Source organism: Euleptes europaea, chromosome 1 (assembly GCF_029931775.1).
Source record: "Euleptes europaea isolate rEulEur1 chromosome 1, rEulEur1.hap1, whole genome shotgun sequence".
NCBI lineage: Eukaryota > Metazoa > Chordata > Lepidosauria > Squamata > Sphaerodactylidae > Euleptes > Euleptes europaea.
In genome coordinates, this window is record NC_079312.1 from 142,722,112 (window position 1) to 142,794,200 (window position 72,089).

At 42.9% G+C, this 72,089-nt stretch overlaps 1 protein-coding gene across 1 annotated transcript; it reads right to left on the reverse strand.

Annotated features, from left to right (window-relative positions):
• Positions 1-9,583: 9,583 nt before the first annotated feature.
• AXIN2 (axin 2) lies at positions 9,584-52,368 on the reverse strand. Its single transcript, XM_056862196.1, has 11 exons — positions 51,435-52,368; positions 44,818-44,958; positions 31,039-31,141; positions 23,347-23,487; positions 22,426-22,928; positions 22,351-22,356; positions 22,037-22,222; positions 21,511-21,741; positions 19,890-19,985; positions 17,670-17,837; positions 9,584-9,739 (listed from the first exon to the last, which is right to left on the reverse strand). Exons 1-11 carry the CDS (start codon positions 52,256-52,258, stop codon positions 9,613-9,615), a joined length of 2,526 nt encoding a protein of 841 aa, XP_056718174.1. The 5' UTR covers positions 52,259-52,368; the 3' UTR covers positions 9,584-9,612.
• Positions 52,369-72,089: the final 19,721 nt, after the last annotated feature.

Below are 72,089 nucleotides of genomic sequence, written 5' to 3' on the forward strand. Positions count from 1 at the left end.
CCCCTCCCCCCTAAATCAGAGCAAAGAAGTTTTTTCTTTGATCTGGCTTAAAAGGGAAAACCCTGGGAACCTCACGAACCATGCTCTGAAAGAACAGCATCATGTGGAAAACCCAATCCCTGTGGGGAACACATTCCAGTAATTCACTGGGGCTTTGGTAGTCATAAAATGTCTCCATCTTAGAGATTCTCTGATTGGTCCGTTTTTTCTTCCCCTCCCTCTCCCTGAGAAGAAAGAAAGCCTGACTGGCTCAGTCAATGGATTCTCACATCAAGGATTCAGAGGCTATAGCTCCCTATGCAGTGAAATAATGTGTGGATGGGCAGTGCTTCAAGAAGAGGGGTAGGGAGAAATGCCTTCTGATCTGCAAAGAGAGACAAAACTGCAGTGGCCAGGTTGAAGGACTACATAGCTGGCAGCCAGCCAACCTCTGAACTGTCTGCTAAGGACAAGGAGGAATCAGGCAGGAAGGGTCTGGGGTGGGGGCAGCCTGAGTTGGAGCCCTAACCTGTTCCTGTAATAGACCTGATCCAATACATCTTCACTGATTCTCAGTTTCAATCAGTTCGAAGTTCTAGATTTTGCCTAGTTCTAGACTTGGTTTGGGACCAAAGTACCTCATGGACTAATTGAACCTACCCATGTCCTAAGGTCATCTGTAGAGCCTTGCTCTCCTCCACTTTTAAAAGTTTGCTAGGTGCTTATGTGGGACAGAGCTTTGTGGTGATAGCACCGAAGCTTTGGAACTCCTTCCCCTGTGAGGCTGTTTTGACGTCTGGGCTACAAAGGGAAGTGCAGTGATTGGGCTTACTTGACATTGAAAATAAATGCTGTGAGGACACCATCTAATTTGTGATCTTGTTTCACATCCAGAAAACAAACTGATCAAAAATGTATCACAAACTAGAAGTCTGCTGCTAACTGGAATAATTTAGCAGCTAGAAATTAACAGTTGATCCAAGTACATGGTAGATTTCAAATTACAGTTGGGGACCCTAGCAAAATTAGCAGTATTCAAAGAAAACAAATATGTGAGACTTTTCAGAGTGCATTTGGATGTTGAGGAAATTTTCTCCTGGTACAGTGCTTTGTTTGGTTATGCTAGTAATGTTTTGATACATTGGTCTCAGATGACTGCCTTAGTTTTCGAAAAACCAGGAAAGAGGCTTCCATGAGAAGTCTATTCCAAAATGCTACAGCTATGGGCAGGAATGCTCTAATTCCTGCCAAGGAGAACTGAACCTACTGGGCAGAGGAAACAATTAGTAGATGCTACTCAGGAACACTGAGTGAGCAAGTGGATTCAGTATAGGAAGAAACAGTCATTACATATGTGTATCCCACTTTATAATAGTCCACCTAAGCAATCGTGGAAGCATCATGGATCAGTGTGACTGGACTGGCTAAGGCTAGAAGGGAGGATTACTTCCTAATCAAATGCAATGGATAAAAAAACACTCCTAATAACTGCACCTACCTTATCTTCAGAAAATAAAGCTGGAACCCTAAGCCTTTGTTTTGGCCTGATGATTATAATTTTATAATGATAATTTTATCCCTTCTGACATGGTCTCTTCCAGAATACTGGCCTCTTCAATCACTTCCATCTTATCCAGATTCTACCTTATCCATTTGACCAGTCACTGCTGGGTGTCATTACCATACTGATAAGAGCTAACTTCAAAGCTATGATTAATCTCATTCAGTGGTCTCATATAGATATCAAACTGTGTGTGTTAAGTGCTGTCAAGTCGCTTCCGACTCATGATGACCTTATGAATCAGTGTCCTCCAAAATGTCCTATCTTTAACAGCCTTGCTCAGATCTTGCAAACTGAGGACTGTGGCTTCCTTTATAGAGTCAATCAATCTCTTGTTGGGTCTTCCTCTTTACCTGCTGCCCTCAACTTTTCCTAGCATGATTGTATTTTCCAGTGGCTCTTCTCAGAATGTGACCAAAGTACGAAGTAGTCTGTTTAGTCATTTTAGCTTCTAGGGTCAGTTCAGGCTTAATTTGATCTATAACCCACTGGTTTTTTTGGGGTTTTTTTTTTTTGCCAGTCTGCAGTATCCGTAACACTTTCCTCCAACACCACATTTCAAAGGCATCTACTTTTTTCCTATCAGCTTTCTTCATTGTCCAGCTTTCACACTCATGAATATGATGGCATTAACTTGATCTTGGTTGCCAGTGACATCAAAGTGCCCAGGTGATATCAAAGTGCCAAGGTAAAAACACAGAGTCCTTTGGAACTTCACAAGACCATTCCCAAGCAGAAACTCTTCACCACCTATCAGATGGGCAAGACTGAAGCCATCAGAAAACTGTGACAGACAATCCATAGCTCCAAATGGTCCAAGATTTTATGATCTACTGTGTCAAAAGTGTTTGAAAGTTCCAGTAGTATTAACAGGAATGTATTACCCCTGTCTAATACCACTGCCACCAAAACCTTTGATATCCCATAACCTCCCCCCCCCAAAAAAAAACTACCCCACATTGAAATGGATCAATGAAGGAAGCTTCATTCAGATGCATCTAATTGCTCTGCCACCACCCCACTCAAACACATTGTCCTAAACAGGAAATTTTAAAACTGGCTTCTAATTTGCCAGATTTTCTTTGGCCAGGAAAAGCTTTTTCTGCCTCTTTCAGCAAATGTCCTTACACCCTACATTCACAAAAGAAAATTACGAAAAGAGGTTGTGTAGTGTATGGCTGTACCTGGATCAGGAGCTATGGGGCTGGTGAATTGACTCCTTTTATGCTTTCATATAGTCTCTTCCTCTGCTGTTTCAAATTTTTATTGTGGCCAGTGTTTCCATTAAAAGCCAAAGCATTCTGTGGTGCTTTAAAATAAGAGCTTTCTTTTCCAGCTTTGTTAACAATGCCGTCATCCAGCCACAAACACTGAGCATCAGGATTATATAAAACAGCCTTGCAGATCAAACCCTCCAGGCATAAGTTAGCATTGGATGTTGGAAACTGAACACAGTGTTTGTTCAGTACAGGGAATTCACACAGTCAACTGAAAGTCATGCAGTGAGGCTGAAGAAAGGTATACTTCTATCCGGGATGGTTGTCCTCTTCCACCAAGCACGCAGCTTCAGGAGGGACGCACATGGAGCGGAGAGGAAGGTATGGGACACCTGCCTAGCCAAATCACATCAGCCAAATCAACTCTGGCAATCAATGGGGTGACAGATGTCCCAGCCAGATCTTCCTCACATCCAGAAAAGTCATGCAGTGAGGCTCTGAGCAGTGTCATGAGATGAGGAGGGAGCTGCTAGTTAGTGTGTGGGCCCAGCCTCTTTTTGTAATTTCTCCCCACCCTTCCTTTCGGTTGTGAATATTATCATATTGACCTAAGATGACGTGAGCTCTGATTCATGAAAGCTTATGCCAGAATAAATTCTGGTCATCTCTAAACGTGTCTCATATTGATGTGTTTACTTATCTAGCACAATCATCTAGTGCATACTTGGTTGACATCAGTAGACATGTGCTTTCCTTATTTACTTTTTATAAATCTTCTGATGGGGCTTGTTATTTGGCTGAGAGTGTAACACACTACACTCAGTGAAGGAACACATTCCAAAATGGTTCACCTGTAGAAAGTGATAAATATCCAGGCCGTAAAGCCTAGAGCTACTTACCGCAAGGATTGTTACTTTTGAGAGCCACTGTGCCTTTGTTCTGTGGTTTGTATGGCTGTCAGTGAGAGTTTGGCAGGAGACCCTCCAATTAGGGTTGCCAACTGCCAGGTAGTAGCAGGAGATCTGCTAATTCAACTGACCTCCAGCCGATAGAGATCAGATCGCCTGGAGAAAAATGGCTGCTTTGGCAATTGAACTCTATGGCATTGAAGTCCCTCCCCTCCCCAAACCCCACCCTCTTCAGGCTCTGCCCCCAAAATCTCCCGCCGGTTGAGAAGAGGGACCTGGCAAGCCTACCTCCAATGCAATGTCAGCAAGCCACACAGTGTTCTCAAGATATTACAGCAAGCCACACAGTATTCTGAAGAGATGACAACTAGAACAAGGATCCTGCACTGTCGGGAGGCCATTTTCAGTGGCATCCCCATGACAAAACTAATTTACATTACAGCATTTAATCTTTTGCTGTTCTAGCATCTCTCTCTTCTCTAGTGCCCACATTTGCAATTTTCTTTGCTTTCCTCTTTTCCAGTCTCTGCATACATAAACACATATGCCTCATCCATCTGTTTTATCTGGATACAATGCTTTAAACACATCCTTCCCTTTCCATGGCCACAGTGAGAATACAAATTGAAATGAAATTGCTGAGGGGCATTTGGGAAAGTAAAAAAAAGTTTGTTACTCATTCTCCGTGAATTTATGTATAAATTCAGTAACAAAGACATTCCTCACATATAAACAGTTACCCATAACAGGTGTGAAACAATAAACTTCTGCAGAGTGCCCTAGTACAGACCCCACTATGCCACACACAATACTTCCTACACATGTGTGGCATAGTGGGGTCTGAACTAGGGCACTCTACAGAAGTTTATTGTTTCAAGCCAACCTTTCTCCGTTTTTTCTTCAGACCTTCTTTGTCCCAGTGTTTTCAAGAAAAACACATCCAGATCGTGTTTAGAGGTGTATGTACTATTTTCTTCATTCCCTAACATCCTGACCCCATTGCACCATCCCTTTTATATATCCTATTTACCCTTGTCCAAGCAGTATCTGTTTATTAAAGCCTGTATTGTCTACATGTGCATTCTCTCTCCCTCATTATATTACTCACACATGAACACACACATGAATCTGCCATAATACTGAATAAGATCATCGGTCCCTCATGGTCAATATTGTCTACTCTGACTGCCAGCGGCTCTCCGGGGTCTTTCACATCACTTACTGCCTGGTCCTTTTTATCTGGAGATGCCAGGGATTGAACCTGAGATCTACTGCCAGCAAAGAAGAGGCTCTTCCACTGTGCCACAGCCCCTCCCCTAAATTTGGAAGTTGCTGCCTGAGCAGATGCTTTTATTATTAAAACTTTTACAGATTGCAGAGGGATTTTTTACATTCTCTCCCTTAAATTTCACAGCCAGGAGACAGAGCAATCAATCAATCAACCAGAAATTTACATTTTGAAAAGGAATCTGAGCAAGCAGGTGTCAAATGTTAATATGCAATCTTAGAAATCAATCTAATTTATCCAGGTGTCTTTTGATGTGCCTCTTGGTTTTGAATTCCTTTAATATTTTTGCTGAATTTTCCTCATATTTCTTCAGCTATGAGAGCTACACTCACCCCGTTTTTCAAGTAAGCTAGATTTTTTTTTAAACATTCTAACAGAATGCAATAATTGCTCCAAATTGTTTTGGCAGCCAAAATGCCAAATAGTTTTGGCAGCCACTTGGGAGTTACCTGCACGATTTTGTTCAGCTCAGTTTGTAACATTACTTTATAAGTGCGGGATCAGGACCAAAACATCTAATTTAGTCAAAGTTGCACAATTATTAGAAAGTGACACATTAAGGTGGTATTTAATGATCACCATGTCCTACTTATAATCCAAACAGAAGACTTGTTCACTTCTCATTCATTTTTAAAGGACTGTTCAAACACCCTTTTATCCCCACTAAACATCCTGCCATGTATTTAAAGACATTTTAGTTTTTGTTTCTATAGACATCCAGGGGGGTAGAAAAAATAGAGGAAAGTAAAAGGGAAAAAAGCCGAAAAGAGAGCGGCAAGTATTTTGGGATCCTGATATAGATGCAAAGGCTTACATGGTGGTGAATGGCTTCAAACCAACTGAGACACATTCATCTTCCCAAGAAGAATTAGACTCAGTGTGATTTATTTTAATAGCAAAAGAAAAAAAATACTACTACTGTGCAGTGCTAAGTTCCTCACCTTTGATGGTAGAATGGGAAGAAAAATAACTTTCTTCCCCCATGTTGTTGAAGTCTGCCTATCCATCTGTTATGTCCAGCTCATCAATTAAGGTGAACTCATGAACTTGAGAAGGTGTTTAATAAAGACAGCCATCCATTAAGATGTAACTTTATCTTAAACTGATAATTCAGTTCAGAGCCCTATGTACTTGGTGTGACGTTCTTCTGATATTAGGAATGAAGTCTTCTCTCACATGCAAAATAATTCCAGATGCAGTGGCACTACCTGGATGATGGCAGAAGAGGAAGAATGAGGAAGAGACCAGGGAGGTGCTGCTGGTGGGTCCCACAAAAGGAAGCTTCCCTTTCTTAAATAAATGGTCTAAAGGTCATGATCATGGTCAGGCTAGCAGTTACAGAGAGAGGTCTTAGGTATCAGAGAGCTAGAACACGGGCCATAAATGCTTTAACATGAATAAAACAGCCATTTTCACCAGAAATAAAGCATTGTTAGGAGAGATGTGAATAACCACACGAAAAGTAAATAGTGTAACTAAATGCAGATTTCCTATACCACCCTTCACAATGAAAGCAGTAGCAATCACTGGAAGCATTAACACACATACATGATCAGATATGCTGCTAGCAGAAGCCCCATTGACACGAACTGGCCAGAACACGTTTAAGAAATGTTTGAATGCAAATCTGTATTCTCTAGTTGCTACTTTGAAAGCAGAAATTTCCCAGTGCCATTCTCTAGATTTTACAACTGTTAGAAAACCCCTCCAGACTTCAAAAGGTAATCGTTTTCAACAGGGATTTTAAGCTAGAATTCTTTAGTTTATTTTCAGAAGCGGGGCAGCATTTCAATATGCCTTCATGATGGGCAGTATCTCATTGAGGGTAAAAGGGACAACTGAGCTTCTACAGCAACATCTCAGGCTAGGAAAAAGCTACTATATTTTCTTCCTGCAGTAACTCCTGCCCCAGATCTTGGCCTGATGGCATCATGTTAGACATCAGTCAATTTTGTTCAATACTTCATTTAGGGTCCAGCAATTTTTGCTTTGACAGTTTCCTGGTATTATTTGACATGCACCTTGCAAGGCTTACTTTGCTGGGGCTCAGACCTGCCTAAAACTATTTCCTTTTTTTTTTGTCCTAACAGCTTTGCTTCTCTGGCAGATACTCATGTGTTCTGCCTTTTGTTCGCTGCTGGATATTAAAATAGCTATACAGTAACTAAATAAGATGTCTTAATAATGCCTTCAGATGTTAAAAATTATTTCAGTAGTTAATCATCAATTAAATACTCCCCATAGCTCATAAAAAGTTCAGCTCCTTGCACTGATTTCCATCTGCCTAATCAAAAGTAATACCCTTCCTCACAATATAAATTAAAGATAGATAAAGATCCTTGGTAAGCAATCTGACATAAGGAAAGACTTCATCATATAAAAGGACTTCTTGATTGAAACCACAGCAAACCAAAATTATATTAATTTGAAAAATATAAAATTTTAATAAAGGCTACATCTCTTAATTACAATAATTATTGTACCAAGTAATTTTTGCTTTAAATGAAACTCTTAATAATGCATAATTTACAGTATAAGTAGAACAAATGTCATGACAAAAGTCATAAGTACGAGACTTGTAGTAAAAAAGCATAAAATATATTTATACATAAGTCCCTTAAACAAACAAGGGAGAGCTTGGACCCTGAACACAGGGTGAAACATGGCATAGTAACACCATGCAGGCACAGGTACTGTACTGATTGAAGTGTATTTTTTTAAACACACACTAAAGATAATGTATTAATGAGTATTTTTCTCCTCACCACATATTTTCTATACTATATACAGACATGTTATACAAAAGAAATGTAACAATGGCAAACAAATGCATTGACAAACACAAAATGTAGAAACAAAATGCATGGGCAGGGGCAAGTATTGTGTGTATTGGGATAACGCAACACACAAAGGGTTCAATCAGAGCAGGGAACTTTTGTGATATTTTATAGCACAAAATATTTTAGCCATAATGTAGTAAGTGAATACTATTGGCAGCTTAGGAGCAAAGGCAAAGCTGTTCCAGCAGCAACCCAAGAAGCAGACACTGTGTTTCTCCTCAGAAAAGGCTAAAATGTCTCCCTTGCTGAGGGCATGACTGGAAGTTATGACTTTTTGTCCTTCGGAATGACAACAGCCCTAATGGAATATAGCCACAATGATACTCTGCAAAGCTTCCTCTGAGCTCTTTAAGATCCAAAGTTGGGCAGAGCCAGAATTTAGCTCCAGAAAACTAAAGGACACTATCCAGGGCTGTAGAAGGTATCAACCCATAACTCCCCTTCAATTTGCAGCTAAAATGGGGCACAATATATTTTGAAAATTTGGCCTATACATTAGAGTTGAAATATACAGGCAGGTCTGTCAGGAAACTCGATGGGGTAGTCCCATAGGTTCTATAATCTTTATAATTGCATGCTTGCCTTGCTAAAGACAGACACTGGACACAATATCTATGACTGGTATGGAACATGGCAAAAGTATATTCTTATCACAGAAACTGACAACATCCAGAGTAACTCTTGTAAGCAGTAATATTGACCCATGAATACATGGTTTAGAGCCAATGCAGTCATAACATTCCTAATCTCCTAACCATGGTTAGAAAATTGCAAGTGTTTGCATGTCATTTTGCTCTCCTCTCCTCTTAAACATGAATTTTTCCCTCCTCTATCTTCACCTTATTCCTGAACTGGCATTAACATTAGCTACTGTAAGCTTCACATCATAGCCTGTAACCACAGTAAGAAGCAGGTTGGCAAACTGTTACTCCTAACCAAAGTTGGTGTTTAGACCTTTACAGACATAACATTGCACTACTGTTAGATTAAAAAAGAGAACAGAGGAGGAAGGTGTGGGGATGCGTTCAAGACCATGGGAGTGTTCCCTTATCTGTTCACCATTGTTAGAAGACTGAGAACATTATGTCTGCACTGGGCCTGAAAAATCAGAGCAGCATTGACTAAAATATACCACCCTCTAAAGGAGCGAACGTATAGGACTGTATTCATTCTCTCTCTCTCTCTCTCTCTCTCTCACACACACACTCAAGAAATAACAATGTGAAGAAATGTTGGCCACGTCATAATTCCAGTTTGTTTTCTGAAGTAGCAAAAATGTATTTTTATAAAAGACATAATCCAAATTTTTAGATAGTAGAAACAATGTAAAAATAAAATACAAATCCACCCCTTTTCTTTACATCATGTCCCCTCGTTTCTCAATTGTTTAAAGCAGCATGTCCATAAACTGGACTTAAGGGGGGGGAAGACTTTTCAATAAATATCAATAAGGATTACTGTAAGGTAAGCTATACACAGTTCTCTGAGTCCGTAAGACTGGGATCCCCCAGAAACCATATATTATGTATGGAAGTCTCTCAACATCATATGCATCTTTAATAACCAAGAATTGGTCACATTTTTAATAAATAGTTCAGGGTTCTTAATGTCTTAGTACCCAGCCTGAACACCATTTTAAAAAATTGCTAAGGCTGATTTGGCAAAGTCTTCATAGACCTCCATTTATTTTTGTTGCTTTTTCTTCATTGGTTCAAACCTTCCTTCAAAAGCTGAGTTTAATGGTGTGTCCAATGGCTGACATCTTTAGCATATGGTTATTTATACACACATACACAGACAATGCCAGCCAGCCAGCCAGTCAGTCAATCCTTTCGACCTTCCCAAGGATCCTTCCTTCGTACATGGGCAGAATGGCATCATCATCCCAGATTTCTTCAAAAACAGCACCGCAGTCAAACTCATCACTTGCCTTTTTGAAGTAATACCTGGAATCAACAAGATTAACAGATAATAAATAAGAAGCCCATGCACAGTGGATTTACTATAGTACGTACTGCCAATTTTTTACATTAAGAGGCCAAATTTGGCTAAATTTAGACCAGGGACCCATGGTGCCCGCCAACATCTTTTCTGGTACTTTGGCAACAGCTACCACCACAGCACAAGGATCTGCACTGTGTTGTTGAAGTTAAGCTGTGGCAATCATTTTGTGGCTGGCTCTGCCTCCTGTGGCAGTCATTTCTGGGCAGCCATTTTGTTGCTGGCATGTCAGATTTTCAAATGTGCCCACAGGCTCAAGAAGGTTGGGGACCCCTGATTTAGACACGCAATATCATCCGCCATAGTATGTGCCTTGCTGCTGAGGAGGTCATGGCATTACCTTGCTACCTGCTTGGGGAGGGGCTGTGGCTCAGTGGAAGAGCCTCGGCTTTGCATGCAGAAGGTCCCAGGTTCAATCCCTGGCATCTCCAGTTAAAAGGACCAGGCAGTAGGTGATGAGAAAGACCTCTGCCTGAGACCCTGGAGAGCCACTGACAGTCTGAGTAGACAATACTGATTTTGATGGACCAAGGGTCTGATTCAGTATAAGGCAGCTTCATGTGTTCATGTGACACATCAGAACAACACACTGAATACGTAAAGCCACTATAGGATGAAGAGAGGCTTTTATGTATGACAGTCACTGTCTTTGCTATCCTTATGAATCTACCTCAAGGTAAACAAGTACAGGTAACATTACAGTTACCATGGAGATATTGCTGAAAATGGCCCACGTTAGGAAAGTTTTAGTCATAATCTAAGAGAACTATTTACCACATTTCTGCCATATCACATTACAGTGTTCCCATTCCATGTTCCCGGCAGCTGCTGGAATGCTGCGTGAGAATGCGATGGCAGAGAACAACATTAAGTAGTTCTTTAAGTTACAACTCAGAAACGCTATTGAAGGCTATTTCTCACAGCACCCTATTTAAGTGCTCTAGATTTTAGCAAAAAAATTAAGAGCTTCTTAATCCATGGGCAGATAGAGCAAAAGGCAGCTGGTGAAGGAGGACATAGCAGACAACTTTGAAAGTGCCCTAGAAGGGAAACCTAACAAAGATGGCTGCAAAAGAGTGTCTAGTCTGACAGAACCTCAGCATCAATAAACACCAGATCTGTTAAGGAAGGTGACAGAAAAGTTGTATGTCTCTGTTCTGCCTTCTGGTCCGATAGTAAAAAATACACAGGCAGGGCTAGAAAGAACTAAGCAGTTTATGCTTTCATAACAGCTACCTGAGCTAGCTTTAAATAGGCCGGTTTTAAACATCTTGACTTTACAGGGGAAAAGAAAACTCCTACCTTTTAAAAGGTTGTTACCCACCCTGAGCCCGGCCTCCGTTGAGAATGAGGATGGGCTACAAATTAGATAAATAAATAAATATGCAAGAGAAGTGGATCAGCACATCCAGCTTCTATTTACCTCACAAAAAGGCAGCTCTTCCTTTCAGAGGCATAAATACACTTTACAATGACAATCAGTCTATCCCAAAATTAGTTCAGGGCTTAGGGTTGCCAACCTCAAGGAGGGGCCTGGAGATCCCCCAGAATTACAACTGATTTCCAGACTACAGAGATCAGTTCCCTTGGAGAAAATCGTTGCTTTTGAAGGTGGACTCTATGGCACTGTATCTCAGTGAGGCCTCTCCCTTCCCTGAACCTCACCCTTGCCAGGCTCCACTCCCAAATCTCCAGGAATTTCCAACTCAAGAGTTAGCAATCCTTTCAGGGCTATTCAGATGTCATGTGCAACTAGGTATAAGTGATGAAAAGAAACCTGGTTATTGACAGTGCCTGTGACCTCCTTTCTCCTCCCTCCCTCATGCACCACAAATGAAGAATTCCGGCTTCGATCTATCGTCAATTTGTGGTTCAGCATCCCAGTTTGTGGGAAACAAACGAACGCTTATTGGTTGTGGTACCAATACTCAAATATCATGACAAAGTGTAGTTAGACTGACCTAGGAAGTCTTTGATCTCACTGTGGCACAGAATTTGATAAGGTTCTCCATGGTGTTTTGACAGCAAGTTGGAGGGCTGCGGATTATTTTAGGATGGGTAGGTGGATAAGGAATTGGTTGGATAATCACACCCAAAGAGTGGTACTTAATGGCTCTTAGTCTGATTGGAGGGTAGTATCTGTCGGGGGGGGGAGGTGCCACAGGGCTCGTATTTGGACCCTGTGCTTTGTAATGATTTTGTCAACAATCTAGATGAGGCTGTGAAGGGACTACTCATTAAATGTGCTGATGACACCAAATTGGGTGGGGTAGCAAACCCTCCAGAAGATAGAGATAAAATACAATCAGACTTGGCTACATTGGAAAAATTGGCAGATGTGAACAAGATGTGATTTAATAGAGATAAATGTAAGTTTTTGCATCTGGGTAGTAAAAATGTTACATACACGTATTGATTGGGGGATACTTTTCTGGGTAGTGGTGTGTGTGAATGGCATCTTGGGATTTTGGTGGACTGCAAATTGAGTACGAGTAGCCAGTGCGATGCAGCAGCAAAGAAGGAAAATTCTATCTTAGGGTATATCATCAGATGCATAGTGTCTAGAACACAAGATGTCATAGTACCACTGTATACTGCACTGGTCAGACCCCATTTGGAGTATTGTGTCCAGTTCTGGAGGCCTTCTTATAGGAAGGACAGAGAAACTTTGGAGCAGGTACAGAGGACAGCAACGAGGATGATCATGGGTTTGGAGACTAAGCCTTATGAAGAAAGACTGTGGGAACTGGGAACATTTAGCCTGGGAAAGAGGAAGATGAGGGGTGATATGATTACTCTTGTAAGTATTTGAAACATTGTCATTTAGAGGAGGACAGGGTGCCTTTTCACTTGGTAGTGAAGGATAGGGTTAAATTACAGGTGAGGATATAATAATGGAATATTAGGAAGAAACTTTTTAACAATAAGGGCAGTTCAGTGGTGGAATCAGTTGCCTGGGGATGTGGAAGTTCTCCTTCCTGGGAGGTGTTTAAGCAGAGATTTGACATTTATTTTGTCAGGGATACTTTAGGTCACCCTGAATGGTGCAGGGGGTTGGACTGGAAGGTTTTTAAGTCCCTTCCAACTTTTTAATTCTATGAAGATGGGGAGGAAGGAAAAGGACAGTGTCCGCCCCAAAAGAAGCCAGGTTCATGCTCATCATGAACAAACACATTTGTTCAAGGAACAGTAGCCTACATTCAGTCATCATGTACAAACTCCAGCTTAATCAAGATGCCTGAATGGATCCAAAACCTTGTTTCCTCTCAGTTTATATCTCTGTCCATGGTCTTTTCTCGGTCTTGGCTTTATTATAAGTTGTGAGACCTAGGACTAGTGATGCCATTTGTCTGCATAAATTATATTTTTAATGGAACAGGGGTCCAAGATAATGCCATGAGGATAGGGCCTACAGCAATGAATCATCACCAACTCATGCCATAATAAATCTCCAGAGCTCAAACGTGTTCTGCTTATACATGGCTGCCAATAGCGCTCCATTAGGATGGACAAACATACACACATAGAGGGTCATACAGCCAAACATCAAGGAAGGAGAAAGCTGTTAGAAAACCAAAAGAAAGAGCAAGTAACTAAAGTGCACTACTTAATAAAAGAGGGGGGCACCTCCAGGACAGTTCTTCAAACTATTTATAGATGCTGGCAACAGGAGCAAAGAGCCAAGCATTTCATTTAAGGAAATATAAATTCAAAACAAAACCCATCATTTTGGATCTAGCCTCGTAAGTAAACTTTGGGAACCGTAACTCCTACAATTTAACTTCCATAAAGTAGCTTTTTAAAAAAGTTGCAAGTTATATAGCTGGAAATGTTTCCTTTTTTTTTTTTAGTTCCAAAATGCAGCCACATAGTATCCACTTGGAACGCAATGGCAATCTCAGTAACTTTTATTCTCAGCTATTTCCTAGCGGCCTCCAGTGTAATGAGCAATCTTGGCCTCAATTGCAATATTTGACACCAAAAGGTCAAGCAGCAGTGTCCCGCTTTCCCTTTCTTTGGCTTGGGATGCTTAGATCATGAAGCCAATGCTCATGCAGACAAAAAAAGTGCCCCTTCCCCTCTTGTGTCAAACAGTGAGGACCCCTTTATTATCCTGAATTAAACCGTTCAGCTTCTTGATTAAAGGTTCCTTTTATCCCCCATTCCAGCATTCTTCCTTCTCAGGCTGCTTAATTGCATATGCACAAATGAAGGCCTTCCATTCAGCGAGTTAGTATTCAGGGAGCCTACTTGTCTGCAACCCCCCCCCCCACACACACACACACTCACTCCTCCTTGAACCCATGCTGGTCTCTCACCCTCGCCTCACTCAAAGCCTTACAATCAGCAAGGAAAAATATATTATGGGTTATGCAAAACAAAAACAAAAAAACCAAATACTTTGCCAATTTTTTTTTTTTTTTACTGGGAGGCATCCTTGCAAGTTAGGTAATCATCTTTCCATGTAAGTGACAAAGGAAGCCCCATTCCAACCCTTTTCAATTTCTTCTTCTTTTTTAAAAAAAATACTATCACTGACTAAACAACTACTCAAACATCAGTTTAGCTTTGATATTTATGCCCTCTGAAGATGCCAGAAAGAGGCTTTATTTATCCAATTGTGTTTAGGTGAATGTCAAGGAGGTAACTAATTTAAAGCAAGGTATGTGTGTGGGAAGGGGGGTTGTCATTTCCATTTTTTGAACCATTTTTTGGTCCTTTCCAGAGGAACATCTGTCCAGTCCTTTGCTGACCCAAACACATCAAACTAGCGGTTGGGGGCGGGGGGAATGAAACTAAACCTAACATGAAGCACAATTGCCTTTCTGCTCAATTTATCTCCTCTTTTCCAACAGCATAAGCCCCTGTAAGTAATAACTTTCTGTTGATCGTCAGCTCTGGCAGAATCGACAAAATTGTTTGAATGCTACATTTTATTTTCCAGGGGCAGGAAGGGACCCACACATACTATGACCTTTTCCACAACTACAGCTTGGTTTCACACAGAGAAGTGCAAAAAAGCCAGTGTGGTGTAGTGGTTAAAATGTTGGACTAGGATCTGGGAGAACCAGGTTTGAATCCCCACTCTACCATCGAAACTTGCTGGGTGACCTTGAGCCAGTCACACAATCGCAGCCTAACCTACCTCACAGGGTTGCTGTGAGGATAAAACAGAGGAGAACAATGTAAGCTGCTTCAGGTCCCCACTGGGGAGAAAGGCGGGATATAAATAAAGTAAATAAATAAAGAGGAATACAAATGAATCTCTTTCCCCCACAACCTCTTCGAACTCACCAGGAGGTCTTCATTTGCTTGTTAATGTGAGTTCTCCATCGAAACACATTTTTTAGTGTGACACATTTTGCTTTGTCTCGGTCTGTCTCTCTCTCTCCCACTCTACATCTGGCACCCATAGAGTTTAGGTTTAGCTTTATTGCTGTTTGTTTGTTTTTAAACTACTGCCATGTTAAGATTACCCAACATTACCCAGGTGTGTGCATGTGTGAAAGAGAGAAACTCCAACTATATATTAAATCACCACTTAATACATTAAAGGGGGGGGGAATATCATCTTAAATGCCTGCTGGACAACACTGTCCTACTGAGAGATGACCAACAGAAACCTGAGGTACTTAAGTTGCAACTGACTCATCCAGTAAAGAATTTTGGAGTGTCAACTACTTATGTATATCTTTGTATGTTAAAATGAAAGGCAAAAAGCTTCAAAGACATGCTTATTAAGTGTGCCTTAGAACAAAATCAATGCCAGATGTAACCAGAGCAACCAGCCCTTCCCTGAGCATTCCCTACTACTCTGGACAGTAAGGCCCTCTTCGCTGAAGGTAACCTGCAGCTTCACTCCAGCCCCCAGCCCAAAATCAAAGCTCTAATAACAATGATTCCCTCGGGAAGCAACACATTTAGTTAATTAGTTTCACCTTGTGTCTATACAAGATAAAACACATTGGCCTTGGGCCCAAGCTCCTTTTGTATACTTGTTTGCTATATCTTACCCAGTGTGGAAAAAGAAGGCACCAAAGCCAAATAAGGGTTACTGTAAGTTCTGGTCCAGGTAGCACTTGGGAGAGTGTTCGGGAATCACTGCTATCACTGTGGTATACAACGGAAGAGCATCCTGAGGATTGCTTCACATATTATAGGAAAGATTAAATTCTCTTTTGCTGCTACCCATCTCCACAGTGACCATATAGGTGGCAGATATGTGTCCAAATACATACACTCTTAGCAGCCATGATCGGCCAAGGCTCCTGGACAGGTGTCTGCTATGGGTAATCATGTCTCATGTCTATCCATGGTACTGTCACTGTTTTGGAGCTCCTACACAATAGTAAGAAACATTTACAAGCCCTGTGTTTCCCTGACATGTTCACGCAGGACATGATCTGTGTACAATCTACTAATATTAGGATTCTGAGGTATAGTTGTGTCTTCCAGACATGTGTCTGTTGAATATCACATCACAATATACAATTCCATTTAATTGGGGCACGTAGGCCATACAAACCACTTCCCCAGAGGGCTTTGGTACATGAATATTATGTTCAGATGCACACGTCACTAACCACATCATAATCCCAGTAATGTAGTACCTTTAGCACCTTTTGAAAAGTTCAGTTAAGGCTTTCTTATAAGCAAGACAGAAGTCAGACACTTTTTTTTGTTTCATAATACCCTTGTGGTACAGCTAAGGAACATAAAATCTACAGGCCTCTCTCCATGCTCTCCAAAATACCACCCTAAATGGTCTGGGCCTAATTCTAGCCAAACCAGGAAAATCTCTCATTTTGTATGCTGGGTGATAGAAAGAAAGAAAAAACTCTCTACCAGCCCAAACCAAATGGATATCATTTCATACTAATTGCACAGAGAGGACAGTTCAAATTCCTGCCAGCAAGCTCACCAAATTGGACCTAAGACTTTGGTCTGGAGGAATGGGCCTGACAGAACTGAAAAAACTTTGGGAAGCTGATTTCTCAGAGGAATCTGCAGTATTATGGAACCACTTCCACTGTAAGGTCAATGTAACCTTGTATTGCAAAGTTTAGGATAGGCAACATGCTATACCAAAGGCCAAATTCTCAGCCAAGGAAAGACAAAGACAGTGTTCAGTAAATCATGCAAACCAATCAACTCTTGTGTAATCTGACCTCCTTCCAGAATCCCACACACACAGAACTTTGAAACTCTGTCAAGGACTCAAGTGCCAAAGAGCCACAGAGAAAGAAAAGACAATGGTGTCTGAATGAAGCTCCACCCCTTCCCACCTGGTGTCTGCACCTCCACCTCAGTCCAGATATTCCTAAGCTACTCTCCATAGTCACAACAGCTAGAGACATTCATACCCTGATCTACATGAAGGGGTATTCAAGGTTCCAAAGTAAAGTATAGAGAAATGTATTGTGTGTAGTGGGGAAATGGGCAAGTTTCACTTGGGACATTACACAGGAAATAAAAAGAGAGGAAACAGAAGAGACTTGAGCTTCCTGTCTCCTCACTCTGAGGCACCATCCAAAGGTACCTTCAGACTTTCAAGTCTTCACTAGATATTAAATTCTGTCTTTGTATAATACTCTGTCCTATCTAGTTTCCAGTTTTGTAGGTGAAAATCAGCACAATTTTGCCACACAGGCTGATAACTTAAACAAAACTCTTCACCGAGTACCACAGCATTTGAAAACCAGACGCTTCTATGACACAAATCAGGCTGCTGGTTTATCTTAATACTCTGTGCAGAAATCAAAAGGAAGAACACACTTCAGAGGCTAACCATTTTTTGCATATAAATCTGTTGGTTGTTTTGGCACACAGTTTCTCCTAATACAAAAAAACGAGAGAGACCACAAAGAGGCTTACCTATAATTTCCCTTTTTGCTCAGCTGCTCTTTAAAGTGCCCAAGTGTCAGGCTCTGGGCCTTCAACATCCTCCTATAAGGAATTTCTTCTCCACAGAAAAAATAAGTGACAACCAACTCACTAGGTTGGGAGGAGTGAACAGTAGGATTTTTTCTTGATTCTTTATGACTGAAAAGAGGAAGAGAAAAAGAGATGAGACTTCACAGCATTTGGATATTTCTACCACAGACAAGACCACAATGACGTGAAGCACACATAATTAAAAACATATAGCAAGTTAACATAGGGCAAAAATACAGATATCTATTAATAAAACTAATTCATGAAGGGCTCTGTACCAGATAAACAATTGCAGCTGAGTAATGAGAAAATGCATCAGACACTTTACAGAGCATTAAAAAGAAACAAGAAAATTAGAAAGGGTTTCAAAACCCATAAATGCACAGCTGTAATTACCACACTGAAACTCATCATTACTGTATATATGTATGAATCTTAATATTTTGACGGCTAATGTTATTTGAAAGGCAATTTGCTTCACAGGCCTAAGTTCTACAGCCGCTGAAAATGTAGGTCCTAGACCTATTTCCAATGCTAGTTTGCTGTACTGAGCTAAGGTGAACCGATTCTCCCCTGTACTATCCTCAGGAAAAAGGTGCTGGTGACAGAAAACAAATAGGAGTCTAGTAACAATGCAGTATGACAAACCATCTTTCATCTTGCCCATGCTTTACTACAAGGATGGGCTTGGTTAAGATGCTCTCTCTTACCAGTCTTTAGATATTAAGCCCTCATGTATACATTTTAAATTGTATTTTCTCAATTCGTATCTTGTGATTGTTTGAAACTATTGCACTGTATATTTGTACAAATAATGTACAAATAATGTACAAGGACTCGTCATCCTTACTAGTTCACTCTTCCTGAATAATCTGTACATGCATTGCCAAAGGCAAGGAAAGGATGGAGTCCATCTTTTGTAAGGGCAACAGAAAAGGCCTGGGATAGGATGGACGGAGAAGAACATCTTTTCTTGATCAGCAGATGGCCTAGAGTGGCACTTTTCCATTTCTTCACTTTGCACACATATTTCCCAAGCCACCACAATAATCAAAAACAGACACATACACAATGAATAGACGCTAGGGTTGCAAGGTCCCCCCAGCCACTGGCAAGGAGTGGGAGGTAGGGTTGCCAGATACAGGTTGGGAAACACCTGGAGATTTTGGGGTGGAGCCTGGGGAGGACAGGAGCCTCAATAGGGTACAATGCCACAGAGTCCACCCTCCAAAGAATCCACTTTCTCCAGGGGAACTGATCTCTGCAGTCTGGAGAGGAGCTGTAATTCCAGGGGACCCCCAGGTTTTACCTGGAGGCTGGCATCCCTAACAGACACCCCCACAAATGAAGCTTGGAGTTTCCCCTTCAACTGTAGGGACACTCTATGCATTCCACCTACATTGAAACGAATAAGAAAAGCCCTGATTCATATGTAGGAACATGTGCATATCAAAATATTAGTATCAGGGCTAGAGATCTATCTGCCTGTCACCAGATTCTTTTTTGCAGGGGGAGCAACAAGCCCAAAGCCTTTTTGGACTCCTGAGGAAGGGAAATCAGCTTACTGAACGACAAACAATTCTGCTACCCAGGAGAATCGCAACAGGTCCTTGAATGCCATGCAGGCAACTTCTGAAGCAACATTGACTTGGCATGTCAAAAGGTCACAAAGTGTTACTCCACAGTAATTTAGTCTTCCTAATTTGTTCCAAGTCTTTGTAGAGTAGCTTCAGGAAGATGGGGGAGGGGGGAAGCTACTAACAAAGACAGCTGGTATACTTAAGGTCAACCAATTAAAAATGAAAGGCTATAGTCAGGTGGCTTAGCCTGGACTTCAAACATTACTTATTGCTTAAGATGAAGAAGATAAGAAAAGTTTAATTATTTAGACTGTAGCAGATTTCTTCTTAAAAAGAACTATCCTGTAATTAGACTAATCCAATCTTTGTCCGCTTTACAGGAATGCTAGCTAAAAAAGAACCAGAAGACAGGATTTGAAAACAGTTTGTTCCAAAAAAAATTAAAAAAAAAAAAAGGTATCAGGAAGAGAACCTCTTCAAAATTCAAAGAACAATCAAAGGAATGTCCCATTGGATAAAATAAAACGTTAAAAAGGCAAGGAAGGATATCTAGCTATGTGTTACCCAAAGCAACACTCACTCTTCTGTTGCTACGCTTGTACTGCAAAAAGGACCATTTCCTCCGGGTACTGAAGTCAAGTGGTTGCGATCCCTTGGTTGATTTGAGGTTGAACATCTACAGTTTGGAAGGGGAGAAGGGAAGGTACAGAAGAGAATGATTTGGCTTTTTAAAAGCCCGCCTAGACCTCTAAGATGCACACAGTGTCAAGGAGATAAATCAAGGAGATAATTAAGTACAGGGGCGGGGAGACAAAACTACAACTACATCTTCTAACAAAGACAGCAAAGGCATCACTCGGCACATAAACTATTCTGTAAACATATCCATGGCCTTTAAGAAAAAGAAACTATGTGGGAAAGTAGAATTCAATCCTGTGAAAGACACTGGGCTTGCACAAGTGGAAGCCCCTAGAGCCAGAGGAATGGGCTCAACAGCAGAGGAAACCCTGGCAATGGAAAAGGGCACTGCACCAATGGAAAGAAAGCACAGGATCCAAGCCTAACTGAACACATGAAGCTGCCTTATAGTGAGTCACACCACTGGCCTATCAAGGACAGCACTGACTACTCTGACTGGCAGCAGCTCCTCAGGGTCTCAGGCAGAGGTCTTTCACATCACCTACTACCTGATGCTTTCTAACTGAAGTTGCCTTGGATTTAGTCAGGAACCTTCTGTATTCAAAGCTGACGCTCTACCAATAAGCCACGGTCAATTGGAAGCAAGAGGACATACGAAGTTCTACGGCCCACCTTAGCTTAGCTACAGCCCTGCTGATAAGCCTGCAGCAATGTTTATTGCAGAACAAAAGGTCACATGCCCCATCCAAACTAAAATGGAACCAAGAAGAAGAGTTGGTTTTTATATGCCAATTTTCTCTACCACTTAAGGAAGAATCAAACCAGCTTACAACCACCTTCCTTTCCCCTCCCCACAACAGATACCCTGTGAGGTAGGTGAGGCTGAGAGAGTGTGACTAGCCTAAGGTCACCCAGCTGGCTTTATGTGTAGGAGTGGGGAAACAAATCCAGGTCACCAGATTAGCCTCCGCCGCTCATGTGGAGGAGTGGGGAATCAAACCCGGTTCTCCAGATCAGACTCCACCGCTCCAAACCACCGGTCTTAACCACTATACCACGCTGGCTCTCAGAAGGAGATTTACAAATTTAGCTCTCACTCTCATTTTTTGAAGGGGGGGATAATTTGTTTCTTCTTTAACACAGAAGGTTTCTGTAAAGCTCAGGCAGAACTAAGAATTCTAAAAAGTTATCACTAAGATAGGGAGGGCCTTGTGTTGCCACTGCTTAAAATGTGAGTTATGTTGGCAGTGAGGGTGGGAACTGGACCTAAATGAAATGCGACTAAATCAGCATCACAGCCTCCCCATGCCTCCTCCTTCAGAGCATTCAGATGACTGATCGCCACACACTTCACTGCATCTTGCTCTGAATTACCAGCTAAACAAGGTTTGAAAATGTTCAACTATGAAACATCATTTTTGCACGATCTATAATGCTCTTGAAGACCTCCTCTCAAGTAGGTTGCAAATCTATTTCAGCCAAGGAGGCAGCAGTCAGGGAACATTTCTGAATAGAGGGGCTTTTCTGTACCCTCACCCCAATTCTGCCCCTGTGGGAGTTACCGTTGTTTCTGAGGCTTGGATACTTCAGTTAGCCTGCGGCAAGCTTCCTCCAGCTGGGCCAAAGTGTTGGGTGGTGTGAGTGGTGGCATGGCAGGATCTTGGATAAAAGGGTGGGCAGGGTGTGCCCCACGTGGGTGGCTGCCATTGCCCCACAGATGGTGCCGGGCTGGACGCTCACCAGGCACACCTCTGGTGGACTCGGAGTTGTAGGCCTTCTTTGTGCTTTGTGTGCTGGTGAGAGAAAGAGACAGGGAAGGTATGTGGTTATAAAAGCTGGAAAATATTACTTTAAAGGTAGCTTCTGTTCTGTGCACTAACTCTTGGGGGGGGGGAGGAGAAGTTTGTCAATAGCATGAAAAGGGGATTCCTGCCAGAAGTATGACATTTTTGTGGTTTTTCTGGTTCCACGGAACAGCTTCCATAATAAATCAGAAGAGCAAAAGAGCTTCATTTGTTTTTAGCAATTGTAAAAATAGATAGATTCATATTTACCAGGAGCACAGTATTGCAGACAGCTTGTATTTACCTATGGGTCTTGTGCTTAGATTGTCTTTCACTCTCCAGCATCCACTGCCAGACATTCTGTGAGCGGTCTGCCTCTCCTCCAGGTAGCTGGGTCCCTGGTAGTACAGACACCCCTCCTCCTTCTCCACCTGGCAGGATAATGCCATCTGGCAGTTTAGAGGTTCTCTTCTGCAGCATCCCAGTTCTGCTGAGAATTCCCAAGAGACAGAAGGGAGAACAGCACTTAGCCCGTCATTTCCTTGTCATAGACGTTTATTACCACAGACACCACCCAAGTTCCCCTTCCCCCGCTCCCAAACACTCATGGTCAACAACCGCAATCTTTTAGGACACTGTAGTCAAATTTTAACTGTCCACACAGCTTTAACTATCAAATCTGCCCAAACTTACCCAGGTGGCTCCAGGTGAGCTGCAGGAAGGTCTGTTCCTTTTGAGTGCCCCTTGCACTTTGAGTAGCAATAGTAGTCACTGCCCCCAGCACACAAGCACCGGACCCGCTGGGCTGCCTCTGCTTCTATCTGCTCTTTTGTCTTGGGGATGGTGTGGTGGTGGATATAGTGGTGGTGAACATGTTTGGTGGTCTGCTTGGTAATAAATCCTTTGCTGACGAGGGCGCAAGCTGTGGGTACAGAGGCCGTTCCTGTGCCCAGAAGCACTTTGCCACCTGGGAGTCGGTCCGGTGAGCGTGTACGAGGGCTATGCCGTCCCATGCCAGGAGACTGGCACCCTGGAGTCTTCAGCACTCGAGATAGATGGTCATCCAGGATTGCCTGCGGGTCATCCTCGTAGCTGCCAGATGGTAAGAGGTTGAGCGGGTGCTGCTGCTGCGCGACTGAAGTCTCCCTACTGGTCTGCAAGCTGGCAGGTATGTCGGGGCACTCCTTCTCTTCATCCTTCCCATGCAAAACAAAAAGGACAATCCATCATATCATGATGAACAAGGGAGATCTAGCAACTGCTTCAGACCTGTGCATTTCTGCGGTTCAGCCTGAAACAGACTTATAGCACCAGGGTTTTTATTTATGAATAAATAAAACCCTTTATCTGTAGATCTGCTTTTTCCCTTCCAATATAACTTCCCCCCAAGAAACCTACAGTGGCATTTAAATATATCAATAAAACTATTTTTAGGGCACATTTTAAAAAATACAGTGTGCCGCTGACCAAGCATCAACAGCTTAGCTTGTAACTCTGAAGAATAGGATGGAGCTAGACTGCCGTGCCTGCCACCCCATTAATACCACCCCCCCAGCCTTCAGCAAAGGGATGCTGCACAGCAGGGATCTGTGCCAAAAGGGTTAATCCACCCACCTCTGTGATTTGCTGCAGCCTCTCTTCCAGGCAGTCCATGGTCTCTTGTTGTTGCTTGAGCTTTTCCAACCGAGAGATGAGTTCGGCTGCAAAGATAGCTGGTTCCACAGGGGTCATTTCCTTAGGAAGACGGTGTGTTCTCTACACAGAGTGGGGACAAAAGCGACAAACCGTGTTTACCGGACAGCACAAGCCAAGGAAGCTTAGCCTGAGCTGTATTTCTGGCCCCGTTCAACTTGTTGTGTCTCCATGTCTGGATGAAAAAACAAACGCAACTAGGTATGGTCTGCTCTGGATTTTTATGAGCGAGTGCTGTGGCCTCATGGAGTGACATCCTCCCCAATAGCATTTGCCTTCGGCAGGAGCAGTTGGTCGCACTCCGAGGAACCCTGCTTGTTCCCTCTGTAGTACAACCAGCCCATCAGTAGCTACTCTGAAGTAGAAAATCTTCAAAGACTGTTGTCAAACATCAAATAAAAAACTCTGAGGCAGGAGGGAGACTTTAACTCAAGGAATAAAAGCGGGAGTATAAACAGAAAGGAGTTGGAAATTAAAAAAATAAGATGGGGGAGAAAAAGGGAAGGCAACTAAAAAAAAAAAAGGAGTCAAACGGTTGCAGATCAGAGAAGTGCTAGTAATTTATTTCCTGGCTACACACTGGGCACCTTTGAGGTAGTGTTGTCTCAACAGTGTCCTAGATCTCTCTCTTTCTTTCCCCCACTCCCGCCCTCCATCTCTTTGTACAGAAAATGAAGGAAGCTGCTGCAGGCAAGCGGTGATACACTGCTGAGCATGGCTGCCTCAAGCAGTTCTATCAAGGGAAAAGGGAACATCTCCAAATCAAGTGTAGAATATAAAAAGGCAAGAATCTTTGCCAAAAGCAGTAAGAAGCAGGGGAAAGCCCCGTGGATCACTGTTTTCCTCTTCCCACAAGCACTTTCCCCCATTTCCCCCCCTTTACCATTAAATTCTGCACACACATGCACGCATACACAATGTATACAGACAGGGTTTTTTTAAAGCACAAAACTGAACTACCAACTATTTCACATACTACCCATGAGATGAGGTGGGGCCTCTCTTTCTCTCTCTCTCTCTCTAGCAACCACTTAGCTTCAGAAATTATGTTAGGGTAGAAAAAGGCCACACTGCTGGAAATTGTCACTCTTACACAAGCTGGCTCTATTCAGTTCCCTGATCAAAGCACTGCCTTACAGAGAAAGTCGATTTGCACGCCCCAGGACAAAATAATCTAATTTACAAGCAGAGGCCATAGAACTTCTTTAAGCAGGAAATATATATATACACACACAAATAAACTCAAAAGAGATCACATGGGCACAAAGTTATTCCATAAATCTCATATATATGTATGTATGTATGTATGTACACAATATCACCTAAGACTTCACACTACTTAAAAAGCTGGGAAGAGGAGGAATTTGGTATAAACTAATAATGAGACAAGATAAGTTTGTACTTGTCTGTGTAAACAGTTTTGCAGAAAATTATTTCCTAGCAGAATCACAAACGTCACTCTGAAATCTTCCACATTTCAGATAAGAGGGCAAGTCACATTTCTAAAGATACAGAACTAGATTTAACTGCTTTGCCTTGAAACCAATAGGCAGTAAAGCTGGGATTTTTTTAAAGGCACATATTTGGTATAAATATCCTCCTGCCTTTGGAGAAGCTGGGAAATCTATTTCTGCCAAGAAGTTGCTAATGGTGAGAGAAATCCTGGCTCCATTCAAATAAATAACAGGATTCACAGTGACTTCAAGGAGCACAGGATTTCTCCTGATGTGTTTTTCTCTCTTTGAAGTCTTGGAGCAGAGCAGAAAATGCAAAGCACAATCCCTTTAAAACAGGGGTGGAGAACCTTTTTCCTGCCAAGGGCCATTTGCACATTTATAACATCATTGGGGGCCATACCAGGTGTAGATCTCCGGGGGGGGGGAGAGGCTAGGGTTGCCAGGTCTCCAGCCATCACCTGGAGGTTGGCAAACCTAGGAGAGGCTATGCAGAGGAGGAAGGGAGGGAAGGAAGGAAAGAGAGGGCGGGAGGCTTCCTCCACACACACCTTCCCGGCTTTCCCCCCTCCTCCACACACACACACACACACGCACTCACCGGGTTCTGCGCAAGCAGCCCGGTGATGGGGGGGAAGCCTTCCTGGCTTTCCCCCCTCCTCCACACACACACACAGTCGCCAGGCCGCTTCCCACACGGCCCTGCAGTGGCAATGGTGGCGGCTTTTGTGGGAGTCCGCAGGCTGCACCAAATGATGTGGCGGGCCTTAAATGGCCCGTGGGCTGGAGGTTCCCCATCCCTGTTTTAGATCCTTCTGAGCTAGAGATCTGTCAGGACCCACGAAGGGCCAGACCAAATGATTTCACAGGCTTTAAACGGCCCCCACCCCTTCTTTAAAAGATCCAGCTGTGAAAGTTAGGGGAAGATCTAAGAATTTTCCCCACCCAAATCATCCATTCCCATGGTTTAAAAAGAGACAGGAATTTTATAACCGCTAGAAATGCTGCCAAAAGCCAGGTTCTTATTCATTGTCCCAGAAAGGGAAGGGAGGAGGAAAGATTTATATCCAGAAGGAGTCTTTCGAATGGCGACTGGGCATATTTGAGCCAATGTCAAGCAGGGATACAGACTGCACATTTTAAATGGGAAGAACAACCATATAAAGATAGAAACGTATACACTGTACTACTGAGCTACAGCCCCTCCCTACATTATCAGCTTTCTTGACTGAAATCAGACCACAGGTGCATCTGTCTCTATACTGTCGCCTGACCTTTTCTGCGACTCTCTAGAACATTGGTTCCCAAACTTTTCGGGCTACCGCCCCCTTAGTTCCACAAACTCAACCCTCGCTCCCCCTACCCTATAAAAAGCATTATTCAAAAAAGAGGTTTGCATGACTCACTAAAGAAGATAATAACAATAAAATTTCAAAACAGTAACAATTAATTGCCCATCTATTCAAAATCAAATTAAAACTTTTTAGTTGAAATTTATTCAACGAAACTGATGAATTTGATCCAGTGGTATCAGCTCTTCAAAGTCTGGAAAAAAAAATTCTGATAGTTTTCACCAAATTTGCCAGCATGGTGCCATAGCATGATCTATTGTAAATTAATGAACAACACAGTTGAAAGGGCCCACCTCTAGCGCCCCTCAGCTGCACTCTCGTCTGTCTTCTGATCCAATTTTGGACCACTTCTGCCGCCTTTCAGATGCCAATGTGGACAGGATCCTGCTAGCTGGAAGGCCTACCATCTCCCTCCTAGACCCGTGCCCATCTAGGCTGGTTAAGGCTAGTCTGGATGAGGCGCGGGCACCCCTGGGAGAAATTATCAACAAGTACCTTTGCTCAAGGACTTTCCCAGAGGATCTGAAGGAGGTACTGGTAAGACCGTTCTTAAAGAAGTCACGTCTAGATCCGAAAGATCTTGCCAACTACCACCTGGTATTGAATCTTTCATACCTAGGTAAGGTAGTTGAGAGAGCGGTCACTGAGCAGCTGCTGCGGTTTCTGGATGATATATCAGCTCTGGATCCCTTCCAGTTGGGCTTCCGCCCTGGCCATGGGACAAAGACGGCTCTGGTCACCCTCACAGACAACCTCCAGCAACAGCTGGATCGAGGCAGGTTGTGGCTGCTGATTTTGCTAGATCTGTCAGCAGCCTTCAACATGATCAATCATGATCTTTTGGACCACTGCCTCACTGACATTGGGATCCGGGGCACAGGCCGTCAATAGTTGTGCTCCTTCCTCCCAGGTTGGGGACAAAGGGTGGCGCTGGGGGAGGTGGTGTCGCAGCAGCATCCTTTGGTGTGTGGGGTGCCACAGGGAGCGAGTTCAGAGTTTGGGGCTGGGGTATCATCAGTACGCTGCTGACACCCAGCTTTATCTGCTGATGGACAGCCATCCAGATTCTGCCCCAGACATACTGGCTGGGTGTTTGGATGCCGTGACTGGATGGTTGAGAAAAAGTCAACTGAAGCTGAATCCAGCGAAGACAGAGGTCCTGTGGCTGGACCAGGGTGGCTTGGGATCAAGGTGCCACCTCCCAGCTCTTGACAGTGTACAACTGACATTTGCACCTGCCGTCAAGAGTCTGGGTGACATCCTGGATGCCTCATCTATGGAGGCCCAGGTCGCAGCTGTGGTCAAAGTGGCTTTTTTCCATCTCTGCCGGGCTTGGCAGCTGGTGCCCTACCTCTCCCGCCCTGGCCTAGCCCCAGAGATTTATGTGACGGCCACATCTAGGCTACACTACTGTAACTCACTCTATGTAGGGCTGCCCTTAAGACTGACCCGGCGGCTCCAGCGGGTACAGAATGCGGCGGCAAGACTCCTTACAGGGGTCACTCCATGAGAGCATATACAGCCAGTGCTCCATCAACTGCACTGGCTCCAGCTGGAGTATTGGATCAGGTTCAAGGTGCTGGTTTTGACCTTTAAAGCCTTACACAGTCTGGGACCCTTGTATCTTTGGGACTGCTGGTATATCCCCTGAAGGACATTACAGTCGTATAATGATAATTTGCTGGTGGTCCCTGGCTCTAAGAATGTGCGGCTGTCCTCGACAAGAGCCAGGGCTTTGGTGCTGGGATAGGTTTGGATCTGATGCCCAATGACGAGGTACCATGGTCATAGAATCATAGAGTTGGAATCATAGAGTTTTCAGCCCTGGCTCTGGCCTGGTGGAATGCTCTGTCTGGTGACATCAGGGCCCTACAGGACCTTGAAAGGTTCTGCAGGGACTGCAAGATAGAGCTATTTCTCCAGGCCTATAGTTGAGGGCAGCCACGGGCACCATATCTGCTGGCCTCCCTACTCCCCTCCACATGCTACATGTTATGTCGATCTGAGGGGGGATGAGGGGGCAGCCTGCTGCTTATCTTGGTCAATATGATTGAAATTTGGGCACCATCGTGGGATTTGGGGTTTGATTTTAATTGGGATTTTACGGTTTCAAATTTAGGACCTATTGTTAATTCCATTATTTTAATACTATTGATGTATTTTTAAATGATGCTACCTGCCCTGAGCCTGGCTTTAGCCAGGGAGGGCGAGCTAGAAATCCCAAAATAAATAAGTAAAAAATAAAAACAAGCCTTTATACCTCCTATCCAAGATCATTTAACAGTAGTTGCTAAGGACAGAACCTGAGACTTTCTGCACAAAAAAGCTTTACAACTGAACTGCAGCCCTGCACCAAGGTAAGAACACAGTATAAATCAATATAAGAACCTCCTTGCTGGATTAGAATTAGAAAGGGTCTCATCCAGTCCAGCGTTCTGATTCCAACAACAGCCAATCAGATGACTTTGGGGAATTCAAAGTATGGCATGAAAGCCATCCTCACCAGACACAGGCAGTATATCCACCTCCACACCATCATGGGGGTACAGAAAATGAAAAAGTATGTGTGTGTGTGTTAGAAATAAGAACTTCAGATTCACTATCAGGAAGAATTTACCAAGAACAAAATTCATCAGAAACATCTTGGTTTCTTAGCTGTTAATTCCTACCAGAGAAAGAAATCACCAGGAGCAGATGGGATATCAATAGAGCTATTCCAAGCCACAGAAACGGAGTCCATCAAAATCTTTTCAAAACTATGCCAACAGATATGGAAAACAAAACAATGGCCCACAGACTGGAAACGATCCATTTACATTCCAATTCCCAAGAAAGGAGACATCAAAGATTGCAGCAACTATCGGACCATCGCATTAATTTCTCATGCAAGTAAAGTGATGCTCAAAATTTTACAGCAAAGGCTGTTACCATATATGGAACGAGAAATGCCTGATGTTCAAGCTGGTTTTAGAAAAGGAAGAGGCACTAGAGATCATATTGCAAATATACGCTGGTTACTGGAGCATACGAGAAAATTTCAGAAGAAAATCAGCTTGTGTTTCATAGATTACAGCAAAGCTTTTGACTGTGTGGATCATGAAAAGCTATGGCTGGTTTTAAAGGAAATGGGTGTGCCACTACATCTGTTCATTTTGATGCGCAACCTGTACTCTGGACAAGAGGCCACAGTTAGAACAGAATATGGAGAAACGGAATGGTTTCCAATTGGCAAAGGTGTCAGACAAGGATGTATTTTATCTCCCTATTTCTTCAATCTATATGCAGAACATATAATTAGGAAAACTGGATTAGATTTAGATGAAGGTGGAGTGAAAATTGGAGGAACATTAATAATTTGAGATATGCTGATGACACTACAATATTGGCAGAAAATAGTGAAGATTTGAAACGACTACTGCTGAAAGTTAAAAGAGAAAGTGTCAAAGCGGGACTACAGCTGAACATCAAGGAAACAAAAGTAATGACTGCAGGAGAATTACACAACTTTAAGGTTGACAATGAGGAAATTGAAATTGTTCAAGACTTTCTATTCCTTGGCTCCACCATCAACCAAAAGGGAGACTGCAGCCAAGAAATCAGAAGGAGATTGAGACTGGGAAGGGCAGCCATGAAGGAGCTAGAAAATATTTTGAAGTGTAAGGATGTGTCACTGGCCACCAAGACTAGATTAATTCATACCATCGTATTCCCTATTACTATGTATGGGTGTGAAAGCTGGACAGTGAAGAAAGCTGATAGGAAGAAAATAGATTCCTTTGCAATGTGGTGTTGGAGGAGAGTGTTACGGATTCCATGGACTGCCAAAAAAACAAATCAGTGGGTTCTAGATTAAATCAAGCCTGAACTGACCCTAGAAGCTAAAATGACTAAACTGAGGCAATCGTATTTTGGTCACGTCATGAGACGACAAGCATCACTTGAGGGCAGGAGGAAAAGAGGAAGACCCAACAAGAGATGGATTGACTCAATAAAGGAAGCCACAGCCTTCAATTTGCAAGATCTGAGCAAGGCTGTCAAAGACAGGACATTTTGGAGGACTTTCATTCATAGGGTCGCGATGAGTCGGAAGTGACTTGACAGCACTTAACACACACACACAATTCCTACCAGAGAGTACGCTTTACAAAGAAGTATTGGTTAGTTGCTGCCATATTGGTTAGTTGCTGACATGATGGATCCCAAGGTATAGTTTGGAGGGCACATGAGGCAGCAATCATATTGAAGGTTGAGGTCTGGTCAGCCCCTGGATGGGAGACCTCCAGGAACCCTCAACATGCATCCTCAAATTCTGCAGCAGATGTAAAGCAGGATATAAATGTGGCAAACAAATGACGCCTGGAATCTTTTTCATCCATATGAGCACATGGAATGGGGGAAGAGGAGGCACTGGTATCTGTTTCCTACTATTCATACTTTCTTTTTGGTATGATAAAGACCACACTTCACACTGTGCCCCAAACAGTTTGAAACAACCAAATTTATCAGGGGTCACTCTAGAAATGTACAGATAATAATCCGTATACCCTGTACCTTGACTGCAATTTCAATAGCTGGATAAGCAGTTCGCATCTCAACAGCAGAATTTAATCCTGGCATCAGAAAAATGTAACTGCCTGACTTATACTGTCCCCAGGAAATTTGTTCTCAGGAGGCCTCCAGTACAGGCAATGACCAGACCCAGATCAATTTAGCAAGGCCACAGCATAATTTACCCTCTGATGGTAGCATCAGGCCCATAGGTTTTTAAAGATTCCCTTCTCACCCCCATGGAAAACTCTTGTACTTACTGGAAAGTGAGGTAGACAAACTTGACCATTGGCCTTGACACTACGATGCATTTCCCTCTGGAGTTGCTTCTTGCTCCCAAGTCTGTAAGGAGGGATGCCATCACTGGAAATCAAAAGCACATAATTTTCAGATTAAACACTCTATGATGGAACAAAACTCTTCTTCAAAACAGATCCAAAGAAATATTACCAGCTCCACCATCTGACCTCACACTACAAGTTGGTATTTATGAAATCAAAAGTTAGCTGCCTACTCAAGAGTCCCTTGCACTTGGTTGTGGAGTGGAAGCAAGAGAAACCAATCATTTTTCACCCAGGGGCTCACATAACTTTGAAGCCAGGCCTGTAATGCAAGCCAAGCCTTCAGATAAGTAATTGTGGTTTCTAGTCAAAGGCACTTCCTTCCTTTTCCATCTTCAACTTCCACTGAAGAAATGTTTGTGAGTAAACACCCTGAGGGATAAGATTAGAACATGCTATGGTTTGTTGGGTTCTGGTATCTGCTGGAGTCTTAGTTGACTATTTCATTTGTGATGGCTTTGTAGGTCAGTAAGTATGGGGAAGAGAAGGCATAATTCAAGTTGGGTGTTCCCATTTCATTTCTGCCACTGTATTAACATCTGCAGACTGGTTCAGCTGGTACATCAAAAAGGGGGGAACAACAACAGAAACTGACTTGGCTAGCCTACTTTTACTGTAATATGGAAAGCAGGATTTGTGGAATTTAGTGGATGGATCTATGAACCCCAGATATGCAACATGAACCAGCCTTATCAACAATAACAGCCGGTGAAATTGCACCTTTTAGAAACCCACCTGAAGACCAAAAAAGACAATTCTCAGGGCAACGACTCACATCACATTTTAGAGCAGCAAGATCACACTGGGAACACCCTCATTGTGTTCAAACAAAACATCAGCTCCCTTTCCAAGGTCAAAACTGGGGGAAAAGAGTACAGCCTATTTGAAGCAAAAACTGGCTGTGCACAGTGCTGACTGGCTACCTCCCCATGTGGTCCGAAGAAACTTTTCTCCCTCTCCCACCCAACCCCCTGTGGCAGTTTAAGTTAAGAGTTTCCTTTATTTAAAAAAGAAGGGACAAATGAACAGATAAAAGTATGAATATATATGCATCATTTTTAAAAAGAAAAAGGGCAGGAGAACGTCAGAAGCATGGCGGGAGGAGGGGGGAAGCAAGACAAACAATAGAGACCATCTTAATTTAGAGATAAGTATGCCCATGATTTCAACCATGATGCAAGGCTCACACTGTGGCTGAGGGATGCACTGCCAAGTGCCTACTTAATAGTATGTGTATCTTTTCGAAATGAGTAAACAAACCAAAAGTCTTGCCTGTAAAAAGAGAAAAGTAGAGGTGGATCCATGTTTTATATGGAAAACACAATTGCTGGGTGCATTGTGGAAAGTGGCGTCAAGTCACAGCTAATTTACAGCAACCTCTTGGGGTTTTCAAAGCAAGAGATGTTCAGAGGTGGTTTGCCATTGCCTGCCTCTATGTCACAACCCTGGCCTTCCTTGGTCGTCTCCCATTCAAATACTAACCAAGGCCACACCTGCTTAATTTCTGAGATCTGATGAGGTCAGGGTAGCCTGGGCCATCCAGTACACTGATGCTTTTTGCAGCAACATCTCTGGATGCATCCATGCCTTTCAATAGCCATCTACATTCACAGAGCTAGGGTCCCCAGTTAGGGTTGCCGGGTCTTAGGGTTCAGGCTTGATGTTCAGGATTTGGGACTCATTCTCAGAGCAACTGATAGAAATCTCACATGGTCCATCTCTTCAACATTCCCATGATTGTTACTATGCACATTAACAGATGTGTGGTAACTGCCTAGGCATGTGTGGAAGAACTACCATTAGTAGTACTTGCCACTGTGACGTCACCAGGCCCAGCACAGCCATTAGGCTTAGGCTTTTAGGAAGCCAGGGACCCAGCAACTCTTTCTACAATGCATCTACTTAATACTGAAAGATGTATATATGCAATCCACACATTATTTACTTCATTTATACTTTACCTTTACCCAACCCTAACCCCAACCCATTGTTTTCCCTATAGCAACCCAAAGTGGCTTACATAGTTCCCCCATCCTTCGTTTTATCCTCACAACAATCCTGCAAGGTAGGTTAAGCTAAGAGTGTATGACTGGACCCAGGGCACCTAGCAGGCTCCCATGGCAGAGTGGGGAATTTAACATAGGGTGTCAGATTACAATCTGAAAAATCTAACAACAACATGAAACTGGCTCTCACAATTACAACAACATGAAACTGGCTCTCACAATTAAAAGAGTGAAACCCTGAGTACAGCTGCCTTAGATCCATATGGAACCAACACTAACCAAAATATTTACAAGAGGTGTAAACACTCTCTTTCCCCTTGTGCAGGCAGTGTAGAGAAGAGCATGAAGTGTCCACCCTTTGTTTCTTCACATCTCCTCAACCACCAATGGAGATAGGAAGCCAGGGATAGAAAGAGGTGATAAAAGCTTCTTCTTCTATAGTTACAATGAATCTATTGTGGATAGAGCCTATTGCTCCAATAGGAAGAGCAGGGAAATTCTATATTGTGAAACCTCTCATTCTAAGGAACTGGAGTCTACAAGAAACTTGATGGCGGTTGGCTACCTTACATCTTCCCACTTCAGTGGCAGTTGGGACCTAAGTGGGCTCCAAGCTTTCTTTCAGCCCACGTTCATTTAAAAAGAGGCTAGCATCTTAGAACACAATTTACTCTGTCTGCTTCTAGGCTATAGTTCCAGAGAATGGTATCTAACAAAGCTAAGAGACAGGGCAATCCCTGGTTCAAATTTCTCAAATCAACTTACCAGGCTGCCAAGCAGTTATTACCTGTCTGCCTGGGCTCCTCCCGCTGAGTTATTGCAAAGAATCAACTGGGCAATATACATGAAGTTATCTGAACCCTCTAAAGCACTGTATACCGTATATACTCGCGTATAAGCCGAGTTTTTCAGGCCAAAAAAAGGGCTGAAAAAGCCGGCCTCGGCTTATACGCGGGTCAATACGGTAGAGGAGGGAGGGAGGAGGGAGGGGGGAACTTACCACCACCGCCGCCATCACCCTGGAGGGGCCTCCTGTGGCCGAGGGAAGGCCGCGCCTCCGCCGCCGCCGGGCGCACCCAGCTCCCCTTGGCCAGGAGCGCCCGCCGCCACAGCCTTCACCTGGCCTGGAGCGGCCTAGGAGCGGCCTGCAGGGCCTCCTGGGCCGCCGGGGGGGGGGGCGCCACTGCCACCTGCCTGCGCACCTGGAAAAGGTAAGCCTGCGGGGGGGGGAGGGGTTATAAGCCAACCCTCGGCTTATATGAGGGTGCCTAATTTTTCCCCATTTCTGGGGAGAAATTAGGCACCTCGGCTTATACGCGGGTCGGCTTATAGACGGGTATATACGGTACATTCTAAATATTATGATGCATCCAAATGCAGTTCAGAAAGTCTTGTCAAAGTGAAAAACAGGGAAAGTACTTGTAACTACATTGCACTAATAATCTCTCCCAGCCTTGAAATCTGCACAGCTGTACCATGCAGAGCAACTCTGGCTCAGCTGTTCCCAGTTCAATGTACTACAAAGAGCAGCACTAAACATATGATTATATAATAGTCAATATTGAATTCTTATATGATTTTTATGGTTGTATTGTACAACATTGCTATTATGATATTCACTAATAAATTACAATAAATACAAAGCTTTTTCTATTACAAACAATGCACCAATAGTTCATGGGATACCACAATAACAGCACCAAAGTCCAGATGTAAAGGACTGTTAAGGCAAAATATGCCTATGCCAAATGTTCAAACAGTCAATAAAGTGCATCGAAGATGCCACTCAACTCCAAGAAGAGAAGAGGTTCCAGTATTCCTTCCATTTCACCCATACAGGCTTCATCAATCAGAAGGAAATCCAGCGTGGTGTAGTGGTTAAGAGCGGTGGTTTGGAGTGATGGTCTCTAATCTGGAGAATTGGGTTTGATTCCCCACTCCTTCACATGAGCAGTGGACGCTAATCTGGTGAACTGGGTTGGTTTCCCCACTCCTCCACATGAAGCCAGCTGGGTTACCTTGGGCTAGTCACAGCTCTCTTAGAGCCAGCCCCACCTACCTCACAGGGTGTCTGTTGTGGGGAAGGGAAGGGGACTGTAAACCGGTTTGATTCTTCCTTAAATGGTAGAGAAAGTCGGCATATCAAAACCAACTCCTTTTCTTCTTGTGTGGCTGTTACACAACACCTATTCAAGACATGAGGAGTGTGCCTCTCTGCTTTAGATGGATGACATGTGGAGTCAATGGCAAGCCCCACTGGATCTTTTCCTGCTAGTCACCTGAGCCTTCTGCTGCAACCACGACGACTTTCTGTATTGGGAAAAGCTAGCAGTGGGGAACTGTTAACCCACTGCAAGATCAAAAAAAAAAAAAAACCCCGCAGAAGAGCTGCACTTGCAGCAATAGGAAGTCATAGCAACAACCCCCCCCCCCCCAAAAAAAACCTACATTCTCTGTGACCTACTTGGGGAATTAGATGTGCTACACATTTCAAGCTGGTGCTATTCCACAAGGGCAGAAATAAAGCTGGAAAGGGTTTTCATACCAGACCAAGAGAGGAATTCTTTGTAACTCCTCTATGAATTCTGTGCTTTACTAAGGACTGATGTATGAGGGCATGGGCCACAGGGCCTCTTATTTATATATGCCCTGCTCACATACACAACCAGCCACATTTAAATGTATTTACCATGTGTGCTTTACTCAGTCATTTATAACATCAGCACTCAATGACCGCACATTTAGGGTTGCCAACCTCCAGGTACTAGCTGGAGATCTCCTGCTATTACAACTGATAGAGATCAGTTCACCTGGAAAAAATGGCCGCTTTGGCCATTGGACTGTATGGCATTGAAGTCCCTCCCCAAACCCCGCCCTCCTCAGGCTCCGCCCCCAAAATCCCCTGCCGGTGGTGAAGAGGGACCTGGCAACCCTACCCACATCAGTGAGCCACTGGTATACTTTTGGATTCCAGAGGGAAAGTGGGGTATAAATATTTTTAAAATAAACCAAATCTAAGCATCGCAATAAAGTATCATCATCATGATCTTTATATCTAATGCTCACCTGTGCCCCCTGCCTGTGGATAGGTAAATCCAGAGATAGGGGGCACACTCACTCCAAACAGATGTTTCTTCAAACTTGGGGTACTGTGTGCAACTTGCATGACTCACCCAGGCCCAACTGCTTGCTACTGTTCAACAGCAGCCACCCCACAAAACCCAGTGTGGTGTAGTGGTTAGAGTCTCAGACTAGAATCTGGGAGGCCCAGTTTCAAATCACTATGCTGGAGAATCTCAGTAACTTTGACTTTGAGTCAGTCACACACAATCAGTCTAGCCTACCTCACAGGGCTGTTGTAAGGATAAAATGGTGAACAGAATTATGTAAGCTGCTTTGGGTCCCAGTTGTGGAGAAAGATGGGATATAAATGATGTAAATAAATAAATATAGCTGAAGATGGGGGGGAATAACAGGTAGGTTGGTGGGTGGGTGTGAAGGAGAGAATGAAGTAGAGAAAGGTGAGGATAAGGGAGTTGCTAGGATGGAAAAAGGAAATAGTGATACAGGGGGAAATGAGGTGCCCCTCACAAGTCCTTAAAGGTTCCCTGTTGTACAACTGGGCCTAGCCTGGCAACCAGCATAGTGTAACTAGGCCATAGTTTACCTGGGGAGAGGCTGCCAGGGACTAGTAGGTAAGGAGAAAAGATGGGGGAAGATGAAGAGATAGGTGGGCTGGTGGGAGGAAAGGAGAGAGGAAGCAGGAAAGGGGGATGGGGCTAGGGGGGTTTCAAGAAAGAGAAAGGAAACAGTGGGGGGAAGGGGGAAATGAGATTACACACACACACAAGTCCTTGTGGGTGCACAACTTGATTTTACTGAATTAGGGAAAATGTTATTCAATTATTATACAGATTACAACATTTTGGATTAAAGTTTCCCCCCAAAAGAATGGCACCAGCTTGAAACCACATAGGGAAACTGTTCTTCTAATCAATAGCTGGCTGGAGTTGTGGCTTTTGCCCCCCTCCCCACTACAGTCTATTGGACAATACCATAACAGAAGCCTTTCTAGGTTAAGGATGTAACTCACTCCTTCAGTCTTACAGTGCTTGGTACCAGCTGGTCACTGTCACTTCTAGATAACCTGACTAGATACTCTAGTACACACACACATTTTCCAACGTGGAATCTGATATTTGCATACATTTAATTTATTTTTACACCCCATGCCAGGAGAGACAGGACCATTTCCCATGGATAAAACAATTGTTCCCAATAGATTTGTAAATATGAGTGATTCTCCAACTGGGAACTCAAGGTTTTCCAAGCAGCATGAGAGCGTGAGTGCTCTGGGCTACATCCAAGCTGCACAATCCATCCAAATCACCAGTTGTGGGTTTGCTGGGTTACAAGGTCAAGGGAAAAGGCAACCACCCCCGAGGCATTGCTCACTCACCCTTTCTAACACGGACTTGAGGTTTGTTCACTGACTTATTGAGGGCTGTGGGGTTTTTAAATGTGGCACTGCACTCCGAACTCTCAGAATCCTATCTAGAATGTCACTTAGACAAAAACAGACAAATATTTGAACTGGCTATATATTATCTTCTCTAAGCTACCGTGTAGCTCCACTCAGACATTGTTAGAAGTTGCAATTAGAATGAGAATCGGCATGAACACAACTTGTTGTAGCACTCACTTGTTTTCCCACCTCCGTCCCCACATGGGCCTTGATTAAAAACTTATTAATTTAATCAAGCTACAATTTTTCATGACATCTGAATGGAAAGGACTCAGCAAATTGGAATTTACTCTCCCCAAACTACTATTCTACCATTGGGATTAAATCAAGCTTCAGAATCCCACTTTGTGGGAGAAAACAATCTCAAAGCAGGGCCACAGCTCATTGGTAGAGCATCACCTTTGCCCACAGAAGGTCCTAGGTACAATCTCCAGCTAAAGGGCTTAGATAGATGATGTCAAAGACCTCTCAGCAAGACCCTACAGAGCCGCTGCCAGGCAGTGTAGACAAGACTGACCTTGATAGATTGATGGTCTGACTTGGCAAAAGGCAATGTCACCTGTGCCATTGGCAGAGAATCTTGCATTCAGATTTTGAAGCAAATTTGATCTTGACCAAGCCAGAACTTTTCAATCAAGCTTTATGCAAGAAGTGAAGCTTGAGGCGGGAAGACTGAGGAGCAATCCAGGCAAGGTGCACATATGTGAGAAACAATGGAGAAAGGAGTGCAGAAAAGTTTAGGATAAAAGAAAGAATTGAGTGAGGCAGGAAATTAGGGCAGTAGTGGATAGAAAAAAGTAGGTTTCCTAAAATAGAGCTTAAAGAGCAGTGGAGAGCAGCAGAAAGCTGCAGAAAGCTGCTTTCCTCTTTGCAAGGCAGGAAATGAACTGAAGAGGAGGGGGTGATTCCTTCAGAGGAGATAGGAAGTGAAGATCTTGTTCCTGCCTCACTGAGCAAGCAATAGGAATCACCCATTCTGAAGATGCCCTCCTCCTCAGAGTGAGAAAAGAAATGCCTGCTTCCTCTTGAGACACCCAAGCCAAAAGCTAAGGATCTTTCCAATGCATGATAAAATTTTGTTCACTGTTCTTACTTTATAATCTTGGCTGGCGTTTGTGGTAACGAGGGTAATATTTTAAGCATCTTTTGTATTTGTGTGATTTCACCTGCCTCAGCCTTCAAGAGCTGGATGAAGAAGAGTTGGTTTTTATATGCTGACTTTCTCTACCACTTAAGGGAGACTCAAACCAGCTTACAATCACCTTCCTCTCCCCACAACAGACACCCTGTGAGGTAGGTAAGGCTGAGAGAGCTCTAACAGAACTGTAACTTGCCCAAGGTCACCCAGCAGGCTTCGTGTGGAGGAGTGGGAAAACAAACCCAGTTCACCAGATTAGCCTCCACCGCTCATGTGGAAGAGTGGAGAATCGAACCCAATTCTCCAGATCAGACTCCACCACTCCAAACCACCGCTCTTAACCACTACACCACGATGGCTCAAGGTATCAGGACATGAGCAAGTCTGAATAGGGAGGACATTCTTATCTCATGGCTCTGTGGGACGTCATCCCATTCAGGTTTCAAAGCTTGAGACTGCAAGGTTCTATCACAGCGAAGAGCAGCAACAAATTCTGCATCATTGCCTCTTTCCTGCTGCTCTGAAAAGTCCACTAGAAAACCCCGTTTCTGATTTCTTCTGATTCTGTAGCCACAAGCAAGCTATTGAGATTATGGGAAAGGCCCCTTCAACTCATTTTGGGCTTCCTTCTAATTTCCTCTAGGCATCAGGGACTAGTAGAACTAGAGACGCTCTACTGGAAGGCATAGAACTGCACTCAAAATTCCCTTTGAGGAAATCTTTGCTTACACTTAAGAATTTGACTGATCAGGATTCCTTCCTAATCCCAATTTGGCCACAGACCAAGGATTCCTTTCGCCCATCCTTGCGAAGTATGGCTTGTTGCTCTCGCGCAACCATTTGTTCAGCAGATATGATACCTGCCATTCTTTGCTTGTGATACATTTGAATACTAATGGGGGAGTCTTCAAATTCCCAGTGACCACCATAGGAATGCAAGAGATACATTTTAAAAAATCTGTAACTGAACTGTAATTACTTGGGGGGGGGGGGTATCAAGGGTGCCTCTTTGCAGGCACGAGCATCTTAGTGGCTTTGGATTCTGGAAGAAAGAGCAGCACAGATCCATTAACTGTCTCACATCTGGTAAGCATACTGAGACAAAGGAAAATATTCTGTTTTACCAATTGCTTCCTGTTGAAATTAAATTACATATGCCATGGACAAACACTGCCCACTGTGTAAAAATGCATATGCAGAGCCAGTGTATATATGACACTTCAAGGCAGAGACAAAAAAGCAAGTCTTGGCCTGTAAAGCTTGAGAAGGAGAAAGAGATAGGAGACAAAAACGTAATACAAGACTGATGCAAGCAGATTTGCAGAAAGGTACTGGGTGTTGTTGGTTTTTTAAGATATGGATGGGCATGGTAGCAAGAAAGGTATGGGTTAAGTCAGGGGTAGGGAACCTTTTTTCCGTGACGGGCCATTTGGATATTTATAACATCATTCGCGGGCAATACAAAATTATCAACTTAAAAATTAGCCAAGCAATTCTCCATGGCCCGGGTGGGAAAGGATTAACACAGTTTCTTGGGTGGTCCTAACAGCTCCATAGCTAACGGCTCTTCTACAAGGGGGAAAAAAGGTTCCTTTTCTCAGCAAAACAAACTCACACCTGCCTTGAATAGAGGCTATTCCTGTCCGCAGGAGGGTGCGGATCACCAGTCTTAAGTGATGAATGGTAGGGGCCATAAAGAGGACCCATACTTCATCGGTACTGTGCACAGTTGCATGTATGAGGGTCTCAAATCTTTGGCAGGTCCAGTTAGAGGTTCTCAAGCCATGAAGCTAGGAAAAGCTTTTTAAGTGAGGCCATGGAGAGCTGCCGGTTCAGGTGGGCAGTGAAAGGTTAGACCAGCCAATGAGCTAAGGCATCTTCAATGTGAGCGGAGACCTGGCAGGAGGCCAATTAGCAATGGAAGGGCAAGGAAGTTTAATGTTCTTCCTTCTACTGGAGGCTTTCAAATTATTTTTTCAGATACATGTGAGAGTTGTCAAAAACAGAAGGGGGGGAGAACAAATGAGGTCCTGATCCATAATAATTGGCTATTTGCTTACTTTGCTTTATTTTGTCTCCTTTGGCAAGTGTTTTGCTTGTGACAAAAAGCAGCACAAGAAAGAACTCTAATGGAACCTTGGTAATGTCAATTCAAGGCAAGTCCACTCTACATGGCAGCTCAGCTTCTACAAATCCATGCCATGTCGCTCTCCTATTCATCGAGCCCACCAATCATCCTAAATGTTTTGAATACTCCCTACCCTAGTAATTTGGATAAAAGAGGGTATCCTTTTCATTGGCTCACTTAAACAGCAGCTATCTTGGAAGAAGATGTTAATTAAAATTAAATAGAAAGACTGTAAATCTCATTTCAATAGGCAAGTGGCATTACTTAACTACCCTGAGAAACCAAACGAAGCCTTCTAATGAGGGATCTGTGAGCGCTTTCCAAATTCTGGGCACAGAATATTTAAAAATAAGGGAACTTTGGGAGGAAAAGAAGGACTCAGCACACTAATGAAGGCAAGATATGCAGCTGGGGTTAGATTTTTAAAATGATAAGGAGATAACTGAGCAGGTCAACTCAGAAGTAAGACCCAATTTATTCCATAGGCCCCACATCCAGGAAAGTGGATTGCAGCCTAAGTATGTTGCAGGGGATAGAATATTGGACTTTTATTTCTGGTTGGAACGCTAGATTAACAAGGGGCCTTGGCTAAAGTTTTGGCTCCTTCAATTTTCCATTTGAAAAACAGAAGCAAATGTGAACTTACCTCATAAAAAAATTAAGAGCGGAGAGGGAAGAAATAACAACACACTCTGCATCTTTAATTAGACTGGGGGAGTAGTGGCTGAAGGCCTGATGAGATCCTGGGTTCAGATTCCCATTCAACTGTAAAGTTGAGTTTGTGGCCCTGGATTAATCTTCTCTTTCCCCTACACAAATCACAGATTTGTGGTGAGGTTAAACTACTATTGCCCTTGGAAAATGGGTGGGACACAAAACTGACACAGAATATAAAAGAATATCAGAAAACAAACACTGGCAGGATGCCACTGAATGCACCCAGAGGACCACTGAAAAAATTAAAAGCCAATTATTCACAACAGATGCACAATTTATGACACAGGTATAGTCTTAACCTCTATTGCAATTTAGGACCATTTTTAAAAGACAGTCTCAATGCAATCCCTTCTTTTCTCCAGCAAAATCAGTTTTGTGCTAAATTCCATGGTATGGTATATGTGTGAGAGATTTAAATCCAGCTCTGGCCTGAAAGAAGGAAGATTGCACAGTTTTAAGCACTGAGTAGCATGGTTTAATTATAAACAATTTCGCTAACCAGTTTGGTGCTAAGCCAATCTGTTTCTGGGGAAACACTAGTTTTGAAGTCTTCCTTCCAGTCAGCTGCCATTTAAGCTGAGCCAATTATCTTAGCCTTTTGACTTAGACGTGCCTGACCTAACCTGAATGTAGTTTCAGTGCTTCTTTTGAAATATCAGACTTCAGCACATATGCATTCACTCCCATCTTCATTTGGCAATGGCTCTGAAAATGAGCCTCTGATCTTGCCAACATCAAAAGCCTGGTTTGTAAGATAAGGTAATATTTGAAGTTCGCTCAGCAGTATTCCCCTGTGTCCAAAGTAAATCCATAAATAAGATATAACCAAATAATAAAATAATTGGTCTCTCTCTCCTTCCCTTCAGTCAAGAAATGGAAATGTGAACTTGCCCAATGCTTTTGTGGCCATCGCCAAAAATGAGAGAGCTGACCAAAAAAAAAATCCTTGGCATTAAATTTAAAATTCAGAAAAATAACCATGCATTCCTTTTCTGGGCATATGACAACGAACAATCCAAGACACACTTGGTTTTGATGTACATTTGAGACAGATAGACTCTGCCCTTCCCATTCTAGACTTTCAGAGCTAAACATTTTACCAGAGCTGCACAATTTACACTCGCACACTGCGGGAAAGGACTACAACACCAATGGCTCCTGCATCAAAGGTAGCACCAGCTGATTCCACTCTTCTTCCCATCCACAGGACTTGCACAAAAACAATGTCTTTTTCTTAAGTTTCCATTCCAAGCACCCATAGCAGAGAAGGAAATTCAAAACACAAAAACAACATTGACACATATGCTGGTGTCATTGCAATGGACAACAGCTGTTGAAATATATCAGCATACTCTGGTTTAAAAGTGTGCGGTATTTAGCTATATAACTCCAAAAGGAGGGGGTATCTCCCTCTCCCTCTCTCACACATGCACGCACTCCTGCTCCTAGTCTTTAAATTTGCTTCCTTCTAGACTGCTGGGAAATCCAAACATTTCAAAGGCTTCAAAAGGAGGGAAGATGGGGAGTTCAGGACTGTTGTATGGATTGTTTTTGTGAGCTGCCCTGAGCCCGGCCATGGCCGGGGAGTGAGGGTGGGGTATAAAACCAAAGAAATAAAATAAATAAAATCCATTTACAGGGAAATGGTTAAATTTCTGAGTTTTCCTAGAGTTGTTCTCTGAAGCCACAACACTATTGCAGTCTTATTGAAATCCATGTCACTCTTCCCATCCAGCCCTCCCCATATCTTGAAGCTCCCAGCAGTTTAATCAGGCAAGCTTCCCCCTGCTCCTCACAGCCTGTACCAGCTATTGTTATGGCAGGAAAAAACAGCCAAGCTCCTTTCATGCATGGCTTTATGGGGAGCTCCTATTCACTTGTTCAAGTAAATTTCAAAGCGGCCTGCTATCCTCTTATCCCCTCTAAGCTCCCCTAGACTAACAATAGGCTGAAAGCGATTCAGTTAAGCCTTTCATCCACCATGCACTTTATTTTTCACTCAGTGCTCTCATCTATATAAGGCCCTACAATTGGCATTGCTGTGAAGAGAGGGTATAATCCCAGCCTTGCAAGTCCCAAGTGACCCAACATTGGTCCAGAAATGACTAACCCAATGAATGCTCTGTTGACACATGATCACATACAAACTACAGCTAGCAAGGAGAAATAAAACAGTGATGCAGCTCTTTTATTTAAGGTCAATATTGTTCAATAAGAAGGCATGGAGAGGGGGGCAGGTGGAATTTGCTTTTCCATAATGTCAACTCAAAAAATCCACAAAAAGGGGAGGGGGATAGTTGAAAGTTTGCATCCAGGTTTTATTATTCAGTTATTTCTGTTCAAGCTGCTAGGCCCTCACCTCTAAACGTTGTGTAGCAATAAGGAATATGTATTTTCAAAATAAAATTTAGTACACTGAAAGATAGAACTAAAAGTAGAACTAAATGTGGGGAAGGTCCTAAATTATATGAACTAAGCATCTTTCCCCCCAAAAAAATGCTGTCAAAGGGGGAGGCTCTCTCCCAAAGTACTTCATTCCCAAATAGCCTCAATTTTCTGTCACCAAAGAAGGTGGAAGCACAACTGGACAAAAATACAGTAAGTGGGGAAGGGGGGGGGGAGAAGGGGAAAATGTCAGTGGTGCAGGTACCATTAGCCAGAGGTTGCACAGAAATCTGTTTATGGCTAAGAATTATTCATTCCTGTATACTCAAAGGGTCAGGATTGTTTTAAAAGATCATTCTGCCCCACTATTCTTCTTCCAGAGATCCATCACATATTTGTAATCCTATTCTACAGAGTCCTCCTTGTAAAAGAAAGCTAGCTAACTGTGGCTTGAGGAAGCTGCTGGTCCTTCAGGTCAGCAGTATTGGTAAGTTTACCAGTAACCCCAGAAAGCACTTCCTGGAGGAGGCAATCTCTTTTTTTTAATGACTGTTAATGAGATAATGCACCTAATCTCAAAAACAAAGGTTAGGGCAAGACTGAGATTGTGGATACAGTCCACGGGTTACAGGCTAGATTTCTAGTCTTACTGGGAGAACAGGATTGTTTACAGGAATTCCCATTCGACTCTCAAGTTAAGTCATGGAAATGGGGGAAGCTGAACCTACCATTAAACCAGAAGTAACCAAGTGTTAAACTATATGTACATATATACAAATTCATCTAAGGGAATACTTACACACTGCTGTCTGTCATTGACATGGAATCATCAGTCAAAGCATCACTAGATATTTCACTATCGTTTGCACTAGTAGTTGGAGCAAAGACATAGCCAGAGTTCATATGGTAAGGGTTAACAGGATCATTCCTCTTGAAAGACCTATGGACATAGAAAAATTGGGAACCCAGTTATTCTCCGAACTCAGGAAACAGATACAATTGAAAGACCAAATATTAATGAGAAAGTACACACAAGACAACTCAAATGAGTAACATTCCCAACTTTTAGAGGTTTGCCCTATTAATTACAATGGAATTCTCTTGGAGACAGATGTGCCCAAGATCACGTTTTCCGTGCACTGCTTGTTCCAAATAATGTCATAAGCGGTTCTACCTCTACAATTCCATGTTACTACCTTAAAGTCACCAATCACTGCACAGTTTAGGACTGATTTGAAATATTCCTTTCTCCCTCTAGTACTGAGTTCCCACACAGAAAGCAAGCTTGAGAGCAGATCCAGCATGCAGAGGCACCAGAGATCCTGCGTGCACATCCACAACCAGGGATCAAAATAAGCCTTTAAAAGGTTAAGGCTTTGGCACAAGCTTACCCTCCATGTGGGTCTCAAAGATTACAAAGTTGTCATGCAATCCAACTCCAGTATCAACATCTTGAAAGTTTTTAGTGCTCATATGGGGACTTACTGAGAACATTTGCCGTTTTAACCAAAACAAGTCAACTGTTTTGACAGACTGGAACGTTTTTAGGAGAACTTCATTTAGGATATAAATGTAATTGATGCCTTGCATCTCAGATCACATCCAAACTGCTGCTATATGGTAAAGTAGTATATACCTGAAACATACAATGACAGGTTTACGTGTTCAGTTCTCAAAGAAACTCCCTAGATTCCCTCACCACCTTGCTCCATTACTTAACTTCTCCAATTAAATTAGTGTCTTCCCCATTCAACCCAAGGCCCTGCTTCCAATTTAAGCCTTCATATGTGCATATGCTTCTGTTCTTCTACAGGGAAATGAAAAAAGCCAAGCCAGTTCACAAATGAGCTGTGAATGCCCCAGATTCAAATTTAAGCCATGCATGCAACCAGAGGCCTTAGGAGCAAACCATTCTCTATCAGCCTCCAATTTGTGCTATGGGGAAAACTGCACAGACCGACCTTACAGGTCTCTTGCAAGAACTAGGGTTAACCTAACGTCACCTTTAAGTGATTAGGAGAAGTTCTAAGTATTAAGAGCTCATCATATTTTAGCATTATTTTCAGGTCTGAAGAAATTCTAAGCATGCCCTGACCTAGATGGCCCAGGCTAGCCCGATCTCGTCCGATCTCAGAAGTTAAACAAGATTGACTAGGGTTAGTAATTGAGTGGGAGACCATCAAGGAGGTCAAGGGTTGCTACAGAGTGGTAGACAATGGCAAACCACCTGTTAATCTCTTGCCTTGAAAACCCTATGAGTCTGCTGCGACTTGAAGGCACTTGCCACCACCAAGCAGGTCAAAGTGACAGAAGTGTTGACTGCCTTGGAGAGTCTGCCACATTTCAAAGTTGGTTGACAGGCATTATGTTAAAGGATATCACAAAACAAACAAAAGTGTAACTCAATATGTCCACTGGTGCCAACAGGATAAATCTTTTCTGGACCAATTCAGAAGTTGTGCCTCCCAAAAGCATGCTTTCAAGTACACTACTTTCAACTTTGTATTTCTACTAAGTTGAGCAAGCAAAGAATGACCCTTCTCTGGTTATGTGGCTCCAATATGGCAGCACAAATCAGGGGAAGAAACAAGGGTGGAACTCTGTAGTCTCTATAATGTAACTACACTCCAGGCCCAAGACAGGGTTCAGGATTCAATACACAAATGACTGCAGGTCTGTGATAACAGCCTGCTGCTGAAAATATTAAAGGCTCTCATTTTCACACAGCATCATCTTTCAATACACAAACACAACATGCACAGAACACAAGAGAAGGCAGCCAAATGTTCCTCATTTTACACAACTCTTCTCCTTGTCCCAGATGCCCACCCTGTGGAACATCAAACACAAACACAAACACCCCTCACTTCCACAGGACACACACAGCAAAGCCAGGCCACACCCCTCATTTTAAACAAATGTGGAATTGGCAACCCTGACCAACCAAGGCTGTGAAGTTCAATTCTAACAGAGACTGTGACTTAAAATTAAAGAGTCCCTTGCAAGCAACTTGGGAGGCACGAGGAGAGGGCAAGGTGGCACCATCTTTTACCAAGTTTTTGTTTGTTTGTTTAAGGACAGACTATTAAAGAGAGGCTAAAAAATCCAGCGCCACTTGGAGGAGGGTAAAGCTTGATTTAAGTGAGCAGTTTGGCTGCCTTTGTGATAAGCAGCCCTTCCCCTTCCACCAGTATTCTCGTCTCTTTGTCTGTTTGCCCTGGTTACCCACTTTCGACCTCTTCAGTAGTCTTTACTCAGCTTTCTCTCAAACAACAAGTCCTCCCACCCTCTCCCTACTCCCCTGCTGTGTCGCATTCCTCTGTTTCATGGGCAAGGGGGAAAACATGAGTCCTTGCGAAGGCTTAAGCAAAGAAAGGGGTTGGGGGGGAGTGAGAAATGGGAAGGAGAGACACACAGACAGCCCCCTCTTCAAGTTGAGACTGCAAACAGCATGACTGAAGTTCTAGGCCTCCATCTCAAACTGACCTTTGCAGGAGGCCACGCTGCAAAAGAATTAGGTATTTAAGCACAGCTGGGATCACATTCTTTTCCAAAGCACACAAAGATATTGCAGGAAGATCAAGACATCTGAAAGATGGGGGGGGGGGAGAAAACTGAAGACAGCAAAGAATAAGGGAAGAAAGAACTCAGATCTAAAAGATAGATCAGCCCCACATGTTTCCAATTGAAAGCATAGTTACACTACCAGGAAAGAAGGGGGATCCAAATTTTGTGCCTAAGGTAGAGATTCTGACCCTCCTGATGGGGGCATGCACATTTGTAAAGTCCCAATGACATTCTTTAGGCCACTGTTAGAGTTTGGAGTGTGGGAGCAGGGAAGACCGAAGTCTTTACTTTTTATGACTCTCCTTGAAACCGTTTCATGTCCTGCTTTAACAAAACCCAGGCCCATTAGACTTATTGTCGTAAAGTATCTGGTTTCAAGATGCTCGCCATCCGTACAGAACCAGCCCTGCTCATTAAGTGGCTCCAACAAGCCTTCCTTTTAAAGTGCATGCAAAGCCTTTATCATACTAAGGCTGCAATAACTGCTTTGTTGTGCTTACACTGCATCCCTATGGGAGTGTAAGGGGAAGTCCTTCAGTAGCTGTTGGAGAGGCCATTTGGAGGCTTCATCTCCTCAGATTTGTTTGAAGTAAGACTTTGTTCAGCCCAAGTTCAATACATTTAGACTAGAGCAAACCTCAAAACAAGTCCACACAAAAACTCAAACCCATGATGTTACAGAGAAAAATAACATTTTCAGAACTTGGACCAAGTGGGTGGAGATAAATATTTGCCTATATTTCTGGCATTGAATAGGGAGGGGAAAATATCTGTTTTTCAACTTTTTCCTACAGCCATTCTCACAAGAGAACAAGCAGACCTTGATAACCAGAGACATGGAGTCTACATGGAGATTGTCCAATAGCCAACTGAGTCTTGCTTCACTGGCTAAGGGGTGCGTGTGTGAAACAAGTTGGTCACAAAACTACCAGAAACCATCTATTTCAGGAAAAGTCCAGACATTCATTCATTGGTTAAGGAACCTACAGCTGAACTTTTACTGACTAACTTAACACACGCCTTTGGGTCAAAAGCATTGATGAATGTTTTATACTGACAATATTTAGAAGCAAAGAGGTGGCTTGCCTCCCACTCCTCTTCAAAGAGGCTGGAAGGTTCTTTCTCCTTCAATTCTGTCCACCACAACTGCATCAAAACTGAAGGGAACTTGATTTCAACAACTTTACACAAAATCAGCTCCAAAGGAGAACACTTGGAGCTAGTAGAGGGCCATCTGCTAGCCAGAGCTTATTTAGAGGTCCACCTTATTGGCCATTACGTTATAAGACTGCACCAAAAGAGGACACTTTTGCACGCATAAACTAGTATGTGATCAATTCAGAATCTAATGTCAATTCCTCTTCAGGTACCTCAAAACAATTCAAAAGTCAAATAAACAGCTTCAGTCCACAGAAATAATTAATGTATGGCTTTAAAAAATAATCCTGACAGAGAAGGACAGTTATCTAACCCAAGGGTGAAATCTTTGTCTTGTCTCAGGAGCCCTAAAAAGTGAACATTTTAAACATATTACACACATATAAAGGAATATCAGGGTCGCTACAGAGAATAGGCAATGGCAAGCACCTTCTGAATGTCCCTTGTCCTACATGGTTGCCACAATTCAGCTGTGACAGGACAGCAAAAAAAATCCAACAACAGTCCTCTGTGAAGTTGACATGATAGGCAAACCTCTGTCTTAGTACTTGTACATTCAAATGGGGATGGGAACACTAGCTAAGTGGGAAGGCATTTGGTATGTCATCGCCTAATATCAGCAGCAAGTAGACTGAGCAGTTCAATGTTAATTCCACCCACAGACTGAAAAACTACTGAAGGGGAAGGAAAAGCAAAGCTGATGTCTTCTAGCCTGGGAAAAGGGCTTCTCAGCTAATGCCTTTGGGCAACATAAACATGAGATCTTGGTCCACAAGTTAGTACTACTACTAATGTATATAGCAGTTCTAATTGGCAAAGGCGTTAACAGTTGTTACTCTGAGTGCATACCTACTGCCCCCTTGGGAGATATTATTCCCATTTTCTAGCTGAGGGACTGAGACTGAGATGTACTGAATTGGCCCAAGACTACACAATAAGGCCAGGGCACAGGCAGGATTGCAATGCATATTAAAATTAAACTCATTTTGCTAAGAAATACAGGACACATGGAGAGGATCAAAGCAAAAGCAACTCTTTGGAAAATAGTGTGAGGTACACAGTTAATATTGCTGATCAAAAGTTGTGTGCTGGGAGGATGTCTGCAGGTTCAAGTGAAGCTTCAATCACTGAATGAGTATATTTTCTTCAGTTACACTTTAGAAACAGCAAAGTGGGCAAAACACTGAAACCCATGATTTCAGGCAGTGAGTTGTATTAAATTTAGAAGTTCCACTTCCACCTCCTGCATTCTCATGGGGAGGGGGGAATAGGCTGGGAAGGAAACAGTGTTTAAATCCTGCACAACAGTGGAATACAGCTGTCAGACATGCAGCTGGTATAGGTCACAACACTTGAGGCCTATTGCAAAAAAGTACCTGTTAGGGCTACAAATATAGAAACTTGCCTTTGCTTAAGTATTAAGATGATAGAAGATGCTCTACTGAGTATCTCCCACCACAGAGATGAAACCAACAGGTAACACATGGTATCATTTGCACAGATAACACCAAGAAGTCCCTTAAAGATGTCTGGAGCCCTTCCAGATTTGCACTGGTGTGAGTGAGAGCCAAATCAAAACCAGCTGTTTCCCCAGGTCCACCACTGGAAGAGACCAAAAGCACTGCATCTTCTCTGAAGGGCATACAAGAAACACACCAGATGCAATACAAGAACCCTCCTCTTAAAGGCGGGCCATTATTGAAACAAGCTGAAAACAGCAGAGATGCCTGAAGCACTCTGATGTCCATGAATCACAGAAACACTCACAGAAATTCCTGTAAACCAGATGTCAGACACATTCTGGATTAAGAAACTCCCAAAGCAATACAGAATACACACAACAGAGAGGGACAGCAGGTCCTTTATGAAGGTGAAATGGAGGGGAGAAAAAAGAAAAAGATGTCAAATGTTTATGCCACGATTGTGAATATGATATTGGCATTGTTTGAAGGACCTTTCTTGCTCACTTTTGTCCGTCAGTATAAGAACAGAACTTGCAAGCGTCCAAGCACATTTGTGCACAGAACCACCTTCTCATAGAGTTTGAATCTGGAACACACATGTTTATTTTATTAAATTTATATCCCACCCTCCCCAGCAAAGCTGAGCTCAGTATATACAGGCCAACTGCCCCTGCCACTACCCTATCCCTGCAACTTAAAGGCAGTTACAGAGGATTCCCTAACAAAATGTGCATACCATACATAGTGTTTCCTTAAGACACACAGGTTACCCCAGCATGGGTTCTCCTGCTCCCTCATCACATAATTGTTTCCCATTTTCTACATGTAATTCACATTATTTCAACACTGACTGAGGATGAAGTTGGCAAACAAGTATTTCATTACTCATTCACATGCCTAGATGGTGCTCTTCCCAGTCCTTCTTAATGTGGTTTAAAATGGTAACAATTAATGCATGTCTCAAAGAACAAGAGTCACTTTGAAGTTCTTTTTTGATGTCTACAAGAGCTTTAAGAACTGGTGGGTCTTAAAAACCACAATGTACTGCCTTCTTTAATAGGAGGGAAAACAGCCTTTCCTCCAAACCAGAGATAAAACACCAAAGGTTTTTTTTTAAGGTTTTAAGAAGTTTCTTTGCCAGATCTACTCCCAATGTGCACAGATATCTACTCTGTAAGCCTCAGGAGTGACCAAACCCAAAAAGCCATTGCAAAGCTAGGTACCTTACCTGAACCCATTCTCCACAGTTTCTGTAGCTCGGATGCTTGCTGTAGCCCTCAGCGTCTTACTGGACAGTCCAAGTACAGATGGTAAAAGTTTGTCTTTAAAATCTGCATAACTCCATTCCTCTTCTTCATTCAATGTAGGGAGATAGCCACAGTCCACTTTTAAGCTCCCCAGTCCATTGCTGTTAATATAAGCAGGATTTTCTCCCCCACTCCTTACATATTCGAGGTATACATCAGATGTTAGGAACATCTGGTAAGCATTTTCCTCCATCACAATCTGAATCTCAGTCTGCGCCTGATCAAACATTGTAGAATCTATCTGCTGCTTCTTGATAGTATCCCTTATGTAGGTCTTCGTGGCAGGCTTGAGTTGTTTGGAGACAATGCTGTTGTTCTCAATGTACCTTTTGTATATAGCTTTGGCTACTCTTAAAGTTTTGGTATCATTAAGGTCCATCTGCCTGAAGCCATTGCAGGCAAACCAGAAGTCTAAAGTATCCACACATTTCTCTCTTTCCAGGAAGGTCCGAAAGAGGTAAGCACCATCTTGATCTCCCAGTAAGGAATGCAAGGACTTGGTCCATCGTGCAAGAGGGGAGTCTGGAGATGCACTGCCTTCTGGCTCCCCAAGACCATCCTCATTCCTCCTTGGCGTGGAAGTAACTGACATGGCCTTGAAGGTTTGTTTTTTCAGAACAAACAAGTTGGCAGGCAGGTGACATGGTGTCTCTCCTTCTTCCCCTGGTACAGGGGGGCGGGGGGCATCCTCTCTGAAGCTGCTGGTGGGGTCTGGAAGGTGAGTCAGTAATGCTGCACTGCTCATGGTTCCTGGAGTTCCTTCTGGTAGGGCCTTTTCTTTTCAAGTTCCACAGTAATCTGCGTGCCTCTCGCTTTTCTTTCTCAAGTCAGCAGGGGATCCTCTGAGTCTTCTCTCTTGGAAAAAAAAAGGGGGGGAGTATTGATCTAATCAAAACCAGATCCACCCAACTTCAAAGACAAAAAGTAAACAGGCTTTTCAACTCTTCACATTAAAATAAAGAGGCAACCTCAGCTATCTGCAGCGCTAATCACAAGTATCAGATATGTGTTTCAAAGAGAAAGAGTGAACTCTGGGCACACTTTTAACTTTGGTGTGGAGAGAGCAAAGGGGGAGGAGTTGGAAACAAAAAACGGTGAACTCTTAATTATTGCACTGCTTATAAAATCAAAACATGCAAAGGGAAAAATCCCTCTTGAACCTTTCCCTCCTACTAATGATAACATCTGAGAAGTCCAAGGAACAATCTTGAATCAATGCTGAATCCCTTATGTTGCTAAACCCATTCTGCACCAAAAAATCCTTCAAATTTTTTTGTCTTCCTCCCTCCCTTTGGTAGATAACTCAAGGCAAAGAACAAAATGTGCTTTCCTCAGCATCTGGTTTCCATTCCCCCCTCCCAAACCCTTCAACTCCTTAAACATAGATTATGATCACCAAAAACCCTTCTATGTACAAGGCTGGATGCTCCTTTGAAACTGTACATTGAGAAAGTGTTTAAGAGAAATTTTGACCACAGGATTGGACTGCCTTTTACTGAACCATAAGCCTTCATAGACTTGTCGCAGACCTGGTTAAAAGATACAATTAATGTTAAAAGACAGCCACATAGTAAAAATATTGGAAGAAAGTGACTGCTGTTTTTTCCTTCCACCCGTGGATCTCTTCGTGCTATTTTTACACGGTTAGGTCCTTTCATTAAGATAAGTCAAACAAGACCTTGAGAGGAAGTTTTGTACTTCTTTCCAACACCCTTCTCAAAGCTGCACAGTAGAACACGAGCTTTCTAAACCTTGGCTTTTCAATAAAAACCAACATCCATCCAATAAAAACCTAGCTTACTATACCTGTGAAGAATTCAAAACTACATCAGAAGAGCAAGACAATTCCCAGTTTCCTCCTGCCATCTTAACACCTCACGCACCATCCCAAATAAAAATTCACACACTTAAAAAAAAAAACACCCTGTATTCCCTACCGTACCCTCCCCCCATATCCGCCAAGAGTTGGGGTTTCCAATGTTATTGGGGGAGGAAAGTATAGGAAGAAAGTGCCGTGCCTTTCTTGCAGAGCACCTGGGGTTGGAGCAGACATGCCAAACCAGGTTTCCAGACTCAGTCTCTACCCCAGCCTCAGACCAAGCAACGAACACCCCAGCAGAAAAAGAAGCCAGGCGGGGATTTAAAAAAAAAAGGAAAATAAATCTAATGAATAAAAAAAAAAAATAAGCTACAGTCCATAAAGCACCCCGTTCTCCAAGTGTGTTCTTTTTTGGGGGGGGGGGAGTGTGTGTGTGTGTGTGTGTAAAAGAATTAAAGGAAAAATCTCCAGAAATGGCGACTGACTGAAAGGGGTGTGTGTGTGTGACGAGAGATCTCAAGAACGAAGAAGAGGAATTGGGGGGGGGGGGAGTCCTACGCCAGTTGCTTTCTCCGGGTCCTGTGACAAATGACCCTTAAGGACGCATGGGATGCCTCTTTGGGACTTCACAGGGAGTGCTGATCGAAATGGGAGGGGTGCCTGGGGGGGGGATCGCATCCTCACGACATCCTACCCACAAACAAAAAAGCACCCTACGTCTCCCAACTCCCCGTCACACCGGCCTTACAAATACAAAACGGGGTTGTTGTGTTTTTTTTTTAAGCCTCCTCAATTTACCAGGGCGAGCGGTTGGGGGGGAGGAGGGTCTGTAGAGGAACTTACTCTTCAGCCGGATCGCCCCCTCCCAAGACCTCGGCGCTGTGGTCGTGGCTCTAATTTTATTAATAACGCAAACCGTGGCTATATCTTCTTCTCAGCCTCTGCTCGCTCATAACGAACACATAAATAGCTTTCCTCAATAACTTCAAAGGCCCAGCCAAGGGCACATCAAAGCGAACCGGGGAGGGGGGGGGGAGAGAGGCTGCGCTGGGATCACACGCATTCTTTTGCAACTTACCATCGATCCGGCCGCTTGGGTAGGTTTTTGTCGGGCCCCTCCAAAAACGGGGCGCACGGTACTTCCTTAAAACAGCCCCCCAATCCGACGCACCTCCCTTAGTCCTTTCCTACCGAAGGGACAAAAGTAATCCGCAATGTTGCGCCGATTTCCCCCCTTATATTTTCATCCTCCAACTCCTGTCTTGCTTCGCCATAGCATCAGAGAGTTGTTTATTAAAAAATAAAAAAAACGGAGGGGGGAGAGTAAGACGTTGCATGAAATCTATAAGTGGAGAGAGAGTTCGGTGTGATCCTCTCCTTCCTTCACTGCCCCCTTCTTCTTTAACCAAAGAGGGGGGAAATCAAAAGAACTGATCCCTCCCCCACTTCTCCTGACCCCCCCCCATCCGCCCCCCTTCTTTCAACTCAGGTCCTGTTTCAAGCAGTCATTCCATGCACCAAATGTCCTCCGGGCTATTCCAACAAACACTGAGCTGTGGGTTTAACTGTGCACATCAAAGTGAACAACCGAGAGAACGGTCCTGTAAGGGAGATAAGAGTATTTTCTGCAACACCTTCCCCCTTTAAAAACAAAATAAAAGGCACAGTTCTTACTATGGCTACGTTAGCGAGATGCCAGCATAAACCATGGGCTGGAAGGCTAATCATTTTTCTCTCTCCCTTTAGAGAGTTTCCTCTTTTTTTGGCATATGTCTGTGTGCGTGTTTTTTTACGCTGAAGCTTTAAGACTTTTTTTTTTTTGCCTCATGAGTTGCTACTAAGTTGCTAGGACCTTATCAAAGGGAAACAATCTCTAGCCAACTCCCCCAGGCTTTGGAACGTCAGAAGTAAGTGATCCTGCCGCCCCAATCGTATTATCCCTGCAATTCTCTCTGTGCTGTAAGAATCCTTAAAGGGACAGGCAACATTGCTTGTTCTCTTCAACCTCCCCAACCACTGTTATGCCAAGTACACTCCCTGCCTTTAACTCTTTTTTTGCTCAGCTCTTTCTTTGCAAACTATCCTTTCTTTCGCCCGCCCATCCTTTCCCCCCCCCCACCAGATAAAGATCAATTGCTGTTTGAACTCTCTTCCTTTTATTTTCTCATACAATGCAAAGCTACTGCTGTATTGCTCCTTTGGAGGGAAAAATGGTCAACTTTAGTAGTGCAAGACTGTGAAATCATTTTGCTGTCTACCTCCCCCCCCTCCCCGTGTGCCTTTTCTTCTTTAAAGTTTCATGTTAGAAGAAAATTGGCCTTTTTCTTTTTATTCTACATCTAAACTAAACAATATCTGATTGTAATATAACTGGCACACCCACAAAACTCTGTTCAACTCCCCCCCCCATATGTTAAATATTAAACAGACACGGAATGCTTTAGAAAAGCCTTTAGACAAAAGGTTCTAATTAGTGATTGGATCTGGCCTGCAGGTTTCGAGCCAATCCATCTCCCGTCCCCCCATTACAGTCAGCTCCTTTATGAAGTCGGGATCTGTTGTCTTTTAGGATTATTTGATGGGCAGTCCCAGAGCACAGAAATCCAAAACCTCTGAACTTTTTGGAAGTTCTAATACCATAATGTATTTAAACTTGGTGACTGCACTTTTTTTCCTTTGTTTTAATTTGCTCCTTTTTAAACTCAGACACACTTTCCTCACCTTGTCTTCATTGATGCACTTATTTCAAGGATTTAATTTTTAATTGAATTTGCAAAATAAGCAAGTCTAATAAGCATGCATAAAACTTGGTAACTGGCGTCTTTTCCCTCAATAGCAGAAATATTGTCTTTCATTATATTATTATAATGAGTTTTTATCATGCAGCTCAAAGTTCTAGCCTATTGTGCTAGGAGCTGTACAAATATATAGGGAGCCACAGGCCCTATTTTTCTCTTCCTAAATGGAAATATTCAAAAGAATATTCACTTGCAGCCTGGCCTTATGAATGTTTACTCAGAAGAAAGTTCCACTGAGTCCCAAGTGAATTCTTCCAGCAAGTGTCATTGGACTGTTGCCTTGGGATGATACACATGTCTTGGAAGTAAAGCCTATTGCACAAAGTTACATGTCCCATATTCACACATGCATTGTCACTATTTACTTATGGTGCTTCTCATTATGTATGCTTTCCAAAAGTTTTTCAGATCTTTTCATTTACTTTCTTCAATAAGAAACCAGATTTTCAAAGGCAGAAGCCTCGGCAGAAACAGAGAGGTGGTGGAAGTGGAATTGGGAGCTTTCATGTTTCATGCCTGTGCATTTGGAAGTACAGTTCACCAAGTTCAAAAGGGCATATTACATATTTCAATACAAAACATGTATTGCAAGTACGCCTTGAAAAATTAAGCCACGGTGAAGGCAGCCACTACTCTGTGCCTAGGGTTGCCAACCTCTAGGGGAAGCCTGGAATTACAACTGCTTTCCAGACAACACAACTCAAGTTCCCATGGAGAAATTAACTGCTTTGGAGGGTGGACTTTGTGCTATTATACCTTACTGAGGTCCGTCCCTTCTCCAAACCCCACCCTTCCCTGGCTCCACCCCCAAATTCCCAGGAATTTCCCAAACCAGATCTGGCAACCTTATCTGTGCCTCTTAGAACAGTAAGCACTAGCCCTCTAAACTAATATATGGATGGCAACATCATTCCGAGGGAGTGGGGAACTATGGGGTGCAATGGGATTCACTGCTGCAGCTTGTGCAATAACTACAAGAGAACTTCAGGAGCATTCCTTTGTCCAGAAAGCACAGCCCCACTTTTGAATCCTGACTCCCTGAGCAAGAGAAGAACATGGACAGGCAATATTAACTAGGCATTCTCTCAGTTGCCAGGAGGACTCCTGCTTATCGTTCAGGAAGCCAATCAAGATAATAAACTTGTGTCTTTTTGAGTGTAAGAATTTTGTGCATCTCCACTCTGAATTCAAAAACATCAGGAGAAAGCTCCTTGTGCCCCAGGCACCATATATTTGGAATACACTGACTTACTCTTAAGTAAATATTCAGAAGATTGTTGCTCATTCCTATGCATGCTGACATAAACAACAGTCTTGTGGAATGCACATATTTATTCTAGCATTCTGGATTAGAACCACAGAACTACACCTGGCAACTGAGGATTCACCCCACGCATCTGATGAAGCAGCCTCTAGTCCTCGAATGCAAGCTCACTTCGGACTCAGGAAAGTTTATAATGAAATAATTTGTGTTAGCCTGTAAGCTGCCACTGGAATCCTGTTAAAATTATAAGAAATAAAAATATCTAGCCCTCTTTGCAAGATCTTCCCCTCCCTCTTTCTCACTATGATTTAGTTTGGGCCTAATCCTCAAGCAGATTTACAAATGTAATCCAACAAACCTGAAGCGACTCTGCATCAATTTACTTCCTAGTAAAGTGGGAAGAGTGAATTAAAGTATTGGGGATAGGATCGGAATGGTCATTGCAAAACTCAAACGGGAACAAATGCCTTGGGGAAAAACAAACTGTTGCTTTTCCTTAGACATATCTCCCCTCTGAACAGTATAGCAATGTTCATACATCTATAAAAGACAGGGCCCTGTTGGAGTTCCTATTTAGCCAGTCAGGTCAGGGTAAAATTTCCAGCAGGGAAGATTTGGAGGGAAGAAAGGAGAGAGAGAAGAGGAGGGGGTTGCTGTACAATGCAAACTAGCATTTCAACTCGATCCGAACCGCGTTAATGCAGAATGCAAGCAACTGATTTCCAAGGAGCCTTGTGGGTCGCAACAAGATTTAGCCATGACGGGCGGGCGGATGGGCGTGATTCCCCCCCCCCCGCGCGGAATGAGGGACGCAGACCGCCCGCCTCCCGAACGGCAGCACGCCCAGCGCGAGCGCCTCGCCCCACCTACTGTCGGGGGGACAGCGCAGATCTGCGCCTCGCTCTCCTCGCGCCCCAAGCTGCACTTGTTGTGGCTGACCCCCTCGGCCCTTCCCAGGCGCCCCTCGGCCGGCTGCCGCTCTCCCTCTCCGATTGGGCGGTCTGATGAAAGGGGACGCGCCCATGCCGGCCATGGATGCGCTCGCCGCAGCGCGCGGAGGAGTTGCCCGCGCTCGCCTTTTATGCATGAACTCTTTGCTCGCCTCTGGAGAGCTCCGGGTGGGCGGACCGGCCGAACTCTGTCACCGAAAATAGGCCGCGCGGTCGCTGGAGCCTCCTTTCTTCCCTGTTCCAGCCAGGATTCAGCCAGGATCGAACGCACGGACGTTCTTCCCTGTTCCAGCCGGGATTCAGCCAGGATCGAACGCACGAATGTGCGTTCGATCCTGGCTGAACCCTGGCTGGAACAGGGAAGAACGTTCGTGCGTTCGATCGAATCCTGGCTGGAACAGGGAAGAACGTTCGTGCGTTCGATCCTGGCTGGAACAGGGAAGAACGTTCGTGCGTTCGATCGAATCCTGGCTGGAACAGGGAAGAAAGGAGGCTCAAGCGACCGCGCGTTTCCGCCCACGGTTGCTTTTGACTCGAGCCCACATTTGCATCGGCGGCTTTCACGTTCAGGCCGAGCCACGAGGCTCAGCGCAGGGAGGCAGCCTCTTGCAGACCGAGAAGCCTAAAGGAGAAAACCTGGCGCGTTGTTTCCCCAGCAGAGCTGTGTCAAGACGCCGGGCGACTTCTGAATCGCAGCGGCCGTAAGAGAACAAAAGCACTGTTGGTGGGTTTTAATACACACTTTCAAAATTAGTAGTTCAGCTCAGTTCAAGTCTTTATTCGGTACGTACCCAGCAAAGTTGCAAAAAGTCGAACAGGTATATCTAACCCGCCATCCAAACGCAATGGATGGGATACATCACCCCACAATAAAATTTGAAGCTGACTATAATTATAAAATACACATATAAAGCCCAACAAATCTCCTAAATAAAGTTATCTTTACTAGGTCAGCCCTTCATTTAATTACCAGTTTATCTTTGTGAATTTTAAGGGGTATAGCTAAAAATCTGGCACAATTCAATATAAACTCCAGGTTTGTCTCAAATAATAGTTTCTGGCTTATTTCAGCATCAGTAATTCCATGCCATCTCTTTATTATTGGAGAAATAAGCTTAATTCTGTGTGTGTGTGTGTGTGAAGTGCCGTCAAGTCGCAGCCGACTTATGGCGACCCCTTTCTGGGGTTTTCATGGCAAGAGACTAACAGAGGTGGTTTGCCAGTGCCTTCCTCTGCACAGCAGCCCTGGACTTCCTGGGTGGTCTCCCATCCAAATACTAACCAGGGCTGACCCTGCTTAGCTTCTGAGATCTGACGAGATCAGGCTAGCCTGGGCCATCCAGGTCAGGGCTAATTCTACTTGCTTCATAAAACCTACAGTGCAATATGATATGGTCCATTGACTTGATCCTCCCTGATCCACAGGGACAAAACCGCTCTTCCAGTGGTATCTGTTTATACTGGCCTTCTGTTATGGCTGAGGGGAAAGTATTACAACTTGCCATTGTATATGCCCTACGGTGTGATGGGACCTCTAAGAGTGAAAGATATAATGCTGGGGCGGCTATATATTTTGTTGTCTGTTGAGCCCAATATTTAGGAACACATGCAATGTCATTCTGCCTTTCTATATCATACAGCCTTTGCTTAACAACGTCCCTGGCCCTTTCAGTCGGCATCATCTGTAAGGACTCAAATGAGAACCCAAGTAAGGATATCCTATGATGAACAGCCTTAAGCCAGGCTGAACAGTAGCTGTCACTGAGAATTATGGAAGTAAAATCAGAGGAATTATGACATAGTCTTAACCAGGTGTTTATAGATCCTAAAACTATCCTAGCCTCTATTTTAATCAAACCTGATTCTAATTGAAGGGTAGCATTAGAGACACTACATGGTACTCGAAAGATAGATCTTAAAAATTTTGATTGGATCTTTTCCAAAGTTGAGAGTCTTGTGGTAGAAGGGCCCAACAGGACCCCATACAAGAGTTGCGGTATTATCTTGGCTAAATAAAGTTTAAGACCAACAGGGATGGAGTGTCCCCCTTTTGTTGCAACAAACTTTGCAATGTCAAGCGCTGATTTATGACTCTTATTAGCGTTGTACTCGAGGTGGGTCCTTTTTGCTCCTGTATCCTGAAACATTACCCCAAGATATTTGAAGGTTGGTACTTGTTCTAATCTATGCCCTTTTATGGTCCAGGAACTTATTTTGGGCTTCTTGCTGAAGACCATAACTAAAGTTTTCTGATAGTTGATCTCCAGTCGATTTTGATCACAGTAAAGATCAATCTGTTTCAATGCACGTTTGAGGCCAACCTCCATTCTTGATATCAGGACCATATCATCAGCGTACAGAAGAGCCACTATAGGGTAATTTGCTATAGATGGTGGGTGTGTATCTACCGCCTTGAGGTTGTCAATCAAATCATTTATATACAGAGCAAACAGATAGGGTAAGTAAATGATATCTTCAGCTTTTTTATTTCTAATTGCGAACTTCCACATAGGCTGTGGGCGAAAACAAGCTAAACTCCTTTTCGGACCCTGGAGGCCGAGAGGGGATTGGGATTCCCTCCCCGCCACCTACTGATTTTGTAAGGGCCTTCATGCAGTGATCTGTCCTCAGTATGCATGTGCATGTAAAAGCTACATACATGCAAGGCTAGTGTTTACGATCTCCAGGTGGGGCCTGGAGATCTCACAATTACAACTGATTTAGGCTACAGAGATGAGGTCCCCTGGAGAAAAGGACTGCTTCGAGGGTGGACTCTACAGCACTACACCCCCTGAAGTCCCTTCCCTCCCCCAAACCCACTTTTGTTTCTGTCCCAAGCAGCAGAGCCCTGCTGAAAAGCACACTGGCTGGTTTGAGGGCGGAGGGAGAGAGTAAAGGTCCCCCCCTCCAAGCTACCGGCTTCTTTCTGTCCCAAGTAGTAGTGCCTGGGACCACCACATGCTGGTTGGCTTGAAGGGGGGGGGGATAAAGCCCTTGTCTTCAGCTGGCTGGCTGTCCTGAGTGGGGTGTGTGTTAAGTTCTTCTCCTCCATTGTTTTCAGCACCACAACAAGGTTGAAGGCTTTGTGGCTTTTTATGTGTAAGGGTGTTGGTGGGGGGAATCTCACACTGTTAACATCAGGTTATAATAGGAGGGAGAAAAGAGGGGAGTGTAAAAAAGGAGATCTACTTTCAGTTCTCCTTAGAGTTACATGGAAATTCAGAATATTCATATTTCACCCAATTTTGCTTATTGATGGGATTTGTGTTGTCAAAGACTATGTGGATCTTTATTGTGGTGCTTTAATATTCTGTTCATGTTTATTTTAAGCAATACATTTTGAGTGTTGGTAATACACTGTAATACATATTTTAGTAACTCTTGAAAAATCATTTATGTTCCTATCAAAATCTGACCAGAATCACTCCCACTTTACTCATCACATATGCAATGAGCTCTGACCAGCCCTTCAGCACCAACTGTCATTGTTAAAAGAAATAAAGCAGGCTGAAAATGTCAAGGCTCTTGAGAGAAGAGATCATCTAAAGCTAGCTCATGTGTACTCATTTTGTGTATATGCAAGAAAATGTTTTTGAACAATATGTTAATTTTAAAAGGCATTCTCGTTCTGAGGAAGAGGGCATCTTGAAACGGGTGATTCCCACTGGTTACTCAGGGAGGCAGGAAACAATCTTCAACTTCCTATCTCCTGGGAGGGAATCGTCCACTTCTCCTCCATTTGTTTCCTGCCTAGTAAAAAAAAAGAGAAGCAGCAAAGCAGCTCTCTGCTGCAACTAGTTTCATTTTCACTTTAGGAAACCCACCTATTCTTTCTAGATTTCTTACCTTCATCTCTAATCTTGTCTACTGAGCCAGCTTTCACCCTCTCTCAGCTTTTGTCCTCTGTCGTTCTTTTTCCCCTCCGTCTATTCCCTCCTGCCAAAACAAAATGGTGTATTGGTGACACGGGGGCGAAAGATTTATTTACGACGGACACCTGGACAGTTCTACTTTTGCCACTTAATCCTCGGGGCACATAAACCATGGATTCCGAGTATGGGAAACAAGCAGGAGGAACTTGAAGTCCTAATACAGGAAGGAAGCTATGACCTAATAGGCATTACTGAAACTTGGTAGGATGACACTCATGATTGGAATATTAGGATTGAGGGGTATAGCTTGTTTAAAAGGGAATGCAGAGTATGGGAAACAAGCAGGAGGAACTTGAAGCAGGAGGAACTTGAAGTCCTAATACAGGAAGGACGCTATGACCTAATATGCATTACTGAAACTTGGTGGGATGACACTCATGATTGGAATATTAGGATTGAGGGGTGTAGCTTGTTTAAAAGGGATAAACAAATAAGGAACGGGGGAGGAGTAGCACTATGTGTGTATACTTGTGAGGAAATACATGAACATGAACTTGGACGTTCTGTCAATAGTCTCTGAGTAAAAATAAAAGGAGTAAGAAATACTAGTGATATTATGGTGGGCACCTGCTACAGACCACCAAATCAGGCAGAGGATTTGGATGAGACACTCCTAGACCAGATTACAAAGCTCTTACGCGGTGGTCATGGGAGATTTCAGTTACCCAGATATCTGTTGGAAGTTGAACTCTGCTAAAAGTGAAAGGGCAAATAAATTCCTGACTTGTCTTGTGGATAACTTCATTTTCCAGAAAGTGGAGAGGGAAACAAGCGGGTCTGCTGGTTGACAAGGTGAAAGTAGAAGAACTGGTTGACAAGGTGAAAGTAGTGGGCACCCTGGGTAGTAGTGACCTTGTAATGCTGGAATTTACAATCTTGGGCAAGTGAAAAGCTGTACATTGTCAGACATATAGGTTGGACTTTAGGAAAGCAAATTTTAACAAACTTAAACTTATGCTTGGTAGAATTCCATGGTCAGAAATACTTAAGGAGAAGGGAGTTCAAGAGGACTGGGAGTTTCATAAAAATGAAATAATTGAAGGCACAATCACAAATTATTCCTATGAAAAAGAAAATGGGAGGAGCCTAAAGAAGCCATGGTGGCTCCATGAACAGGTTTCTAAAGAGGGCCTTCTAACAAAGGATGAATATAAACAAATAACCAGTGCTTGTAGGAAGAGTGTTAGAAAAGATAACGCTCAATATGAGCTTAGGCTAGCAAGAGATGCTGATTCCTATTTTTCCTCAGTCTTCTCTTGCGAAGGAAACAGTGCTCAACATGGCAAAAAAAAAGAACAGATAATGAAAGAAGACAGTTGCCACCTACGATCAGCACAGGGGTAGTACATAATCACCTAGTTTCTTTAAATGAAACTAAGTCCTCAGGGCCAGATGAATTGCATGCAAGGATGTTGAAAGGACTTGCGGATGTAATTTCTGAGCCCCTATCCATTATTTTTGAGAATTCTTGGAGGAATTCTTGGAGAACAGGTGAGATGCCAGAAGACTGGAGGTGGGCAAATGTTGTCCCCATCTTCAAGAAGGGGGAAAAGGAGGATCTGAGTAACTATCGACCCATCAGCTTGACATCTGTTCCTAGAAAAGTTTTAGAACAAATCATCAAACACTCAGTACTGGAGCATTTAGAAAGGATGGCTGTGATTATAAAGAGCCAGCATGGGTTGCTCAAGAACAAGTCATGTCAGAACAACCTAATCTCCTTAAAAATGTTTTTAATTAATTGTTAATAAGGGGTACAGAAAAATAAGAAGGGGGGAATACAAATAGGGAAGGCTTAACATTTAGATTTTGCATCCGTGCCCAAGATATCCAATCTTACTCTCCCCACAGTAAGAATTTCTTGTGAAAATATGAAATTTAATTTAAAATTCAGACTCATTAGTACTTCATTTCAATTGCATACTTCATTAGTCTTCTAAAAAGCTATTTCAAATGTGTATATCAAATAGAACCCATTTCATATCACTGTCTATAGAATTAAGTCAGCAATTCTAAATCAAATCTATTAAGACAACTTGCTAAATCTTATCTATATCTAACCCTAATATATAATTAAGTCATGCATATCTATCAAAAAATAATTGCAATTTCTGCTTGTTAAATTTCATCCATTAAATTTCTTCAAAGTAAATTTGTTAATCTTGATATGGTCGCAAATTTGTGCAATTTTATAATCCATTCTGTTAAGTCCAGAACATTCTCAGCTTTCCAATACATCACAAACAGAATTCTTGCCCTGTTGTCGCATATTGAAAAGGTTCTTTGTGATTGGATTTTATCTGGTTTGGAATTATCCCCAGCAGCATATACTTAGCATTTAAGTCAAAATTTATGTGCAACATATCTTGGATTTCTTTATGTATTAACTTCCAGTATTTCTGAGCTTTTTTACATGTCCACCATTGGTGAAAGAAGGTTCCTTCTGTTTCTAAACATTTCCAACAGTTTGCTTGTTTGGTTTTATACATCTTTGTAAGTCTTTTGCAGCAAAGTACCATCTATAAAACATTTTATACCAATTTACTCTAACAGCTTGTGACAGAGAATTTCCTGGAGTAAATCATTGAAAACTTTCTGAAGATGAGTAGCCAAAATATGTCCAAGCGCTTTATAGTAACTAGCTGTTAATCCATCCAGCCCCGGTGCTTGATCTATTTTTAGCTTCTTAAAAGCATCCATAATCTCTTGCATTGATACTTTTTGGTTGAGTATTTGTCGATCCTTGTCCAAGAACCCCTTCATATCAGCCGATTGAATATAGGAGTCCAAATTAGTTTGAGCTATATCATTGTTTTTATAAAGTTCCAAATAAAGGGTCCTGAAGATCTCTTGAAAGCCTCTTTTTTGTTTGATAGTTGATTGTCTTTAAAAACCACCAGTATCCTTCTTTTCTCTGATTCTTTTTTAAATGTATTTGCTAACATTTTGCCAGGTTTATTGGTTTGCTCAAAGAATTTGTGCTGTACAAATCTGTTTTTTTCTGCATGTCTTCTGTTTCCAACCCATCTATTTGATGTTTTAGATTGCGAATTTTAAACAAGTCTTTTTGATCCCCAGATATATGATGATTTTCCTATGGTGCAATTGTCCATAGAAGTTGTCTAGTAAGTTATTTTTATCCCTCTTTAACTTGGTTGTTAAAGCAATTAATCTTCCTCTCATATACACCTTACTTGCATCCCAAATTGTTCTCGACGTCATTCCAGGAGTGTTGTTCAACTCAAAAAAGTTTCTAGCCTTTTCTTGACACTGTTTTAAAATGCCATGATGGAGGAGCAAATTGTCATTCATCCGCCACCTTCTTAATCCTTTTCTCCCTCCTTGAAGCTTTATTAGAAGAGGGTTATGATCGGCAAAGGTTGCAGGCAAAATGGAGACATCTTTTGTGTTGTTGAACATTGTATTGGATATCCATCCTAAGTCAATCCTGGAGTAAGAGTTATGTCTATTAGAAAAAAAAAGTGTACTCTCTTTCTTTTGGATACTTAAATCTCCAGGTGTCGGTTAGTCTCCAATCTTGCAAGAACTAAAAAGCAATCTCTGGCAGTTTACCCCCTTTGAGTTTAACCAGTTTATCTTAATTTATATCCATGATGCCATTCATATCTCCAACTATGAGCAATTCTCCTTGGTGAAAATTGAGCAATTCTTTAAAAAAAAAAAAAAAAACACTTTTCCTTTGACTGATTGGGTGCATAAACATTTGCAATAATATATTTCCTGCCGTTTGCCCCTTAAGCTAGTAGAATCAAATATCTGCCCTTCTTGTCTTTTAGAAAGTCAATTACTGTTTGTTGCCTTTAACATAATTGCCACACCTTTTTTCAAAGTAGGGAACGAAGAAGAATATAGGGTGCCTAATTTTTTGCACTGTAAGAATTTTTCATGAGAGACCTTGATGTGTGTTTCTTGAAGGCAAACCAAGTCTGATGAAGATTAACAAGCTGGTAAATACCTTCTTCCTTTTGGCTGGGGAATTTAGTCCATTAACATTGACTGAGATGACCTTGAAGTTCTCCATTTTACTCTAGAGTTGTAGCTTCACCCAGTTTGAATTCCTCTTCTTCTTCCAATGAGATTCCTTCTAACGCTGGTATCTCAGTTCTCTTTCCTCTCTATTTATTGCAGTCAATGTTTCTGGAGAGACAACTGTTTTGATTGCACCCATTAGTTCTTTAACTTGCACTCGCTTGTGACTTGGTGTTCAGGGGTCCACTTGAGCCAGATGGAGAACTGCTTCCTTAAGTTCTTGTCTGCTGACGTTTCCTTATCAGTGATTCTTCCAATCTCACCTCTTCCTCAGATGTGTTCTGTTCTTCTCCAGTTCTGTCTTGATAATGCGAGCAATTATAAAGCAGTTCTTCCACAAGTTGATCAGCCTCTTCCTTATTTCTTACTATTCTGCTGCTGTTTTGTAAAGAGATATTAAGGACATAAGGAGCAATCCAGTGAAATCTAATTGTTTAAAAATGCAAGATGGTTCTCAATTCGTCAAATTGTTTCCTCTTTTGAATGACACTGGGTGGTAGGTCAGAAAATACCAAAACTTCTTTCCCTTTGTATGTTAAACGCTTTTCCCTCTGGGCACATAGAATCTCATCTCTGATGGGAAAATTTTACAATAATATCTCTGGGGGTTTGGTGTCTTCTTGCATAGGCTGAGTTAACCCTGAATATTTTCTTGATCTGAAGAAATTCTTCTCGGAAACTATATGTCTCCTGCAATAATTGTTGAAGTTCAGATTCCAAGGCCTCTAAATTTTAGATTATTTTCTCAGTTTATGATCCCCTGAAAATCAAAATGTTCATCCGTTTCATTATGTTTTTCCTCGTGAAGACTCAAGATTTTTGTTTGCTGTTCAAGTTTTTCTTCACATTTCTGCCTTTGTTGGAGTGCTTTTATTTCCTTAGTAGGTCATCATTCCTTTTAGTGGCATAAAAAACATAATACAAAAGGGTACAAAAGGAATGGCTATATTAAAAAGTGCCCTTTATAGAATAGTTAAAAGACAGTTACATCGAATAGCGCTGTTTGTTGATACTGCTATCTAATTAACTGTTTGGCGGGCTTTTAAAACAAACTTTAAAAACTGTGCCACCATCTCCAATATATGGGGCGAACGATTGTTCAATAAATAGGAAACGTTAAAAGAATCTGAGACATTCTGTCTATTAACCAACAGGTGGCTTAAAAATTCGTTATGAGATTCTGCGTAGAAACTACAATAAAATAAGGCATGAGCAACCATTTCAATACAATTGTCGCCACAAGGGCAAAGCCTGTCAGAGGGATTTTCTGAAATCTACCTTCGAGTAACACAGATGGCAAAACATTAAATCTGGCCAGAGAAATGGCTCTACGTTGAGAAGGATCACACAGGTGAGATAAGTATGGGGAGGACTGATAAAAGTCAAAAGATACCCCTAAATTTGATGGGGAGCATGTTTTATTAGCAGCACTATTTAGGTCTTGAAGTCCTATATCTAAGAGCCTGCATTTTATCCTTTGAAAAGCTTCTGCCTCAGTAAGCATAAGCAAGGAGTCGAAGTTAAAGCCAATAGATTTAATTTGGCTCTCAATATGTTGTAGCCACTTAGATGCATGTGACTCCATGAGCATATAATAGATAAGGGAAGAGGAATCTGCCTTAACATGGAGGCATAACCAGAATTTTACAGTCATGAGCCACACTCTTGTTTCAAGTAGCATTTGGCCAGTTTCCAAGCACAATGCAGCATATGGGACACAACAGGGCATACCCATTATTTTTCTGAGGAATTTGGCTTGGGTGCGTTCCAGTGGATAACCTAGTGCACTAATCCAGATATTTCCTTAGTATTTTCATCTATCTTCTTTTCAATCCTTGTCAAGGTTTCTTGTGATTTCTTGTAGCTCTCTTGTAGACTTTTGTTGCTTTCTTCCTGTTTCCTCGCACTTTCTTCCTGTTTCCTTGCACTTTCCTCACTAAGTTGTAACATAAAGCTTTTTAGATCTTCCATTTGTAAACCCACTTCCTCAGAGATATTCTGTTTTCCCTTCTTAGGTTTGGGCATTGTTGCCTGGAATAGCACAAGTTCAGAGTCGATTTCTGTGGAGTCCTTAATTTTCTCTGAAATTGTTGCCGGTTTCTCTTCATGAACTTCTTGAAACAATTTTATTCTTGGTGTCTGCTGCTTCTTAGTCAAAGTCAAATACTCTTTCATATTATGAAATGCAACCAAGCATCTAATTATGAGTCAACTCTTGCAATAATTAACTTTTTCAAGTCACCTGGTTTCTTAAAATTAGCTATTTTTAATTAATATTGAACCATTCAAACCTCATTGACTTGTAATATTTTTAGTATAATTAATAGGTTGGGTCAAATAGTTAATGTCAATTAGTAATAGTGTACCCGCAATTAAGTTTGGTTAGAAATAATTAATTTTGGGTTACTCACTGTGTTCTCAAGTATTTAGAAAGCGGAAGTATGTGACTATAAGCAGGGCTCAATGTGGTTATTGCACTAAGGATAGGCTTAATTGCAGGAAACTATTAAAAGTCATTGTTTAAGACTCCATCCACCAGGTGGCATTGTTACAGCAACTATTCAGTATCTTCTGTCAGTTGGTAGGCTGCAGCGACTTCCGTGGAGAAGCAGGAAGTTGCGGGGTAGTCTTACTGATCACAGTGAAAGAAGATACACATTGAGGGTTTCTCTGTGGATCACCAGGGGGGGTGGAACCAGGGGGTCCATGCCTTTTGAGGCAGCCAGCACTTACTATCCCCAATCAGCCAGCTTCACCAAGCAGGGCCTCTTGATTGGGTGGACGTCACCTCCTCATCCGCACTCATTCATTCAAATCTTAGCCTCCCATAATTCTAGTGCAGGGGCCAGCCAAGCTGATTGCTCCATCCTGCACAGATTTCTTTGGACTCTCCCCAGTCAAAGCGCCACGTTCCAGCCCCCCCCCCCCGCCACTTCTCAGCACTCCTCTGACATGCATTTTGAACTGGGTCATCTTGGCAATTCTCATCCAGGCAGCTCCAACATGGTTTCCTCCTGCCCAATGTCAGTGTCAACTCTCACACTCTCTGCAGCTCTCATCCCTCTCCCACCTTTCTCCATTCTTATTTGTAATCAAGATCATAAGACACCATCCAAAAATAGCAGAAAGTTCTTTAGAAGGGATCTTTCACTTCTTTCCCCGTTAGTTAGTTCCCCCCACCTTATGGCTTAGCGGACTGGTTTCAGCTTCTCCCCCGTTCCTCTGCCTGTTGAGCCACCAGAGTCAAAGAGAAAGGAAAATTCCACTCACATCCTTCTCAATAGAAAAAGTTGACTTCGTAAATGCTTCTGCCAAGTGTGCCGTGGGGAGAGTCCAATTTGCAGTTGAACCTTGGGTACGGATTGTTGAGAACAGAAAATGTATATATATAAAAAAGAAGACAGGGAAGGGGGGGAGGGAAATGGTGGGGATAGGCTGGCTCAGGAGATCCCGGCCCGCAGACAGCTTCAACTGGTGCCTGGCTCCAGGTCGGACGCCCAGTACTCAATGGTCCCAATCCAATGGAGGGAAGCACAGAAAGATGTTTCTGAGCTTCCCGAGTCTCCAGGCCTCCCGGAGACCCCCCCTAGCTGAGAGGAGTTGCAGGCAGTCAGACAAGGCTGTCCTGCCCGTCGGCCATATTCCCACGAAACCTAATCTCCTTTTTTGAGGAAATTACTACCTTGCTGGATCAGGGGAATGCCATGGACATAGTTTACCTTGATTTCAATAAGTCTTTTGATAAGGTTCCAGATAATATTCTTGTTGACAAGTTTGTAAAATATAGTTTAGATCCTATTACCGTTAGGTGAATCTATAACTGGTTGACAGATCGCACCCAAAGAGTTAATGGTTCCTCATCCTCTTGGAGAAGAGTGTCAAGTGGAGGGCCTCAGGAATCTGTCCTGGGCCCTGTGTTGTTCAACATCTTTATAAATGATTTGGATGAAGGAACAGAGGGGATGCTTATTAAATTTGCAGATGATACTAAATTGAGAGGGGTAGCAAATATGGTAGAAGACAGAGCCAGGATACAGGATGATCTTGACAGGCTGGAAAACTGGGCTAAAACTAATCAAATGAATTTCAACAGAGATAAATGTAAAGTTTTGCACTTAGGTAGGAAAAATCAAATGCATAATTATCGGATGAGAGAGACTTGTCTTAGCAGTAGTATGTGTGAAAAGGATCTAGAGGTCTAAGTCAGGAATGGGGAATGTCAGGCCTGGGAGCCGTATAAGGTCTGTGAAATCATTTGTGAAATCATTCATGGGTCCTGGCAGATCTCTAGCTCAGAAGGATCTAAGACTGGCGACCTGCCCCCTCTCACGGACAGGAATAGCCTCTATTCAAGGCGGATGTGAGTTTGTTTTGCCGAGAAAAGGAACCTTCTTTCCCCCTTGAGACATTAGCTATGGAGTCATTAGCTATGGAGCTGCTAGGACTGCCCAAGAAACGGTGTTAACCCTTTCCCACCCGGGCCATGGAGAAACATATTTCCTCTGTACTACAAGAGGGCTGGGGGCAGAAGTGGCGACAATGGAGGGGTTAAAGGGGACAGGGACAGAATGCGCGGGGGCGAGTTCTTGGCCAGTGTGTCCTCATTTCATCCCTTCAGGTGGAGGTAGCAGGATCTGGCTGTAGAATCCAGCCCTGATCATGCGGAGCAGGAGCAACTCCAGAGTGCGGCTGGACGGCTATGCCTGGCTGGTGCAACAGACCATCCTGCCTACCAATTGCCTTGTTCCACTCAATAGAGTGGAAGTAGAAAAATGGGGAGAGTGAAATGGCATGCCACAATGTCACTTCTGGCTGCACAATCAGACGTTCTATCACAGGAGACACTCTAGGATTCACACAAAACTCCATGGTTTTTACCATAGAGTTTCACATGAACCCTAGAGCATCTTGTGATGCAGTGATATCACAAGACAAGCCACAAGTGATGTTGCTGTGTTGACAGATGCCATTTGGGTAAGTAAGTCCCCCCTTCCTCAGTCTCCCAGGAGTTGTCAGCTCTTCGCTGGCAATCCTAGTAGGTGTATTGAAAAGTAAGTCTCCTTTTATTCAATGGGGTTTACTTCCAGGAAAGCATTTTTAGGATGCAGCCTTAGATGCTGCAGTACTGTTACTATGTTAGTAAAGGAGGAAGACAAGAATTTTACAGTACAAAAAAGTCTTCAGTATCAGTGAGGCTCCCCTGAAAAACCTGTGTGAATTAAGCATGACATGGATTTTGGATATCTATTATCTCCCTATTTTCTTCCATTTCCTACTTCCTCCTCCCTATGGCCTTCTCTTCTTGTTCCTCTGCACCACTTCCTTTCCCACTTCATCTCCTCTAGATTCTGCGTAAGCCTTGTTGAACCATTATTGCAGCCCTAATCAAAATTTAATTTCTCTGCTCTTCGCATATTACAGTGTGTGTGTTGTGTAACGAGTTTCCTGATTGCAGCCCCTCCTCTCTTTCCTATACGGCTAAAGGGATACATTTTTCTCCATTTAGCTATATACAAGAAGGAGCAGGAGCAGCAGTGGCCCCTCAAATTCTGTCTCCTTGGGCAGCCTCCTGTTCTGCCTAATGGGCTGGGATAGTTCTGGCCTTGCTTGTTCTATCTTCTTTATGTGTCATTTCCCCAGGAGACCATGTTGGCGAAACCAAACCACCTCTATTTTTTCCTTCCTGTAAAATTTTAAATCTTACCCTGGGCTTTTTCCTATTCCAAATGAACTTGTTTAATTGGCTCTGCCATCTTTCCAGAA

Excerpts from the sequence above, each read along its gene's own strand:
- AXIN2 (XM_056862196.1), bottom strand. The coding sequence starts at position 52,258 with ATGAGCAGTGCAGCATTACTGACTCACCTTCCAGACCCCACCAGCAGC. Across the intron at positions 22,929-23,346 it reads GGCTGCAGCAAATCACAGAG|GATGAAGAGAAGGAGTGCCC; the intron begins GTGGGTGGATTA and ends TTGCATGGGAAG. Across the intron at positions 17,838-19,889 it reads ACAAGCGTAGCAACAGAAGA|TCATAAAGAATCAAGAAAAA; the intron begins GTGAGTGTTGCT and ends TCCTCTTTTCAG.